The 60,948-nt window shown below is 37.4% G+C and overlaps 1 protein-coding gene across 1 annotated transcript; it reads left to right on the forward strand.

Moving 5' to 3' along the window:
- Positions 1–4,669: 4,669 nt before the first annotated feature.
- PALMD (palmdelphin) lies at positions 4,670–60,166 on the forward strand. The gene is made up of 8 exons (XM_027114444.1): positions 4,670–5,147; positions 29,662–29,742; positions 34,876–35,000; positions 52,289–52,403; positions 52,541–52,574; positions 52,695–52,808; positions 54,480–55,574; positions 59,806–60,166. Exons 1-8 carry the CDS (start codon positions 5,103–5,105, stop codon positions 59,847–59,849), a joined length of 1,653 nt encoding a protein of 550 aa, XP_026970245.1. The 5' UTR covers positions 4,670–5,102; the 3' UTR covers positions 59,850–60,166.
- The last annotated feature ends 782 nt before the right edge of the window (positions 60,167–60,948 follow it).

Genomic DNA, 60,948 nt, shown 5'->3' on the forward strand with positions numbered 1-60,948 from the left:
CATTTGTTCATTCATCTACCCATACTTCACACATTGTTTAAACATCTACTGACTATGAGAAGGAAACTCTCTCTTTAGGCAGACACCATTTCTGGCCTCCAGAAGTCTGAGAAGTCATAAAGAAAGAAGGGAAGAAAGAGAGAACAAGAGAGAGAAGGGTCAGAGAGTGAGCACCCACTTTTTTAATGGGATCTGGCTTCAGAAAGGCTCTAGAAAATCTTTTCACATTATTTACTTCCTACCCTTGGTTTCCTTCAATGTTCTTCGTGCCATTATTTTATTTGGATTTTATTTCTCTGTGGTTTGCAATCCAAAATCTCTAATCTAAGGCTCTATTTTGTCCATAATTTGGAACCTATCAAATTCTCATGCTTCAAATTTAACCCTCTTACTGAAATTTCTTTTGGATTTCTCCCTTATAAATCATTCCCATCACCATCATCCTTGGGTTTTTAAATATTTGTATTAGCACCTTAAGTACTACTCCACTTACTTTGTCCTACTTATTCATTTACTCCTTGGCCTCCGGAGCTTAGAAAAAAGCCTGGGCACCCTTCCTTTTACAGAACATTGGCAATTTTTTAGGCTCTATCCACAAGCACTCATATTTCATACTTCCTACCTTCCTAAAAGACCTTCCTACCTAATCTTTCCCTCTTCCTATATGTTCTGAAAAGAGTTGACAGTTTTATTCTTCTGAAATATGAATTTGATCTTTCTTCTCCCACTCCCCTAATTCACTTTCCCTGAACATCAAATTCTATGTATGGATATATATTTCTATCAGTGTTTCTATCTAATTCTCCTCTCTGCCCCAGGTAAGGACAATTTCCTTTCTGGTCTTTGAATACATTGTATTTCCCTCCCTCTGACACTTAGAAATGACTTCTCTACTTTTAAGTTCTGCTTTCTCCCTGTAGTAGCTTTCCTGCAACTCACATTAATTTCTATCTTCTTCAACTTATTTTGCACTTACTTTTTGTGCCATACACCACTATTACTAACCATGCTATACTATCCTGGTCTCAATTAGTGCAATAGTTAGCACTACGTTTTGTCAGAATACAGTGACAGTTTGTTTACTATTCTTTTGTCCTCTAATTGTTTCAAGCCTATGTCTTACTTCTCCAACCAGAAAGCAAATTCATTTTAAGAAAACGCACTGTCTCAGAAGCTCTTATGTCTCTTAACTCCTAATATAAGGTAAGGTAATGGACTGTAACTTTTAACTCTTGCCATCCTCATTTACATTGGTTGGCAAACAGCAAAATATTTAGTAAAATTACTTTAATAAGATAATTGAGAGCAGATAGACCTCTACTGTGTATTTACAATGACTGAATTTGGTCATAAATATATATTTAACATTGAATAAATACTAGTTCACTAGATTATGCTGCCTTGTGGACCATAATTCTAGATATTTTGTGATCCTACTTACTACCAGAGATAAAATAAATTTTATAAATCCAGATGAGCCATCTTTCCTGAACTCCAAACTCATATATCCAATTGTCTATTCAACATTTCCACATGATAACTAATCCACTTGTCCAAAACTGAACACTTGGTATCCACCCTCTTCCTCAAAAAAAATTATTTCACAACTTCTGCATCTCAATTGATGGCAACTTCCATTTGCTCAGTCCAAGGGTCTTAGAGTTATCATGAATCCTCTCTTTCTCTCAAACCCTGTATCCAATCTCAGGAAATACTGTGGGTTCTACTTTAAAATATATCCACAGTTTAACCAGTTCCCACTACCCTCATTGTACCACTTTGGCTCAAGCTACCATCATTTCTCAGCTGAATTACTGCTGTAGCATCCTGCCTAGTCTCCCTACTTCCATCCTTGCAAAACATGCTAGGTCATGTTACTTCTCTGCTCAGAACACCTCATTGGCTTCTTACCGCACACAGAGCAAAAGCCAAAGTCCTTACAATGGCCTAACAAGACCCATTCATGGACCGAGACTAGTTACAATTCCAATCACATCTCCTGTTATGCTTCCCTTCAGTCCCAGCTGTCTAACCATACTGGCCTTGCTCCTAAAACATGCTCCATAAAAGTCCACCCAAGGCCCTTTGCACAGGCTTTTCCTGATCGGCTCTTCCCACTGATATCCTCATGGCTAAGTCCCACCCCTCCTTCAAGGCCTTGTTCAAATGCTCCTCTCTCATGGAGGCTACCTTAAGAGCCCAATTCTAAACTGCAACTTGCCACCCATTAGAGATCTTTATTCTCCTCCCTTGCTCTATTTTCTTTCCACAGCATTTATCACTGTGGCTGTCATGAGAATGTGCCCCTCAGACATCCAACTATGAGAATAAAATCGACCAGGGGTCCCAGCTGTTGTATTCTGAAATCCATCCCTGTATTTGCATCAAGACCGTGCCACTCAGGGGTTACTCCCAGCCATTGATTGAGTCTGGCAGGAATGCTAAAATAGGCTCATTCCTCGGAGACACAGGACCTCTCTGGTAGCTGACTTTGGCTCCAGCACTCTCTGATGGCCTTGCCCATCCTCCTTACACTGCCCTGCAGGTTGGACTGTTTTCACCCAACTTTCCCTCCCTCTTGCCTTCAGTCTGGTCAAATATGCACCATGGTCTGACCACTCTCCCAGACCTTCCCAGCTCCAGCCTTTGCTGCCTACCTCCCCATTTTTTCTCATACTGTCATTCTCCTAATAAAATCAAACACATTTAATCCATCTTGGCATTTGTTTTTCAAAAGGACTCAGACCAACATAGTCATCTTCTCACCTCCTATATTTTGCTTGTTTATTATATTTATCTTTTACTGCCTTCTAGAATATAAGTTCCAGCAGAGCAGGAATTTTGTTTATCCATGTATCTCAAACATCTAGCACAGTACCTGACACATCATTGGGGCTCAACAAATATGTGCAGAATAAATGGATAACAAATGCTGAAAATTAGCAATTATTAGTATTATCAGCTAAATAAATGAATAAACACATGATGATCCCAATCAGTTATTACAGTTTTGCTCCCTCCTAAATCCCCTGATTCTCTTATTTAATCTAGTCCTCCCCTTACACTAGAAAACACTTGGGTTTTCCCATTACAGAAATGAGATTTAAGAGGTAAATTGGTTTTAGGAAAAGATCCAGACTAATAATTGGATGGCTGCCATCTGTTCTGAGCAGCAAATATGCAATTCTGACTGAGATATTTATCACTACCGCTCTCTTGTCTTTAATTTCAGCCAGGATCTGCAGATACACAAAATCAAAATTTTTAAAGGTTTGATCTTTTAAGCTTAAATATCCATCCAATAGCATTCAAGCTTGGCCCACACCTGGTCAATTCTCCCATTCTCTAGTCTCCCTAAATGTCCCTTGAGGATGTATGAGTAAAGACAAACTACACTCATGTATGACTTCAGACTGTGGAAACTGGTGAGTTTCACCTTAGGGTTCTATGGTAGGGTGACTTTAAATGACAATATGGGGAAATCTTTTCTCACTAGGGCCACAAAGGTCACCCAGAGGAGATCCCCACAGAGTTCTAACTAAGGGGTTTATAACCAGCTCTAAGTGTTCTGGGAGCGAGATGGGGGAGGAGGCTGGGGGCCCAACTCTTTCTCATAACGACTGATGTAAACTTCAGCCTGTGTTTCACATTGCCCTGTTTCTTGGGCAGAACTGATGAATGGCTATTAGAAAGTCCAGGTTCCAATCCTGGCATTGCTACTTATTGCCTGTGTGACAAATGACCTCTCTGAGCCTCAGTTCCCTCATTTTTAAAATAGGGCTAATATTGCCAGCACCTTGTAAGAAATATCCAACATAAAACATTTGCCTATAGAGAGTACTGAACAAATGTTAGCCATTATTATTACTGATATCAATAATGCAAAGGAAATAAGAACATCTGTTCAATGTTTGGGGTGTCCTTTTAACCTCTTCAGCTGAATGTTGATATGAAGGTGCTTGATAGCATCTAAACATGTAACAATGAGATAGATGGTAATTAGGATTTATTACATCAAAATTTAACTAAAGAAATGGTAGGGGAAAGAACACAAAGTCAGTCATAAAGCTTCCCAGCCTCTGCTTTGACCTAAGAGTTTCGCTGGGCTTGACTTCCTCTTTCTAAAGGGCCAGGGAATACTCACATGGTGTCAGACTACATGAGTTACAGAATGTCTCATCACACTTTCAAAGTCTCATTCCTTTCTCTTGCATAACTGGTGAGGTCAAGATGGGCAACTTTCTGAGTGTCATTGCTGAATAGGATCCAAGAAAGAACTGCATTCCATAGAAATCCAAGACAAGAAATAAGGGAGGGTGGTACTTGACATTTAAACCACACTGAACACAGCCGGTGGACCAAGTTCTTAACAGAGTCACGTTAATGCCTTTAATTTCTCCATGACCTAAAGATTCCAAAACTTGAAACAAACTGCTGAAGTAGGAGGGGAAGGGAAAGGCAAGGGCAGCCTGACGTAAGTTTACCACTATATTAAATTCTAAAGTTACTCTAGAATTTTGTATTCTTATCTAAATGCAATTAAAGGAAGAAAGGCAAGCAAGTGACTTGATCCAGTCAAGGTAAGGCTTTGTCTTTGCAACTCTGGAGGACAGTACAGGTAAACAACTTTGTACAAATACACACAGACCCACACATGCAGAGATTTGCTTGTGTGTGGCTAGAGCAGAGGCTGATTAAGCACTCAGTGCATGGGCTTCTAGCGCTACTCCTAGGAAAGAATGAATTGGGTAAGGAACAGTTAATAAGAAAATGTGCCTTGCTAACTGTGCACATTACAACAAAGAGCTGGCAGCTCCTGAAGGAAAAGGGCTTGTACGGCTGCCGTTCAAACTTGTCAGTCAGCCCGTGCTAGCAGCCTCAGCGTCTGCTTCCCCAGCACACCCTCATTACATGTGTCTGGCCTGATCTGTACATCTGCTCAGAGACGCTCCTGCCGAGTCGGGGATTTCTGCTTTTCTCCACCGCTGCCAAAGCGGATTTCTCCCTGCTTCTCTGACACCTCCACTCCTCTCCCCAAGGAGGCTCCTGCTTTATGGTAGTTTTGGACTTCCCTCACTGGCTGCCTGTCCTTGACTTCTAGAATGGAAGAAGCTGAGCTGGTGAAGGAGAGACTCCAGGCCATCACAGTAAGTCTTGCATACAGTTATAACTCATGGAGAAGGTTGCTCATACAAACAACAGAAGCGTTGCTAGCTGCCCCGGCCGCTGAGCCCCGTAAGTGGAAAAACAGAACTGTCACCTTTCATGGACGACGGGTCTCTGCCACTCTCTTAACCCTGGTGACCCTCTGTAACTCTTGGTTTTCCGAACCTGAGTACAGGGCAAATGTTCTTGATTTCCACAAAAACTGTGCCTATGTTTTAAATAGCAGTCAGAAGTTTTTAAGGCAGTTTGGTTAACCTCCTATGTACCTTAAAAAAAATGCAGATTTTCCTTAAATTTATATTCGACAAACAGTAGATCAAAAAACAGATCCCTAACTTGGAAACTTTTTTAAACAATTAATTCACCAAAAAGTTAAAATCTTTTAAAAGGAGGAGAGAAAAAGAAATAAAACAAATGACTTGAAACTTTTTATTTGTAGTTGTGGAAGTGTGTCCAGAAAGCCTAACAAAATTAAAATGAATGTCGTTGTACTTAAGCTAAGCATTAAACAAGAGAAAAGTAGGTAAAAGCATGTATCAGATTAATTCTAAGATATCAGTTTCCAGCAGAGTCACAAACTGAATAAGATCCTGATAAAGGAATGCAATGCATGCAATGCAATGGATTTGGAAAATATTTCGTTAATACCGGGAAGGAGAATAGTGCATTTTTTATGTTTGTTCTGGGAAAGAGTCAAAGTGTGAAATGAATTACTTTCCTTAAATGATCCAGCTTTTTTTTTTTTTTTTAATTTTCCAAAATCCTCTATTTGGCAGTAACCTGGAAATCTCTGGCACAATCACTTATCATTAGCTACAACTTATAATTTTTTTAAAGAAAAACCACTTTGGAAATCAACATCCCAATTTTTTCAGCATTTTCTGCCACTGAAATTAACCGTCAGGAGTACTTTTTAAAAACTGATGCATAATATCACAGATGCGGATTTATTAATTTCAATGTATATTGGACATTACTATCTATAAAAATAACTCTTCATTGCCTTGTGGAAAGAAAACTGATGCAAAATCAGGGTGGGTAGAAAGATATTACTCTTTGCTCTTCAAAGTCCCACAGCATAAATTATTACTATGCTAAGCCCAATTTAGAATTTTTATTAGAAGGATACAATGTTTCAGTTCCACCCAGAAAGATGCAATAACTTGAAATATTTTCTCAGCCAATGGTTAGGAACCAAAAATCCACAGATAAAATTGGCACTTTTCCATAAGACAGTGTTCTCGAAATGTCCAACTTCTAATTAGTACATTTTCCTTTCAGAAAACCTTGGTTTGGATTATTGTTGGTTTTGCTTTGTTCTTTTCTGTTGTTAAACTCAGCCACCATTTCAGCTGTCCCGCTTTAAGGGACAGGAACTGGGCTCTGCTCTGTTGTTTTTGGCGTGGGCCTTTTAGGTTACAGCTGTTGTCTAAAGGTTACTGTATTAGACTGTGTGACTTGTGTGGGCACAAGCTCCGCTTTTCCTGATGCTTCTATCTCCTAATTAACTAAATTAAATCATGTATCCAATGAAATCCACAAGTAGCCCCTTGTTCCACATTTTCCTTTTTGAATCACAGCCCACCCTTGCTTCCACCTTTTTTACACCCAGTGCACCTTACAACTCGTACTAAAGCGCATGTGTTCTAAAGGTATGACTGCATACAGTTATTCAGGAAAACTAGGAATTTTCACAGAGGGTTCCAAATGCAAATAGAACTAGAACAAAAGTCATAATGCCTTAAATGCCTTACAAGCAGACAAGACAATAAATAGGTTTTTGAATATACTGGTGTGTGTTTTTATGATCATTTAAAAAATAAAATAAAATAACAACTACTTTTCGGAATATTTCATTAGCTTAACCATATCCCATTAGAAAGAATTAAGCAAATCTCCAAAGTAAAATCACAAAGTAATTCTATTTTGGAAGTAAGATACTTGTATAAAGATTGTAGAGAAAAAATTGAGAAGAGTTTGTGGGAGCAAATCTCCAATAGTGTACACCTCACCAGACTAAGTCCAGTCACAATGGTCACCACCTAAAAGGAAAAAATGGAGCAGTGGTGTGTCCATGGAAACAACACATCCACTCATCTCCCCTGGACACCCTGGGAAATGCCAGCTTTCTCCACCCTTGCCTTACGCAGGAAGCCACCTCAGCTATTGCCCTTCCCCCTGGGGAAATGAAAACACACAGTGTCCAGAGAGTTTGCAGGGATTGTTTCACTTTTGGAAGTACTTAAAATCTTCAAAATCTCTGACCTAGACTAAAACTCAGAGACAATATCCTAATTTTAACTGTTTTCCTCTTATTTCCCTACACTGAAATAATTTTTATATACTTTATAAAATCATAAGACAAAATCAAAATCATAAGACAATTGCCCAATGTAACCCAACACAGCAACTCATAGGCTCTTTGTTAGAAAAAATAAAAAACTTTTGACAGTCTAAGAAAGATCTATTTGATTATTATACTAAAAGTTATCCCTCCAATTCCTGGCTGTGTAATGAAATAATCTTCACTGTTATATTTATTCCACATGATTTTGAGCGTCCAAAAAGTCATTATTTCCACTGCAAGGAATTTAAAAAACAAATGTATATGCCTATAACTTGACAGACTCAAGTGCCAGTCTTATTGTTCCTCTTTTTAAAAAATCAGATTAAGCGTAGTAAGTAGATGGAATGTGACACCAGGCTCTCAAACTGAAAACAAAATTACTGTGATGGTGACATTCATTTCTCATATCAGTAAGTTGAATTTTAGATTAGTCAGAAGTCCTTCTCAAAGACTTTAAGAGGGGGAATTCCCTGGCGGTCCAGGGGTGAGGACTCTGTGTTTTCACTGCCGAGGGGGTGGATTGGGTTGGGCAACTAAGATCCCGTAAGCCACAGGGCGAGGCCAAAAAAAAAAAAAAACAAACTTAAAGAGAATAAAGGCAAAATTATGAAAGTACACAGAAATGATTGTTTAAAAGAAGGCACCTCATTTGGGTATACCAAATATGGGTTATATTTTGTACACTTACTCTCATGTTTCTCCTTCATTACTTTATCCATGTACAGGCATACCTTGGAGATACTGCAGGTTTGGTTCTAGACCACTGCAATAAAGCAAATATCATAAAAAAGCGAGTCACACAAATTTTTTAGTTTCCCAGTAGAGATAAAACTTATGTTTGGACTGCATAATACTATTGCATAACATAATACAGTAGTATTATGTCTAAAAAATAACGTATACACCTTAATTAAAAAAGACTTTATTGCTAAAAAATGCTAACCATCATGTCTTCAGCGAGTTGTAATCTTTTTGCCATAGTAACATCAAAGATCACTGATCACAGACAAAGAAATACTGTATGTTTTCACTTATATGTGAAATCTAAAAAATAAAACAAACAAACAATTATCACAAAACAGAAGCAGACACAGAGGAAAAACTAGTGGTTACGAGAGTAGGGGGAGAGGTGAGGGGCAAAATAGGCAAAGGAGATTAAAGGTACAAACTATTAGGTATAAAATAAATAAGTTACAAGGAGGTAATGTACAGCATGGGGAATACAGTCAGTATTTTATAATAAATTTGTATGGAGTGCAATCTATAAAAATATTGAATTGCTAGGTTGTACACCTGAAACTAATATAATATTGTAAGTCAACTATACTTCAATTTAAAAAAAAGACTGCTCACAATGAAAAAAGCCAAACAAAAAGATCCCTGATCACAGACCACCATAACAAATATAATAATAATGAAAAAGTTTGAAGTATTGCAACAATCAGCAAAATGTAAAAGTGATCAAATGCTGTTGAAAAAACGGCGCCAATAGACTTGCTCCGCGCCCGTTGTCACAAACCTTCAAACTGTAAAAAAAGAGAAAAAAGCAGTATCTATGGAGCGAAATAAAAGTGAAGCACAATAAAATGAGGTACACCTGTACCAACTCTTCACTTACTAAATTAATGGTCAAAGTATATCTTAGCCAAAGAGTTTAGTTTTCAACTCTAAGTGGAAAACAGGGTACTTCAAACTAATTAAATATTACATTGATTAAAAGGTCTCTTGAGGCTTAAGTTAGTACATAGTGTTTTAACAAATAGCGGATTTTGATACAAAAGGAGAGCTACTGAAGTAGGTGATTGGAAATGTGCTTTGAATATCACTGGAACTGATAATACCAATGTCTCCAGCGTTCTCAGGAAGAGTGAGATGAAGGACTGAAAGAGTTACCCCTACAGGGTTCCTCTCTGGAAGTAAACATGGTCCACACCAAAGAATGATGAAAAGGTGCAGGTAAATTTCCCTCAGAAAGAGCAAGATCCCCTTATGACCACTAATATCCTATACTACTCACATCCTCCTCCAACAAGGAACACGTTTTCTTGTCTCCACTCCGATGGTGACATTAGAAAATACTGTTACTAAATACCATGGGGAGACTCAGACTGGAAAACTCCTAGATCTTAAACTGGCTAGAGATCATAGATTCACAAAAATAGGACTGTTTGGGGTGAGGGGGTTGAGCTCAGAAGAATTCTGAGAACTAGAAGCAATGTACAGAGAACAAACCAGCTGAGGAGAAAGGGGGTAAGAATAAAGCTGATATTTTTACTCTTTTCAAAGCTTAACCTTTAATGTTAGAAATGCATGTTATCCACTCATTCTCTCATTCCCTTTATTCAATTTATGGTTATTGAGCACTTACTCTGTGCCAAACCTCACGCATTCACATTAAAATAAGTGAAGAAAAGGGAATCAGGAGTGTCAGGAGTGGTATGGGATGGGTTGCAATTTGCAGTAGCATGGTCAGGATGGGCCTCATGGAGAGGGTGACATTTGATCATAGATGAAGGAGGTGAGCTTGGTCAAAAGTTAGACAACAGCAATAATCACAAGGACAAGCACCTGCCTAGGACTGACTCCTTTTGGTAATGAACCACTTAAAGGCCTGATGCTGGAATCTGAGCAACAGATTTGCAGGCCAAATCTGCTCATGACGCAGAATTATCAAGAGCTCTCACATTTCCCCGGATCCACTCCCTATTTTGTTCCACTCCCAAGGAATTTTTTCTCGACTTGTAAACATAGGAATGTAGGAGGTAGAAAGCTCTTTACATAAAACAGAAATCTACCCAATACAAAAGACCACTATTAAAACAATAACATAAATACACACAGGTTCTATTAATAGTTACTTCCTCAGCACGTTTCCTCTCACTAGACACCCCACCTCATCTCGTTCTCTTTTTTTTCAATATCTGGAATCTTCTAACACTTAATAAAACAGTTAATGACCTCAAAGCAGGACCTGCTACATAATTTGTGAGGCCCCGTACAAGATGAACATGTGGGGATCCCTGCTCAAAAAGTGTTCAGAATTTCAAGGTGGTAACAGCAGAAGTTTAAAAGCATTCAGACTAAGCACTGGGCCCTTCTGAGCATGGTGCCCTCATGTATGACTTCACAGGTCACATGTCCAAGAAGCCTAGGCTGCTGGCCAGGTACATTTTTTTTCCCTGTTCATTCTTCCTGTACAAATGAGAGCATGAAAACAAGTGCAAGCCAGCCTGGATCTTGACAGAAGTTAGACCTTAACATGTGTTTGGATCGCTGTGTTATTTAGAGCTCTAAGGACTCCTTAAAGTAATAATGACTAAAAGGAAGCATAATGAACCATTGTTCCACTGTACCTCGCGGTTAAGACAAAGTTACAGGAAGAGTTCCCAATTTGTCATGAGCATCCCAAGACATTCACATAAAGATGGTATGTGGAGATACAGGAATCTCCTAAGTAAAGATGTCCTGTGCCACTATATTCAAACAATAAAGCCTCCGCACAATTTTCCACAGTGCTATACTGAGATTACATGTTTCTTCCAGAGAGGGAAAGGTTTCTTCAAACAAAAGTACTATACCACATTTCTTTGCCAAACATAATAGCCCACCCACAAAGGAGACCATGTGATGAGGTATAATAATTTTGATAGCTTATTAAGGAAACTGCCTTTTGATAACCAGGGGTGGTTTTTCCAGTGTGCTACAGAGCGATAATGCTACTTTGCAAAGCCCTCTACTGACAAGGATCCCCATGAACTTTCTCAACATTACTAGATGGTGAAAAGGAAAAGCTTCTTTTATAGAAAACTGTGATTAAAACAAACCAGAGAGTAAGTCTAACAAGAGTCTAAACAAGTACAGCATAGTTCAGGCTAAAACCAAAACAGAGCTTCCACTTCCTAATCTAAAGTCTCAAACTACCTAGCTTCTCTTGAAATAAAATAAGAATATTTTAATTTTTAATTTATTTAAATGGCAGTGGTGTCATTCTGGGGAGCTCAAGAAGTTTCCTCACCAGGAACCCTGTGACATGTCTATTTTTCTAAAACACCATAGGAGCAGTTTGAGTGAGATCTGAACTTACGGTTTTTATGTAAAACCCCAGTGACTGGATTCACTCTAACCATTTCAGACATAGAGCCAGGTTATTTTCTGAACCTCTGGCTTCTGTCTTAAGCATAAAGTTTTCAATGTGTAACTGCATCAATGATTGATATGGGGTGATACAACATGTTAAAAGGAGCTACAAGAGCTACTCAAAATCAATCTATGCTAACAAATATAGATATAAAGATATATCCTAAGCACAAGAATTCTGCGATTAAAAATAATAATAACACTAAACTCCCAGTCCATCCCTCCCCCATCCCCCTCTCCCTTGGTAACCATAAGTCTGTTCTCTATGTCCATGAGTCTGTTTCTGTTTTGTAAATAAGTTCATTTGTGTCACATTTTAGATTCCACAAATAAGTGATATCCTATGGTATTTGTCTTTCTTTGTCTGACTTACTTCACTTAGTATGATAATATCTAGGTCCATCCATGCTGCTGCAAATGGCATTATTTCATTCCTTTTTATGGCTGAGTAATACTCCGAGGTATATATGTACCACATCTTCTTTATCCTTTCATCTAATGATGGACATTTAGGCTGTTTCCATGTCTTGGCTATTGTGAATAGTGCTGCTATGAACACAGGGGTGCATGTATCTCTTTGAATTATAGTTTTAGGAGTTTGGAGTTAGTAGATGCAAACTATTACATATAGAATGGATAAACAACAAGGTCCTACTGTATAGCACAGGGAACTATATTCAACATCCTGAGATAAACCATAATGGAAAAGAATATTAAAAAGAATATATATATATATAAGCTGAATCACTTTGCTGTACAGCAGAAATTAACACAACATTATAAATCAACTGTACTTCAATTTTTTTAAAAATGATGGAAAAAATAGGGCTTCCCTGGTGACGCAGTGGTTGAGAGTCCTCCTGCCGATGCAGGGGACACGGGTTCGTGCCCCGGTCCGGGAGGATCCCATATGCCGCGGAGCAGCTGGGCCCGTGAGCCATGGCCGCTGAGCCTGCGCGTCCAGAGCCTGTGCTCCGCAACGGGAGAGGCCACAACAGTGAGAGGCCCGAGTACCGCCAAAAAAAAAAAAAAAGATGGAAAAAATAATAACAGTTTGGGGTTAACATATACACATTACTATATATAAAATAGATAACCAACAAGGACCTACTGTGTAATACAGGGAACTATCCTCAGTATCTTGTAATAACCTATAATGGAAAAGAATCTGAAAAAGAATATATATATATATATATAAATATATATATATATAAAACTGAATCACTTTGCTGTACACTTGAAACGAACACATTGTAAATTATACTTCAATTTAAAAAATAATAATAACCTATTCTTGCATAGCATTTAGACTTTAAAAATAAAAACAAAGACTTTCACATTCATTATCTCATTTGTCCAAACCGTCGTATGAGTATTTTCAAAAGCAGATGTTGCCATCCCCATTTTATAGGTGAAAAACCTAAGACCAAGGAAAGCTAAGGGATTAGATAAATAGTAGAAAATGGCAGAGTCTCTGCTCATAACATCACAATAAATTCTAGTAAACTTCAAAACCATAAACCTCACCCTTGTTCAGAACTTCCTCTGTTGTTCACTCTTAATAAAGTTTGAAGTGGAGCAAAGAGAAGAATCTATGGAGGTTCTGCTTCACGTAATCCCCTTTTTTAACCCGAACCAGTCCTTCACACCCTGAAGTCTCCTCTCCTCTTCCCCAGGCTGATAGGAGTAGAAGTGGGAAAGGAAAGAATGTGATGCCATTGCAGAAGCATTTGTTATTGCTTCAACAGGATTGGGACAGAATCATTTTTCGGAGCATCCCATATTCTAAGCCTCGGTTACCTTCTCCCCATCCCACTTCCACTACATAGTCTCTTCCCTTCCAGCCAGGATTTCTTAAGGCAAAGACATTGTTGCATCTCTCACAGCTCCCCTCAACACTGAGCTCCACACTAGCTGGAGCCCAAAAAACCCATTATGAATAAGTGAATGAGTGAATACCATCAAGCAGAAAGGAGGGAGACAGCTAATGATTGTCCACCCAGCTAACAGATTTTTTTTTTTTTACTGAAGACATGGCCAAGTTTACCATCACCCTTTGATTATTCAGGAGTTTGTTTTGTGTTTATCCTTGTTTTGTTTTGTTGTTTTGTTCTGTCACAATTCATTAGAACAAACAGGAAAGGGTAGACAAAGGAATAAAAGAGTAGAACATAAACCACATTCTATTTAGAGATCTGTCAGAATTTGTTGTAAAGCTGGGAAAGAAGACTAAATTTACTAAATAAAATGAGGTTTAGAAAATTTGTGCTTTTTAATTCACCCCATAAATAGCAGTGATAACTACATCCAATTCCCATGGCTAACATATGAATTAGGGTTTTTCAAAGCTAAATTCAGAAATAATCATAGGACCAGGAGAAAACTTAGAGATTTCATCCACATTCCCATCTGGATTGTACCATGCTCAAGAGATGCTCATCCAGTTTCTCCTTGAGCACTTCCAATATCAGGTGGATTAATACCTCCCAAAATACCCTATTCCATTTGAGAACAACTCTCTGTGTTAAGAGTTCTGACATAATGTGGCAGAATCTAGTTTCCTTTAACTGCTTCCCAATCATGACTCTAGCCATTGAAGCTGTACAGCTTTATTTTCTTGATTTCAATCATTCCTCAGATCACAGGCTCATTCTAGACACTCTTTTAAATGTCAGTGTCACTCTTAAAATTTGGTGCTGAGAGTTAAACAGAACACTCTGACCAGTACAGAGACCTTACTGCTATAATTTCCCTTGTTTGGCTAATCGTATTTCTACAGATATATTTGGGAAGTGATAAGGAGTAGTATAAGGAGCATTATATTTGGAATTATAGAAAATTAGGATCAATAGCAATTCCAACACTAGACCAACTTTATGACTTGGGGAAGCTGATAAACTCTCTGGTCCTCACTTCAGTGTCTCTAAAATTAATAATGAATTAACCTGAAAGCTCAGTATTCAGATACACAATGAATATACAAAAATCAATAGCTTTCTGAAAAACAATAATTAGTCAGAAATTGTAATGTGAAAACATCCCATTCCTGATAGCTACATTTTTTTTAAAACTGTTGAAACCTAAAAATAATCCTATTTAGAAAATGTGCAGAATTTATATGAAGAAACCTTTATGTTTTTATACCTACTAAGGAACTGTGCAGGATATATATAGTGAAACTTTACTAAGTGATATAATATATATGTCTAGAGAAGCACACCATTCCTTGAGGTAAAGTTTGAATACAAAAAAGCTGTCATATATTTTCAAATTTATTTTAAGCTTAATGCAATTCCGATCAAAATCTCTAACGAGGCATTCTTGTTCACTTCTGATGGCACCATGAAATTGCTAAAACAGGATGATTTGGCAATTGGTAAAAGAAAACTCAAAAACTGTTTTACCCTTTGACCAAGAATTTCATTAACAAGGAAATTTATATAAAGAAAAATAAGAGATGCATACAAGATGGATTCCTAAGATGTTCATAGCATAATAAAATCATTTCTTATAGTATATAGTACAAAAGTGGAAGCAAATTCAACGTCCAAAAATAGGCACTAGTTGAATAAACACAGTGCAAATATACATGTGTGTATATATATGCATGTATGTGAAATAGAATAATGTGCATCCATTAAAAATAATTTAGAGGGCTTCCCTGGTGGCGCAGTGGTTGAGAGTCTGCCTGCCGATGCAGGGGACACGGGTTCGTGCCCCGGTCCGGGAAGATCCCACATGCCGCGGAGCGGCTGGGCCCGTGAGCCATGGCCGCTGAGCCTGTGCGTCCAGAGCCTGTGCTCCGCAACGGGAGAGGCCACAGCAGTGAGAGGCCCGTGTACCGCAAAAATAATAATAATAATAATAATTTAGAAAACTATTTAATGACATGGTATATCATTATGTTCATGATATATTAAAAAAATAAGATTACTAAGTGTGTAACATACAATTCAAATTTTATATGAGCTATAATATATCATGCAGATGTAAATCATATATAACAGTAACGATCTCTGATTATCTCTGGATAAAGATAATTACTATTAGAAGTAACTTTTAAAATTCCATCAGGGTGTGTGGTTTTTTTGTTTGTTTGGTTGATTGGTTGTTGATTTTTTTTTTTTTTTTTTTGGCTTGGTAGGGAGTGATGAAGCATAAGGAATTGGTTGAGTTTTCAATTTAGTTTCTATTGGAATGTAACAAAATGATTCCAAAGTCTAACTGGAAAAATAAACTACTGCTACTAATCAAGACATTTTAAAGAAAAGCAACAAAGGAAAACTTGCCCAATAAAATGTTAAATTATCTCATTGGTGCTACATAGTATCAAAATCTATAACTAAAGACACTATACAGATAACCTAGAGCCAGGCCCTAATGTACATTTTTTTGTGTGTAAATGATAAAAGTTAGTAAATGATAAAATTAGTAAACAAAAAAAGTAAACCAATAGGAAAGAATTCTTTGATAAAACTTCAGATTTAGTTTAAAATTTGGGAAAAAAATATTAGACCCTCAGCATTTACCATAAATCAAAATTAATTAGGCTGGATTTAAGAGGTTTTTTTTAAACTCTTTAGGAAACTGGAAGAAAATATGGGTGAATAATTACTGTATCTCAGATAGTAAAAGATATTAAAAGCATAAAAGCAATAGGAAAGGGCTTCCCTGGTGGCTCAGTGGTTGAGAGTCCTCCTGCCGATGCAGGGGACACGGGTTCGTGCCCCGGTCCGGGAAGATCCCACATGCCGCGGAGTGGCTGGGCCCATGAGCCATGGCTGCTGAGCCTGCGCATCCAGAGCCTGTGCTCCTGTGCAACGGGAGAGGCCACAACAGTGAGAGGCCCGCATACCGCAAAAACAAAAAACAAAACAAAACAAAAAAACGCAACAGGAATAATCTTTCAGTAATTCTAGGAACACCATAAATAAAATTTAAAGGCAAATAGGAAAAATTATTTACAACTAGTATGGCAAACAAAAGGTTACTATTCCTAATTCAAAGAGTTCTTACAAATTGTTGATTAATTAATAAGCTTTATCCAAAAATAGGTAGCCATCACAAACAGGAAATTTTAAAAAATAAATAATACAAATGGCCAAGAAAATTATGAAAAATATTTGACCACACTAATATCAGAAATCTGATTAAGACATCAAGATAAGACACTATTTTTGCTCTACTTATATTGCTAAAGGATCTTTTACTTATAATATTCCTAATTAGAGTGAGGTAATGGACACTGTTTTGCAGAAATATAAGTTAAAATAACTTTTCATTGAAGTCCTTTTACCAATCTACATCAAGAATTTTTAAAACATCCGTACCCCTTGACGAGCTAACTAAATTCTAGGGACCAATACTGAGGAAATAATCAGACAAAAGTGGTCAAAATTTTACAAATAAGGAACTTTATCATACAACTACTTATAACAGCAAAAGATTCAAAACAACCTAAAAGGCAGAAAAAGGGAGACTGATTAAGCAAATTACAATATTCTGAATAAAATTCAATATTTTTATTAATAAAATTCAATTAAATGAGAAATGCTCATGACACAATATTAAGTGCAAAAGGTGGAACGCAAAACTGTGTGTATGGGCGTCCTTGCATGGTTTTCACATGTATGTCTGTATACATTTTCATATCTGTGTTTTGGGTACACTGAAGAAACATTGGAATAAAATGCACCAAAATGTATATAGTAGTTACTTCTAAAGTAGTGGGAGTATAGGAGATTTTTATATTTTTCTTTAAAGTCGTCTAGATTTTTCAACTGTTCTGCAATTAACATATCCTATAAATTTCATAGGGTACATTTATTAATAATAAAATTAATCATTAATTTGGGTCCCTTTTTCCTACCAGACAAGATGTTTGAAATCTTGGCTTGGTCATCTTCTATTTCATTGGTTCCCAAACCGGGCTGTTCATTAAAGTTGCCTGGAGCAGCTTCTAGCAACAAGTCTTCCAGTGCACACCCACTTCACCCTTGAAATTCTGGTTCAGAAAATTAGCTAAATATGTTTATGTTTACTTTTTTATTGGGCTTAGTTTTTTTTTTTTTATATACAGCAGGTTCTTATTAGTCATCAATATTATACACATCAGTGTATACATGTCAATCCCAATCACCCAATTCAGCACACCACCATCCCCACGCCCCCACCGTTATCCCCCCTTGGTGACGATACGTTTGTTCTCTACATCTATGTCTCAACTTCTGCCCTGCAAACCGGTTCATCTGTACCCTTTCTCTAGGTTCCACATATATGCACTAATATACGATATTTGTTTTTCTCTTTCTGACGTACTTCACTCTGTATGAAAGTCTCTAGATCCATCCACATCTCAACAAATGACTCAATTTCGTTCCTTTTTATGGCTGAGTAATATTCCATTGTATATATGTACCACAACTTCTTTATCCATTTGTCTGTCGATGTGCATTTAGGTTGCTTCCATGACCTGCCTATTGTAAAAAGTGCTGCAATGAACATTGGGGTGCATGTGTCTTTTTGAATTATGGTTTTCTCTGGGTATATGCCCAGTAGTAGGATTACTGGATCATATGGTAATTCTATTTTTAGGTCTTTAAGGAACCTCCATACTGTTCTCCATAGTGGCTCTATCAATTTACATTCCCACCAACAGTACAAGAGGGTTCCCTTTTCTCCACACCCTCTACAGCATTTGTTGTTTGTAGATTTTCTGATGATGCCCATTCTAACTGGTGTCAGGTGACACCTCATTATACTTTTGATTTGCATTTCTCTAATAATTAGTGATGTTGAGCAGCTTTTAATGTGCTTCTTGGCCATCTGTATGTCTTCTTTGGAGAAATGTCTATTTAGGTCTTCTGCCCATTTTTGGATTGGGTTGTTTGTTTCTTTAATATTGAGCTGCATGAGCTCTATTTTTTTTTTTTTTTTTTTTTTTTTTGGGTATTCGGGGCTCTCACTTCTGTGGCCTCTCCCATTGTGGAGCACAGGCTCCAGACATGCAGGCTCAGCGGCCATGGCCCATGGGCCCAGCCGCTCCACAGCATGTGGGATCTTTCTGGACTGGGGCACGAACCCGTGTCCCCTGCATCAGCAGGCGTACATCAACCACTGTGCCACCAGGGAAGCCCCTGCATGAGCTCTTCATATATTTTGGAGATTAATCCTTTGTCTGTTGATTCGTTTGAAAATACTTTCTCCCATCCTGAGGGTTGTCTTTCCATCTTGTTTATGGTGTCCTTTGCTGTGCAAAAGCTTTTAAGTTTCATTAGGTCCCATTTGTTTTTTTTTTTGTTTTTATTTCCAATACTCTAGGAGGTGGATCAAAAAAGGTCTTGCTGTGACTTATGTTAAAGAGTGTTCTTCCTATGTTTTCCTCTAAGAGTTTTATATTGTCCTGTCTCATATTTAGGTCTTTAGTCCATTTTGATTTTATTTTTGTGTATGGTGTTAGAGAGTGTTCTAATTTCATTCTTTTACATGTAGCTGTCCAGTTTTCCCAGCACCACTTATTGAAGAGACTGTCTTTTCTCCATTGTATATCTCTGCCTCCTTTCTCATAGATTAGTTGACCATAGGTTCATGGGTTTATCTCTGGGCTTTCTATCTTGTTCCATTGATCTGTATTTCTGTTTTTGTGCCAGTACCATATTGTCTTGATTATTGTAGCTTTGTAGTATAGTCTGAAGTCAGGGAGTCTGATTCCTCCAGCTCCATTTTTTTCCCTCAAGACTGCTTTGGCTATTCAGGGTCTTTTGTGTCTCCATACAAATTTTAAGATTACTTGTTCTAGTTCCGTAAAACATGCCATTGGTAATTTGATAGGGATTGCATTGAATCTGTAGATTGCTTTGGGTAGCATAGTCATTTTCACAATATTGATTCTTCCAACACAAGAAAATGGTATATCTCTCCATCTATTTGTATCATCTTTAATTTCTTTCATCACTGTCTTGTAGTTTTCTGCATACAGGTCTTTTGTCTCCCTAGGTAGGTTTATTCCTAGGTATTTTATTCTTTTTGTTGCAATGGTAAGTGGGAGTGTTTCCTTAATTTCTCTTTCAGATTTTTCATCATTAGTGTATAGGAATGCAAGAGATTTCTGTGCATTAATGTTGTATCCTGCAACTGTACCAAATTCATTGATTAGCTCTAGTAGTTTTCTGGTGGCATTTTTAGGATTCTCTATGTATACTATCATGTCATCTGCAAAGAGTGACAGTTTTACTTCTTCTTTTCCAATTTGTATTCCTTTTATTTCTTTTTCTTCTCTGATTGCCGTGGATAGAAGTTCCAAGACTATGTTGAATAATAATGGTGAGAGTGGACATCCTTGTCTTGTTCCTGATCTTAGAGGAAATGCTTTCACTTTTTCACCATTGAGAATGAAGTTTGCTATGGGTTTGTCATATATGGCCTTTATTATGTTAGAGGTAGGTTCCCTCTATGTCCCTTTCTGTAGAGTTTTTATCATAAATGGGTGCTGAATTTTGTCAAAAGCTTTTTCTGCATCTATTGAGATGATCATATGGTTTTTATCCTTCAATTTGTTAATATGGTGTATCACATTGATTGTTTTGCATATATTGAAGAATCCTTGCATTCCTAGAATAAACCCCACTTGATCATGGTGTATGATCCTTTTAATGTGCTGTTGGATTCTGTTTGCTAGTATTTTGTTGAGGATTTTTGCATCTATGTTCATCAGTGATATAGGCCTGTAGTTTTCTTTCTTTGTGACATCCTTGTCTGGTTTTGGTATCAAGGTGATGATGGCCTCATAGAATGAGTTTGGGAGTGTTCCTTCCTCTGCAATTTTTTGGAAGAGTTTGAGAAGGATGGGTGTTAGCTCTTCTCTAAATATTTGATAGAATTCACCTGTGAAGCCATCTGGTCCTGGACTTTTGTTTGTTGGAAGATTTTTAATCGCAGTTTCAATTTCATTACTAGTGATTGGTCTGTTCATATTTTCTGTTTCTTCTTGGTTCAGTATTGGAAGGTTATACCTTTCTAAGAATTTGTCCATTTCTTCCAGGTTGTCTATTTTATTGGCATAGAGTTGCTTGTAGTAGTCTCTTAGGATTCTTTGTATTTCTGCGGTGTCTGTTGTAACTTCTCCTTTTTCATTCCTAATTTTATTGATTTGAGTCCTCTCCCTCTTTTTCTTGATGAGTCTGGCTAATGGTTTATCAATTTTGTTTATCTTCTCAAAGAAACAGCTTTTAGTTTTATTAATCTCTGCTATTGTTTCTTTGTTTCTATTTCATTTTTTTCTGCTCTGATCTTTATGATTTCTTTCCTTCTGCTAACTTTGGGTTTTGTTTGTTCTTCTTTCTCTAGTTTCTTTAGGTGTAAGGTTAGATTTTTTATTTGAGATAGTTCTTGTTTCTTGAGGTAGGCTTGTGTAGCTATAAACTTCCCTCTTAAAACTGCTTTTGCTGCATCCCACATGTTTTGGATCATCGTGTTTTCATTGTCATTTGTCTCTAGGTAGTTTTTGATTTCCTCTTTGATTTCTTCGGTGATCTCTTGGTTATTTAGTAACATATTGTTTAGCCTCCATGTATTTGTGGGGTTTTTTTTTTTTTTTTTTTTTTTTGTGGTACTCGGGGCTCTTACTGTTGTGGCCTCTCTCATTTGGGAGCACAGGCTCTCTGGATGCACAGGCTCAGCGGCCATGGCTCACGGGCCCAGCTGCTCCACAGCATGTGGGATCTTCCCAGACCAGGGCACAAACCCACGTACCCCGCATCGGCAGGCAGGCGGACTCTCAACCACTGCGCCACCAGGGAAGCCCTGTGTTTGTACTTTTTACGTTTTTTTCCCTGTAATTCATTCTTAATCTCATAGCATTGTATTCAGAAAAGATGCTTGATATGATTTCAATTTTCTTAAATTTACTGAGGCTTGATTTGTGACCCATGATGTGATCTATCCTAGAGAATATTCCATGCGCACTTGAGAAGAAAGTGTAATCTGCTGTTTTTGGATGGAATGTCCTATAAATATCAATTGAATCTATCTGGTCTATTGTGCCATTTAAAGCTTCTCTTTCCTTATTTATTTTCATTTTGGATGATCTGTCCATTGGTGTAAGTGAGGTGTTAAAGTTCCCCACTATTATTGTGTTACTGTCGATTTCCTCTTTTATAGCTGTTAGCAGTTTCCTTATGTATTGAGGTGCTCCTTTGTTGGGTGCATATATATTTATAATTATTATATCTTCTTCTTGGATTGATCCCTTTATCGTTATGTAGTGTCCTTCCTTGTCTCTTGTAACATTCTTTATTTTAAAGTCTATTTTTTCTTATATGAGTATAGCTACCCCAGCTTTCTTTTGATTTACATTTGCATGGAATATCTTTTTCCATCCCCTCACTTTCAGTCTGTATGTGTCCCTAGGTCTGAAGTGGGTCTCTTGTAGACAGCATATATATGGGTCCTGTTTTTGTATCCATTCAGCAAGCGTGTGTCTTTTGGTTGGAGCATTTAATCCATTCATGTTTAAGGTAATTATCAATATGCATGTTCCTATTACCATTTTCTTAATTTTTCTGGGTTTGGTTTTGTAGGTCCTTTTGTTCTCTTGTGTTTCCCACTTAGGGAAGTTCCTTTAGCATTTGTTGTAGAGCTGGTTTGGTGGTGCTGAATTCTCCTAGCTTTTGCTTGTTTGTAAAGCTTTTGATTTCTCCATCAAATCTGAATGAGATCCTTGCTGGGTAGAGTAATCTTGGTTGTAGGTTCTTCCCTTTCATCACTTTAAGTATATCATGCCACTCCCTTCTGGCTTGTAGAGTTTCTGCTGAGAAATCAGCTGTTAACCTTATGGGAGTTCCCTTGTATGTTATTTGTCGTTTTTCCCTTGGTACTTTCAATAATTTTTCTTTGTCTTTAGTTTTTGCCAGTTTGATTACTATGTGTCTTGGTGTGTTTCTCCTTGGGTCTATCCAGTATGGGACTCGCTGCGCTTCCTGGACTTGGGTGGCTATTTCCTTTCCCATGTTAGGGAAGTTTTCTACTATAATCTCTTCAAATATTTTCTCTGGTCCTTTCTCTCTCTCTTCTCCTTCTGGGACTCCTATAATGTGAATGTTGTTGCATTTAATGTTGTCCCAGAGGTCTCTTAGGCTGCCTTCATTTCTTTTCATTCTTTTTTCTTTATTCTGTTCCGCAGCAGTGAATTCCACCATTATGTCTTCCAGGTCACTTATCTGTTCTTCTGTCTCAGTTATTCTGCTATTGATTCCTTCTAGTGTAGTTTTCATTTCAGTTAATTGTATTGTTCATCTCTGTTTGTGTTTTCTTTAATTCTTCTAGGTCTTTGTTAAACATTTCTTGCATCTTCTCGATCTTTGCCTCCATTCTTTTTCTGAGGTCCTGGATCATCTTCACTATCATTATTCTGAATTCTTTTTCTGGAAGGTTGCCTATCTCCACTTCATTTAGTTGTTTTTCTGGGGTTTTTGTCTTGTTCCTTCATCTGGTACATAGCCCTCTGCCCTTTAATTTTGTCTATCTTTCTGTGAATGTGGTTTTTGTTCCACAGGCTGCAGGATTGTAGTTCTTGCTTCTGTTGTCTGCCCTCTGGTAGGGGCTTAGTTTTATTTTTCTGTCCCTTATAGGGCATTGGTTTTTTAAAAAAACACATTAAGACAATCACTTTCAAATAAATATTCCTCTCTCTTCACATTTACACAAATTTCCAAAAGAAAAATAATAAGAAATTTTGTCAAAAGTCATACTAAAACCAAGATATACTGAATTCCCATGATCTAGGTTCCTGTGCTCCTCAGTTTCTTTACCTGCATATGGGGGATAAACATGGTCTATACTTCCTAGAGACTTGGGGGAAATTAAATTGATACGTCTAAGTGCTCTAAATAGTTTCTGACACATAAAAATCTCTCAATAAATGTTAGCTATTGTTACAACCATCATAGTCATCATCAGCAGCAGTTCTTAAAAAATTAAGCAAAAGAAATAGTCTTAAATGCTTTGTTTTTAATAACTGAATGCTATCTCTTAGACATTCCTTGTCTAAATACAAGACTGTTTAACAATTCATTCTACAACTTTGCCAGGTATTAACCAATACATTCACCAGTCATTAAATATTCATAATTGACCTTTTTCTCTCTTCAAAAAACTGGGTCATTTGCCACTTTCAGCCTTCTGGTGCCTCTTCACTTCACCCAAGATTCCAAGACTACTTGATAATATTTTCCTGTCGTGTCTATAAATTTTTCTGCTCCCTGAAATGAAACCCATTGGAGTCTGAGCAGTTCTGTCTTTAGTGCTTTATATCCTCTTGGGCTTTGATTTCCCTTTAAGCATATTTGTTCTACCCTTTCCAGGATCAAGATTATTCTCCTCAATCAAAAAGAATGGAAGTAAAATAGGAGTGAAGTAGTTCTAGTTTATCTCTGACATGTTGATATTACACTCTGTATCTCAGCAGTAGTCCTTTTGCTCTCAACATAACTTAAATATTGAATATATATATATATATTTACTTGTACACACATGCTTTTTGTGTCCTCAGTGTTTTTCACATGCTTCACATCTTGTCAGCCTGAATTTGTACCTTATTTACATATTTGTACATATTTGTACCTATTACAAATGGGTACCACCTGTTTATCTGTATTCTTGGTTTCACGAGCTTTGGGGAAGCTCCCAGTGATATTAAGCTATTTAGTTTGGTTTTGTTTAGTTCTCTTTTCTTTTTACTTGAGATCATTTTTTAATTGGGTATCAATATTTCCATTGGTAAATTGCCCATACTTCATGATCTATCTTCCTTCTTAAAATGCTTGCCTCTTTTTCAAGAAATTTTTAAAATAATTTTTCAAGAATTTTTTTCAAGAATTTAAAAAATCTACTTTCATTGAAATGTAGTAAACCTCTAACTATGCTCAGGATTCAATTCTAGGAGCATTGTGTTAGCACATCCCTTTCCTTCAAGGTTATCATTATATACATTTCACCAGGAAGTTTTGCATTGTTGGTAGTATTTAAATCCAAATAGTAGCTTCTATTATTGTTCTTTTGAGACCTTAAACAGTGAAAATATCAGCAAAGGTAGTCAAGAAGTTACAAGATACTTCTATCAGAATGAATCTGAAACCATTTGCCTAATTGAATTCACAAAGTTCTATTATCAAATGTCTAATTAATCCCAAAATAAATTTCCATATGTGTTCCCTTCCTCCAATACCTCTTAAATGTAGGTGTTTCACGAAGGCTCTGTCTTTAGCTCTCCTTTACATAAATATGTCTCTTGTCATGCTCTGATGTAGTCTCCTGGCCTCAGCTACCCCTTCCAAAACTCTGGCATCTTTATCTCTAGCTCTGACTTCCCTTCTGATCTAGCTCCATCCAACATTTCAACTACCTGCCAGATTACTCCACCAGGTTGTTCCAAAGACACCTCAACCTTGGTGTGAATCACCATCTTCCCTCCCAAACTCTCTTTCTTCTCCTGAATTTCCTATTTCTATTAGTGATTCTGTTCTCCTCTCAGTTTACCTGGATATAAAAGCCTTATACCCCATTTGACCTCTTCCTCTCCTGCATCCATACGTCATCAGTTGCCAAGTCCTGCTAATTTTAACTCCTTGGTATCTCTGACATCTACACCCTCTGTTACCTCTTGTTCAAGCTCTCTTGATCTTATGTATGAGTTGTAGCCTAACTGATTATCCCTTTCAAGTTGTCCTCCTTCAGTATCTATAAATCAGGCTATTTTAAACTTCTTAAAACATGGCTTTAATTCTATTATTCCTCTCCCTCTGAAAACCTTCCATTGCTCCCTATCTCAATATGTAAATAAATTCTAAACTCCTTTCCCTGCTTTTTAGTATTCTCTATTAAGGATTTATCCTCATCTCATTTTCTTATTTCATTTCCCTCTACTCTCTGTATGACAACTTGGATTCCAGACTTGCTATTCCAAATAATGTCCCAATTTTCTACAACAGACCTTTGCTCACAATGAGCTCTAGAGGTGAATGCCCTTCCTCCCCACCCCCAGCCCTCCAGCAACTACCCAACATACTCTATTTGGATGCTACTTGAAAGCCTCTCCTAACCAGATCATTTAGAAACAACCACTCCCTTTTGCCCCTCAACTCTCACAAGACATCACTTGTGCCTTAGTAATGACATTTATCACTTATTTCTTAGACTATAGTTCCTTGCACAAATGATTTTCCTTCTTAAAGACAATGTAACCTCCCTGGTGAAAGTATCTACTTCTGAATAATTTTCAAACATAGCACAACTCTTAACATCACCTTAGCATAGCATTTATAGAGAAGTTCCTAAGTGCTGAATAAATTAAAAATTATATAACTCAGGATCAATCCTGCCTTCTTGATAGATTCAAGCATTTTAGAATATTAGCTAATCATTAATCAATAATATCTCTAAAATACACTCCTAAGTATTGTGCTTACTTTTATCAAGTATGTGATTGTAGTAATATCAATGAATCATAGATGGTCACAATAGCTTTATAGTTGTACAATTTTACTAAATTAATTTTCAAAACAATTAAGAGCTAGGCTTTTACAGAACTGGAATCTGTGGGTGTCAGCTGCTAAAATATTCCAAGTCAGACAGCTGAAAATCTAGGCAATTGTTCATTGAACAAAACGTCTTTACTAGTTGAACACTGAAGAAGTAAACAGGACTTCTCTGGTGGTGCAGTGGTTAAGAATCCGCCTGCTAATGCAGGGGACACGGGCTCGAGCCCCGGTCGGGGAAGATCCCACATGCCGTGGAGCAACTAAGCCCGTGTGCCACAAGCACTGAGCCTGCGCTCTGGAGCCCGTGAGCCACAACTACTGAAGCCTGCGCGCCTAGAGCCTGTGCTTGGCAACAAGAGTAGCCACTACAATGAGAAGCCTGCGCACCGCAACGAAGAGTAGCTCCCGCTCGCTGCAATTAGAGAAAGCCTGCGCATAGCGACGAAGACCCAATGCAGTAAAAAATAAATAAATTTATTTTTAAAAAAAGAAGTAAACAGAAATATATGTTATTACGAAGTGAGAGAGTGGCATGGACATATATACACTACCAAATGTAAAATCAATAGCTAGTGGGAAGCAGCCACTTAGCACAGGGAGATCAGCTCGGTGCTTTGTGACCACCTAGAGGGGTGGGATAGGGAGGGTGCGAGGGAGACGCAAGAGGGAGGAGATATGGGGATATACGTATATGTATAACTGATTCACTTTGTTATAAAGCAGAAACTAACACACCACTATAGAGCAATTATACTCCAATAAAGATGTTGAAAAAAAAGAAATATATGTTATTCATAATGGTTAACGGTAATAAATATCTGACGTGCTGGATTATGACAAGTGTATATAGAGATGCTCAGGCTTCTGGGGAAATTCTGGGAAGCAGATGGCATTTCAATAAAATCCATTTATTCCATGATAATTGGGAAGGAAGTAGCTGGCTATGATAACTTTTGGTATACTAGCAATAGAACTACATGTAAAACTTATAATTTATTCTGCCATAATGAAACTAAATTGTTGCCATATATTTTTCAGTAATGCTTATAGATCTTTATGAAATTTGGCAAAAGGATAATAACTTGCTGCTGATGAATATCTTATGAGGAAAAGTACTCCTATGTTAAAATAGAGTCATGCCCATAACATTATAAAATTACCTTCTTAACTTCCTAGACTGATATGAGACAGGCATCACATTACCTCTGAGTGACAAAACATTGGTATTCCTTAGCAACCCTTCGATAAGCATCGTGTTGCCAAAACACTTAGACGCCCTGCCTCTACCCACAGCTTTCATTACCTTATCACTAACCTCAGGACGAAACAAACAACCCAAACTGGTTACCGGCAGTGGTGGGGAAGCGTTGCTGGGTTCAGCAGTCACAGTCACACATACATAACGTGATCTTTTCTATGGGCTGTCCACACAGAGATGGGCGGTTGCATACCAGCATGCAGGGAACTAAAAATGTGCTCCTTTCTAATGAGGGGTCCTCCTCCGGTGCTGGTTGTGCTGGCCTCCAGACCTCAGTACTTCCCGATAGACAGGGCAATGGGGAAGGTGTGAGAAGCTGGACTAATTTCCCACTCAGGGAAATGGTATAGTGAATTGGCTAAGAGGCTGAACTCAGATTGCCTGACTTCAAATCCTGGCTCTGCCACTTACTAGTTGTGAGAACCTGGACTGGTTAGTTAATCGTCAGAAACTTCCATTTCCTCTTCTATAAAATGAAAATACTACAATATCTCTTTGTTATCATGACTATTAAGTGTAATATTATTATATCGCTGTTATTATGACTATTAAGTTAAATAGTGCCTGAAAAATACTTACCAAAATGTTTGGCACAATAAGTTTAAAATATTACCAACATTTGCTCGGTAACAGTTTTGAGATATAATGGAGAACTGACTCACAGAGGTCTTCATAGTTTTTATTCCTAATGACCACATTTCATCCAAACAAACAAGTGAATCTGAATATCGATGCATGTTGCCTAGCTCTTTTTTTTTCCAAAAGAGCTGTTTATGAAAGTTAAAAAACAATACAGGCAAGGTCATATACACTTCTTACACACAAAGAGAAACATGACATAAATTTGGACAGCAATGTATTTTCAAATGAATGCTGTTACATTCAACAAATATACCTGAACTTATGCATCAAAAAGGAGATTTACCTTCAAAAGAGTCACATCAGGAAGCCATGCACTTGTTTCAATAACGCTGCCAAGTATTTTTGGAACTCTTCCTTCTAAATTACCTCCTGAGCCTGCTTCAAATTCTTTTAGATGTCTTCATTGGAAACAAATGTTTACCTTTGGGAGTTTTCAATTTTGAAAGCAGATTTAAAAACAACTCATAAATAAGATGGAGGATAATGTCACCTCTGGTCAAAAAATAAGGAAATAAGGGCCTTTTTGCATGGCTTGTAAAACATCTCAAACAACTCCAGACAGGGAATCTCTAAAACATTTCAGACCAATGGAACCATTATCAGAATTAGTGCGTTGCTTTTTGTGTGATTAACAGATTACATGTTTATTTACTTAATTGTATTAAACAAATACTTGTAGAGCACTATGTGTCAAGCCCTGTTCTAGGAGCCTTTGCATATATTAGCTAATTTAATGCTCATCTTATGAGGTAGATGCCCTTATTACTTCCATTTTACAGATGAGGTAATGAGGCACAAAGTTTAGGGTTTTGTTCCAGGACACACAGCTAGTTAATGGCAGAGCCAGAAATTGAAACCAGGCTTTCTATATAGTATAGAGGCTATATTTTCTAAAAAGTACAACTTCTGTGTATAGATAGTTATTCTATCTGGGATTTTAAGGTATTGCAATTTAAACTTGGTGAAAGATACTATACCTCTCCATGAATTTTTTTAACCTCTGCTAGAAGCCCTCTTAATGTTAACATGCATTATCTGATCCTTCTTTTTTCTCTCTCTCTCTGCCCATAGCAAGGTTTACAGGAGGAAACAGTCTCACTTTCTAGTTTCCTCGTGTTCTATCACTCTGTAGGCTATCCTGTTTTCCCACATAAGCAGATCTTTTACACAGCAGTTTCTTCAGGCTTATGCCAGGAACAGTCTCTCTCCTCACAACGTTTCCTCATGCCTATTTCAAAACTCCCTCCTTAAAATTCACATTTTCCATTGCATCTCTAAGGAGCTCAATCTTGTTAGACTTAATGGGGAAGATAGAAAAGATGAGGGAGGAAGGAAAGACATTAAAATATTTTTAAATTCTCTTTGAAAAAGCACCTTATATCATTTTCCATCAGTAAAATGCTTTGAATGTCTCACTTTGCTCTCCTTTGCCTTGAAATAGGAGTTTCCAAAGCAGCTTCATACCAATGCCAAGAGCATACCACTGGCCAGCCATTCGATAATGACAACATCCCCAAGGAAACATACTTAAGCAAATTGAAAAAAAATAGATTATGCTGGAACACTTTTTATTTCAGGATAAAAGAAAAATACAGGAAGAAATCTCACAGAAGCGTTTGAAAATAGAGGAAGAAAAACTAAAGCACCAGCATTTGAAGGTAACTTATGACTTTAATTTCATTTCAATGATTTTGCATTCAAATATTCTAATTGCACTCAAATTTCAGTAGTAAAGATGCTTTAGGAAGGAAAAAAATTCCAACAGTTATACTAACACCCTAATAACCATAAGGGAAGCCAATAAGCTAGTAATATTTGCATATGAGACTAATACCTCCTGGCAAACATGTGGAAAATTGAAAACATGGTTTTATTACTTTTACCCTTTATTACTGAATTTCCTCACTTTCTTGGGTAACCTTGAGAATTCAGTCTTGATAGTTTGGCCCTGAATACAGTCTTGCTTAACATCCCTTGGGAGTGGATCCAGCTGGGAAGTCCGTTTTGAAGTCAATGAAAAGCCAGCCCTTACCCAGGGCATGCAAAGCAGACAGTGTCTGGCCTGCTCAAGGATGCTCGTATTCAAAAGCTCAGTGCGATGAATTCAATGTTGTTTGAGTGTGGTTCAAGGTTCTGTTTTATTTTGTTTTGACAGAACATGAGATCATAACCAAAAATAAACCTCCATTTTTAAAATCAGACTTTACATCTTTCATGGGTGTGGTCATTTTGTAATTTAAGCACACTGAGTCTCACATTTTATTATGTAGTTTAGTCATAGGGTGCAACCAAATGACAAACAGGAGCTCCTTGTGAACAGGCCCAAGCAGGAAACTACTTACCTGGCAGGGCTTCTATCGATAGATGTAATAAATCCCTCGGTGAAACAATGCCGCACACTCATGGGGTCTACAATCTTTTGGTAAACTTGCCGGATTCAGCTAAGTCCATCTTTCTGATGGATCAAGTAACCACCTCTTGAGAGAAAAAAGACACAGGTTAGGATTCCAATTAGCCTCAGTGCTCTGGATTCTGTTTGCTTCTTTGCTCCTATACAAATTGACATTTCCAATGTTTGATGAATAATTTCAATATGTAGTCAGCCTGCTATCCTTACAGTTTGTCACATTGAATTTACATGAGTAGGAGACATAGTCAAGACATGCCGTGTGTACTCCCAGAAAAATCAATGAAATAACAAATTTTACCAAGTCATTGTGATACAAGTCAAATGAAGTCAAAAGCAAGTCTACAACAATTTTTGAGATAGGCAATTTCTAACTCCAAAATCTCCCTCTCTCTCTCTCTCTCTCTCTCTCTCTCTTTCACACACAAACATACACACACACACACACACACACACACACAATTTGGATCTCACAGTGAACTAATTACTGCTTCTGAGTAATTGCTATCCTTGCAGAATGAGTAGCCAAACAACATTAGAGTTCACAGTAGAAAAAAAGTTTTATGTATCCTCTCTGTTCATTCTAGGAAGTAAGTTTCACACAGGAAAATTCTAACACACTGAGAGGTCCATTTCTGAAGTGACACCTCATTTCAATACTTAACAAAAACAGTCCGAAAAGTAATATATACTGTTCCCTATAGGTTTGCTTTCTGGATCCCAGAAGACCTCTTCTAATCCAATCCAGTCAAAGCATGTATCATGCTTTGGACTGCAGTACACAGTTGTGCAGATGGTATACTGCGTAAAGTTACCTGAGACAGGGGGGTGCTGAAATCCTGCCCATACTCCCTTGGAACAGTGCACTCTGGCACAGGGCTGCTTCTGTCTGGAGGACAAAGTTTCTTTCTCTCTGCACAAAAGTGCTGTCCACCTTCCCAAGCTGTGCACTGACCTGAAGGAGTAGGAGTGGGGAACTGTACCTTTTCCTAATTTGCATATTAATGCCTTAGAGACTAGCGGTGGACTTGAGAGTTGTAGCCCTTCTGCTTGCAACTTACTGGGAAATTCAAGGTTAAGTAAATAATTAGTACAAGTTAAAGGATGATTTTTTTTAATTTAAGCATAAGTGTAAGCATTAGTAATTCTTTAATCTGGGGTGGCCAAAAAAAGTTCTGTTAAAGGTGTGGGATTTAACCTGAGTCTTAACTGATAAGTAGAAAACCTTCAGTCAATAAACATTTATTAAGTACCTATTATGTGCAAGGTACTAAGCTGGACATGAAGAATATAAAATAAGTTTGATCTGTGCCCTTAAATGGTAACTGACACATAAACTTATAATGACATTTATACTGTGATGAACACTATATTCAAGGCATCAACTGCAAAGGGAACATAGAGGAGAGAATGGCTGTTTCAGTAAGCACATTCTTCCAAGTTCTGCAGAAAATGGTTGGCTATTCCAACAGCAACTAGGCACAATTCCAAAATAGGGTTCAAAAATGTGCAGAAGTGTTCTAAAAATTGATTCCAAAATATCTTCACCAAGTCAAAAAAGCTCTGTTGGCTTCTGCAATTACCAGCCTTTCTTTTTATTTTCTTCTTCATCCATTTGTCTCCATTCCAGTGACTATCCTCACCACTTTCCCGATTGCAAATTATTTCATTACATGTCAATGACTCACTTTGAACAACACAAATGTAAATATTTACAAAGTGCTCCTTCTGTGTGAGCAGTACACACACTTCAAAATAGTTGTGGTAACTCACTCTAATATCCTTTAGCTCTGGAACCTGACATTCATACCAATGACATCCTGGAAAGGGAGTTTCCACGGCCATTAACAGCATTCTCACATTCAAACATTCTGAGACTTGTCCACTCTTGATCTTTTTGCCTAGTACTCAACCTAGAAAACTTTTCTGGAAGTCCATTTAAATCATGGTATGAAAAACTAATTTATTCTTAACGTCTCCTGTAACTGCTGTGCAGAATATAGAAGTGTTTCAAGAAAACCTTTCCCTAAAAGACTGCCAAAAGATCTACTACCTGCGTATCACTTATATTTTTATTTAGTTACTATGGCTTTTGATTCTGAATGTCATTGTTGTGAAATAGATTTTATTCTATTCCTCAATCTCATAGACTAAAGCATAAGTCTAAACTGTGACATAAAAGCAAAATAACTGTCTTGTGGTTACCACAATACGTGATTATACCATATCATTCTGATTGTACATCTAAATTATATATTTTATATTTAGAGGCAAAAAGTTCTCTGCCAGAGTTAAATGACAATTCCTGAACTATGAACAAAGCTTATAAGGCTAAAATTAAAATTATTCTTAGTCCTAACCAGACTAAGAACCAAGAATGAAGCCCCAAGATAACATAATTATGTCACAGAAGCCATTCTCCACCCTCTACAACTCAGCATCATAAGACCATCCCATCTGAGTGTTTCTTACAGTGATATGGATGTAATTGACTGAAACTATCCTTGCAGGTGGTTTGTAACAACTGTAATGTACTTTGATGGATGTCATCTATATTCTTTACTGTGCATTAGCTATCATCATATTCCATCAAATAAAAATAAACTAAAATCAAGGTAAATTCTTAAATGCTGATATATTGAGAATTTCTTGGCATATTTTCAGGAAATAAATCTTGACCTTTATTAATAATATTTACTGTGTCTGTGGGAACACATTTTTACAAACAACTGAACAGCTATAATTAAGGGAAAAGATAACATTATGGGAAGGAATCTGGCTACAAACTGGAATAATACAAACTGCTTTTATGGGGTGTGTTGTCCACATGAAATTTCTTGAAACTCTGAAAAAAACCAACACAAATATGATGATCTGGGTTGAGATAATTACTGACTTAATCTAGTGGTTTTCAAACTGTGTCCTGTGCATCTGTAGGCTTCCAGGCCCCCTCATTGCTTCAACTAGAGCAGGCCACATTTCATCTATTCTACAAGTTATAATTCCAAATAACATTTATTTGTAATCAGTGTAATATTTTTAATGATTTGAAAAAAAATTGCCTTAGTTAAAATAAACTTCCTTTGGTAATTATCTAGCCCAATCAACCTTATTTAAATTTATTTTAAATTCAGAGGTATTTACATTCCAGTTGTATTAATTCTGTTTTAAAAAACAAGCATGTTTTTTAAAAAAGACAAATATTCCTCTTACTTGCTTTCATTCTAATTCATTCTAATCATGGTGTTAGAGAGAGAAGTGTCAAAAAAATAAGGAAAATTCCCATTCTTCTCTTCTCACCATTTTAGAAACAGTAAATTCCCAGGGAATAGTTATTGAACAAATAATTTACAAAGGTAGATAGATATATAGTGACAGTACTTTTCTTCAGGAAGAAAAGAAGAAACTCAAACACTTTGAAAATAATATCTAACAGTTTTCCCTTGAGACACAGACAGGATGCTAGCTAAAGCCCCCTGAAGTTTACAGGTCTTCTTCATTTGCTTTGTCTTCTTAGGCTCAAGTCCAGGAATGTAATTATTTCATGCAAATTCGAGGGCATTTTTTTTCCACCTGATGAAACATAAATCTTTTTTGTTTTATTAAAGTTGACAAAAATTCAACTCACAAATATTTAGACAGATCGGTGAATTTTATGTATCATATGATTGGAACGAGTAGGGAGCTGAACGTAAAGGATATCTAGAACCAAGGAGGCTCTCAGAAGAAAGAAGGGGTACTGGGTAGGCAAAACAATAAATGTCAACCACAGAGCCTAAGACTGTCATTGAATTAGTTTAAGATACAATAGCAATCTCTTGTTTTGCCCACCATTCCAATTAATCCCACAAAAGATTTTACTTTTTTTTGGAGGGGTCACTATGTACTGTCACTGGGATGAATAGCAAATGGCTTCAAGGAGCTTGTTACTTTGATACAGATATACACCCATCAACCCAACAAATCATAGTAAGGCATCATCATGATGAGGTCCCTACATGACTGTTAAAAATACAGTAAATATACAGTATAGGTAAACATACACTGCTGTGTGATTCTGAAGAAGGAGAGTTCCCTGGGGGTGAAGTGAGGCTGGGGGTGGGGTGGGGGAAGATGCAGAGGTAGGACAGAGATCTTCATAGAGAAGGAGGACCTGAACTAGACCTTAGGATATACATAGGATTCAGATACATAAACCCTGGCTTTAGAAGGGGGTCAAGAAGGGTGCAAAGTAGGAAACTATCAGATTTATTCAGGCAAGACAGTGAGAGAAAACAATTTCTCTTTAATATTTCCACCATTGAAATTAATAAGATTTGAAAGCATTCAGATTTTGGAATTTTCGATTGATATAAGAACATATATTTATGTTTCCTGATATCAGAAAAAGGCCTTGAGGGAGAAATGGCTTCTAGATGGAATCAGCAGTGGAAAAGAACAGGAAGAGATGAAGAAACAAAATCAACAAGACCAGCACCAGATCCAGGTTCTAGAACAAAGTATCCTCAGGTATGGCCCTCTCTGAGATACTCCACAACTACCTTTATTTTGACTTTGTCCTATGTTGAATGTATAAAGGCCATTCTCCTTTTTAGGGGCACAATCAGATCTTCCATTTGGATTTCTAAGACTAAGAAAACACACCAGAAAGCAACAACAGAAATTTTGCTGTAAAGGTCCCCAAAACATAGCAACACGAGACTCATTTTTAAAATACATATGGGTGGGGCTTCCCTGGTGGCGCAGTGGTTGAGAGTCCGCCTGCCAATGCAGGGGACACGGGTTCGTGCCCTGGTCCAGGAAGATCCGACATGCCGCGGAGCGGCTGGGCCCATGGGCCATGGCCGCTGAGCCTGTGCGTCCGGAGCCTGTGCTCCGCAACGGGAGAGGCCACAACAGTGAGAGGCCCGCGTATCGCAAAAAAAATAAAATAAAAAAATAAAATAAAATACGTATGGGTGACTTACCCATAGCCCTCTGAGCCCATTTCCTCATCTACAAAATGGTAGTAACAATATCTATCTTTCAGAGTTGTTGAACAGATTAATAAATGCATGTACTAAACTACTAGCACCTACCTGGCATTTGGCAAGAGAGCAAAAGCAGTTCTTCACTGCCTCATCCCCCTCTCTCATCTTAGGACAGGTGACAGTTATAAGAGTGTGTGCATACTCTCCCCCCATCACGCCTCTTCCCAGGCTCTCCTTTGCCTCAGCCATGACATTTTGGAAGAGAAGACACTGTAGGACTACTTCACTAACATTTTCTCTCTTCTACTTCTCTGATTGGTCACAGGGGTTGACTTCACTTCTCAGTGTCCTTTCCTGACCATCAAACACAATTAGTACAGACTCAGCAACTTCGGATATAGCAAGTAAAGTTTTTTAATTGCCTTGGCTTAAAATGAGGTGCTGGACCTGAAAAAAATTGGAAAGCTCAAATATAAGATAGGATTATTAATATTATCACAAAGTATAGATAGCACAGAAGAAAAAGGTGTGAGAAATGTCAGAATCATTTTCTAGCCCACACATGGAAAAAAGATGGAATTTTTTGTGGTATGATAATGACAATAATTTAAAGCCTACACATCTTTGAAACATAGGTAACTTTCAAAGCCTCACTCACTGCAAATTTGTTATCTTTTGTGAGGACCATAGGAAAGACCGGGAAGATAAAAATGTCCAATAGCTGTGCTATGACCACATTTTGTTCATACTCACGACACTATGTAAACAGATTGCATTAGGCCTTAAATTGACAACATGGAAAAAAAAAACAACTTTCTTTTTGCAACTGATTTTTATTTTACTAGCTTAATTTCATACACTTGTATATTTAATAGCTAAAATCATTGACTGCTCATTCTTATTTAGATGTTTTTAAATTAACCATTCTTTTAAAGTTATATTTTATAACTGAAATGTTTATATTTATAAACTCCTCAGTTGTTTGTTCAAAGATATGTACTGCTGCTGAATGGAAGATAGTAAATACTTTTAAAATAACTCAATAAATCAACTCTACAGTTTGGAAAACTTGATTATTCGTAAGGCATCCCTTAGCAAAAGCTTCCTAACAAAGTCTGGTTTAGCTGAAGATTGCTTTCCTCACCCTTCCACACACAATCCTTATCTCTCAAGGAGCTCTGAATTTAATCCCTGTAAACCCTTGCCCTGCACAGACACCTCCTTTCTTCCCCCTCAGAGCCCCTTCTTTGGAGTCTTTCCACATACTGAACACCTACAACTTTCTCTGCATCTGATGATAAATGAAGTAGTTACATATACTCAAAGTCCATTAACGAGTTTGGGCTGCTTTCTGAGTAATCCAAGAGCATTTACTAGGACTATACTGATTGCTTTCAGGCCTTGCCTGAATGCTCTGAGAATCACATAAGCTTCTAGGAGTTTTGGTAGTGGCTTGCCTAGTTAGGGCTCCTATGTGACGAAAGAGAGAGAAAAAGAGGGAGGGAGGGAGGGAGGAAGGAAGGGACAAAGGGAGGAAGAAAGAAGAACAAAAACAAGGAAAAGGAGAAAACCTATTTGCTGAGCCATATTATGCACCAGGCGCTTTGCATGTATCATCCCATTGAATCTCCATAACCCTATGAGGCAGGTGTTATGATCTTCACTTTTTGCAGAGAGATTAAAGAATTCACACGGTTAGGAAGTGGCAGATCAGAGACTACTTAATCTGACTATCCAATGCTGCCTATAAAATAATGGCACACAGCAACCTCTGTGGACTGAAAATTCATTATCTTGTAAGAAGTCTTTGAAGCATGTTCTGTCCCTTGGTTCTGCTTTCTCCAAACAGCCTTTACCACAATCAGGATCTTCTTCCACGTCCAATTAATGTCTTTGTTAAACTATCAATTAAATGTCTATTCATTACCCAATTTCTGGCATCTCACTGCGACTTTATTTTAGACCTTTAGGATGTCATTAACCCATCAGTGCTCCTTTATTAACACCAAACGATTTTAATCCCCAAATATAAATAATAATAACAGTAATGGTTCATTTTTAAATGGCCTTGTGCAATTTACAAAGCAGTTGCACTTCCATTAAGTCATTGATTACTCACAGCAACCCTAGAAAGAAAGCATCAACACCTCCATTTCATAGATGAAGAAATATGCTCAAAGAGGATAAGGGACTTCACTAAGATCACAGAGCCAGTAAAGGATAGATTTGGGTCTCAAAGTGAGTCAAATTCAGTGCTCTCCAGCTGTAAATAGAGAGCTATAGGTGTCAATGCTCTGGAAGTAGTAAAATACCTGACACCTAAGAGCAAACTGCATGGTTTAAGGAGTAGTCCTAAAAAGATGTATTTGCAAAGAGCTAGTAAAGAATTTGCACCATCATAACCCATAAAGGCATATTTATCTCATTAAAAATGTGCAGGGAACAGAACATTCTAAAGCAACATACGGAGACAAAAAAATAACAGTGCATTGTCAGTATTAAGCAGCCTCCACTACTGCCTAGCATTATAGAAATCACGTTGCCAAAGCAGCTTTACCTGATAACTGAACATGTTTTCCTCAGATATTTCTAAAGCTGCTAAATAATCAGGTACATGTTTTTAAATTCATTCTTTTTCAGAAACAACTACCCACAGTGCTTAAGAAGCTTTTATTACCAGCTAAATACAGTGCATTTTCCTGTAAGCTCTGAATGGCAACCAAGCCAACGGATGAGGTTGAAGTAGGCAGAGCCATCCTCCTTCCCTAAGCAGAGAAAGTATCCCAATCCCTGAATGTGATTTATCACCCTACTTAGGTGCCTGCTCAAGGGTAACGTTTGCCATCTGCCAGGCCTCTCAGCTACAGGATAAGATTTTAATAGGCACATCAGAATAGAAATGTTGCTATTACCTCAGAGTCTGTAGCAAGGCCAGACTGCCCATGAAGTTTGCATTCCTTTTACTTCCACGGTTTCATGAGATGAACTGAAAGAGCATGGTCTTTGTCATTCAAATCTCTGTTCTGCCGACCGTAGTTCATAAGCCTAGCCATGTTCTTTCATCTCTTTGGGCCTCAATTTCCTTGTCTGTAATAGTGGACCATCATAAGTCACTTCACGGGACTGGGATGAGTGAAACAACTTCATGAGTGCCTGACACATGGTAGGTGTTCAGAAAACATTAGATACTATTTCTTATAAGGAATCAAAAATAATTAAAAGAAGGACACTGCCTAGAGCTTTATCTGGAGATTTTCATCTTTTGGCTAAGAACTCTCATTTCTTTATGCTAGTACAAAGAATCTTTTTCTTTGAGTAATCTTAGGTTATCCCCCAACTAAGATTCTTTCCATATGGAAAATAATTGATGGATTTTCTTTATGGTTTGAAGACTAAAATGTTAATAATATCAGTTAATTTTTACAGAGCATTTGTTGTAGACCAGGCAGTGTACTAAGCACTTCATATATATTATTTCGTGAATTCTCACAACCATCTTATGAGGGAGATAACATTTAACAGGTGAGAAAACTGACATTTATAGAGGCTAATTTGCCCCATGTCATACAGCTAAAAAATTAAGAGCCAGAATTTAAAATAGAATTAAAAGTCCTAATCATAAAAATAAATTGTCTTGGATCCATAGCAAAATTTTACAAAAGTTAAATCCTACAAAAGCTATCCTCTACAGCGTTTTTAATTTCCAATCCATGCTATCATTTCACTTTTATATGCATCATTTTATAGAGACATTCATGTGACTCTTTATCATGTTGAAAACACTCAGAGTTTCCCTGACTCACACATAACCTTTAAGTAAAGTATGTCTTCATACTTATCCTCTCATTTTTCCTTTCAAAGAGAGGCAACATTTCAGAAACTAAGTGGGTTTCCATAGTTCTTGTTTCTGAGTCACACGTTAGCTCTGGAACAATATTAGTGAGCACTTTGACTTGTGCCCTGATTAATACCTTAGGAGAAAACATTTCCAGGGGGAAAACTCTATTGAACATCTTCTGAATCACTTTGCTCAAATTAGAGTTTCAATTTGCCTCCCAAATGAGCCCTGCTCTTAGTGTGACCACTGAACCCTTTACTGCCTGATTGTAGGCACAGGTGCAAATCCAACACTGACTTCTCAATCCAAATATCCATGCGCACAGATTTATAGGCTGAATTAGAAATCCTGTTCTATCACTTCTGCTGCTTTCCTCCATCCAATACCTACCCTCAAAAGACACCCCAAGCACCCTAAGAGGTGTCCAAGGGAGCTATGTCATTCACTTGCTAGGTTCCTCTTTGCTATCTAGCTACCCTGCAGTTCTCCATGACTCCCTCTGCCAAACTGCCTTGCATCAAGCTCCCTTCCACATACTTGCTACTTTTTGTACTGTGTCCAAAGACCTCTGACTTCAATTGGAGTACACAGAGTGCCTGAAAGAAATGTCATAAGCTTAAAATGCAAAAGGTTAACTGCCAAGGAGAATGATGCAAATATACTGCATTCCCTTTGAGAAGGATTATCTACTTCTGATTAAATGTTCCCTAGTAATATTTAATACTCCAAAGTACCCTTCTGACCATCTGCCTTTCTTTAATGCACTTTCATCCGTCTCCAAATAGGCAGAAACTGCCTTCCACGTATCGTACTCAGGGGAAGGTGCATGTGAAGCTTGGATTTCTATGTGATTGAATGTCATGAGAAAAGCTGGATAGTGGGCTGTTATAGCAGCTATAGCTGACTCACATCACTTAAGGGAAATCCCTCCACAAGTGGAGATGGACAACTAGAAAATGCACTCTGCTCAACAGCACGTAGAGCAATAAACTACTCAGTTAACTCAAAAGATAGCAGGCAAGATTCAATTTCAAAAAGGAACCCAAAGTACTGCTATGGAAATATAAAGGTTAAATGACTTTGTCGCTGGTTATGGCTTATCAAAGTTTAGCTCATTATTATTTCTATCCAAGTTTAACCACTACCTAATGTTCTTATCTACCCGTACAAACCAATTGTACCTTAGTGAAAATAATGTCTCATCAAACACAGTGGCACATGCTGCATGGAAAATATCACAGGCTAAATATTTCTGTCTTCCTGCTCTGACCCAACCAGCCACATCTAACATCACATTGCACGGAGATAGACAAGCTGCTCTTCTGTGACAACATAAGAGAAGATAAAGGGGGAAAAGGCAAAAAGGGAGAAAAAAACCCCACCATTTGTTTCTTCTTAAATTTGCTGTTGCCTAGAAACACACAAGAAATTATTCTGAGGCAATTATCTGAGTCAAAATCATTCCAAGCATGTTTTTCACTGCCAGTATTTGACTAACTGGTTTACCAGATTTGTAAGAGTTCATCTGTGGTTATTTTTAATTTCCCAGATATTCTGATTATTTTTAATTCAGGAGCTTTTTAAATTTAACAAAAAGAGCTAAGTTAACCAAATTTCCAGCATAAGGAAAGGGGGGAAATTTATCTCCCCCCACAAAAAAATACAATTCCTAGCACATAGTAGGAATATCTATGACTACATAGCTTAATAAATGAATGAATGATGGATGGATGAATGGACTTGAAAATACCACATATTTAAGGAGACCAGATGAAGATCAGACAGTGATTTGAATGTTAGTAAACTACAAAGGAATATCTTGAAATTTTTTTAAAAATAAAAAATAAACACCCAACTATCTTGAGTCAAGGGCAAAGTTATGTGGCTATAGTGCCCCTGGTTTTTGAGGCAATTGTTGATAGCATGTTTCACCACCTCATCATTTTACTTTCTCACTTTCCCCCTTCTTCATATGCTCTTTTATTTCCTTATCCCTGCCTTCCAGCATTCTCTCTTGCTCATACCTGCCAATCTCGTTTATATGTTAGTAGAAATAAGGATTAAATGGTTACCTAGAATAAACACTCCCCACCACAATGGTAAGCTGAAAGGTAGATTAGAATAACCTCTGAGAGTCCTCTCCTCACCCGACTGTAATTCAGTAACAACAGCTATCCTTTACAGAGTACATATTATGTACTAAGCATTATTTTGAGAATGACAGTTCTCTGAAGGAAGTCTAATTAGCCTTGTTTTACACATACAGACACTAAAGCACAGAAAACTATGAACCTTTTAACAACTGACCTGTAAGTCACACACAGATCTTTCTGATTCCAGACCCTTTCCATCATGCTTCACCCTGCTTATTCTTGATTCATTTCAATGAACATTTATTAAGAACCTGCCACATATAAGTTTTGTTCTTCTAGAGGAGATTTAAGAATCATAAACTCCTCAAAGCAAATTTTTGTTTACCTCTCTTTACATCCTTTAACTTTTCAATGTACTTTTACATTAAATATCTCATTCAATACAATATTTGGTAACTTGAAACACAAGTTTAAGGCAGTTAACAGGGATGTCATAGATCTTTGGCTGTATTGGCATGAGTAGAGAAGGAAAAAAGGAACAATTGAACAATCCAGAAAGTGGGAGGAGAGTTCGTTTCAGTGATCCATCTTCCAGGTGGCGGTCATGTTCAAAAGCAGAGACTCATTGTGTTAGAGAAAGGGTCTGTGCTGCCATAGGGCCTAGGCTTCCCCATTCCCCAGAAGAGTCCCCAGACACTAAATTTATAGCTCAGAAAACTTCCACACCACCCCCTTGCAATGCAACTTTTGTCTGACATAAAACAAATGTCACTTAGTTCATTTAGACCACCCCAGGCTAACTGGTCTTTGTTGGTTATTCTGTGTTATACTGAGGTTGGAATTTACATTTTTGGTGTTCAAATAATAAGAGTCCTGTTCTTGGCATCAAATATGAACAATTAACACTAGGCACAAAGTCATAATGAAGCGGATAGAAAGTAGAAAATATAGTGGCTGCTCTATAATAGTGTCAGAGATAAATGTTAAGGGTTACAAGACACTAAGCCAGTAATTATTTCTGAATGGAGAGAGTCACTGGCTGTATACATCACTGAACATGTTTTGTCATTTCATAATATGGTTACAAGTAGTATATTCACTAAAATTAGTTTTCCCCTACAGCTTATTTTTTTTTTAAGAAAAAAAAGCTTTCCAAAATCATGGATAAGCATATCTGCAGTTAACTTGCCATGACCTGGCTACGACAGTATTTGAAGGTCACTGGCAGAACATCTGAGAAGCCCATAACTAACCAATTTGCCATATCACACCAACCTCCCGGGTGTACTTCTATTTGTGTTCATTTGAAAATCACATTTGTAACTCGCACATAAAAATAGCTTATTCTCTGAAAACCGGTTTGGATTCTTGTTTTTCATGGCAAATGCATACCTTAATTTACAAAATATTATTCTGAATGAGAGGGTTTGGTTTTCTACTAAATCACTCTCTTGAATGTCTACCAGGCAGTTTCAAATCGTGATAGTATTGTCTGCCCAAAAGATAATTGTTAATATTTACAGTTATATTAGGAGATGAGATTCACCCCTGTAAAATCTGCTCACATGTAACTATAAATTATTCAGCTTTTCTAAACATCTGCTCTGTTCCCAATTATCAGAGCAAACTGACACCTGTTTCAATGTCACTGTTGGACCAGCTCTCTGCTTCTAGTTATCTTGAAGCTACTGTGCTGTATTGCTTGTCCTGTTCTTCAGTGCTCAGGGTTAGAGGCAGTAGATCTGACTCGGGGCAAACAGTGTTTGCTGTATGCCAAATGCCCTTTAATTCTCTGGCAGGCTTACCCGTGGCATGTGATTGTTTGCACTTGTGGGTTAGAGCTTTCTTATTATACATGCTCTTCAGCAAGGGCCGATTGAAAGGCAATTCTTGTCCTATGTCCACGCATAGGAGCATTCTTCATCTTTTTTGATATACTTTTATTTCAGTTTGGTGAAAAAATGTGCCTGACATGTAGTAGGTGCTTAATAAAAGTTTGTTAAATGTTTGATGAAAGTTATTGGACCCCAACTTTAAAAATAAAACAAAACAGCCTACTTTCTACCTGATTACATACTCCCAATTTTATTTGGAAAATATAGTTTGACATTCCCATTGGCCACATTATCTGTAAAGATAAAATATCTATAACCTCTGACCCATTAGTAATAATGTATCTGCCCATTACATGTGATCAACACACAACAGTCAAGAATACCTGATTAAAGTCACCAACTATGTGTATTCAATAGTATCCATTGCAATTTCAGAGCAAATTTTTTAGATGAGTTATGATTAAAAAATAAAATGACTCCCTTTTTTCATTGCAAACTTTAGCCATTCAATATTAACTAGCTTATGTCAACACAAACCATGTCAGATTTGATATATCATTTAGAAACATGTAAATTCTTTAACCACTTGGAGCAAAGACTGATTTATTATTCTATTGCTACTGGTGAACTGCCTGAAATGGAAGATACTAATGATTAATTCTGCAAATCAACAAAAAAATTATGAAAAAATTTCATAAAATTTGTCACACCAAGACTCATCCTCCAGAAGGTTATACAATAATTAACATACTGGTTTTTTTGCTTTAAAAGCCTCCAGAAGAACAGTGGCTTAAACAGGATTAGAAAGGTTCATTTTCCTCCTACACAGAACAATCCTAGCTGGGAGAAATTCAAGGGAGGGGAGCGGCAACATTACATGAGATGATCAAGAGACCCTGTTTCTTTCTGTGTTATTGCTTTGCTACCCCCTAAGGGATGCCCTTGGTTGTAAGGTTAAAGGCAGCTGACCATCACCACATCTGCATTTCAGCTTAGGAAGGGGAAGATAAATGGAGGGCAAACAGCTCTAGCTTAAGGATATGACCTGAAAATTGCAGAGGTCACGCTTGCTAATACGCTATTGGCCAGAATTTAGTCACATGACATCATTTCAATGCAAATAAGACTGGGAAACGTAGTCTGTAGGAGGGCAGCAGGGAGACACATAAAACTCAGGGAGTTCTATTACTAAAAAGAACAGGAGAAATGGATTTGGGGAGAAATCAGTGGGTTGTCAAAGCAAGTAGCATATTCTTTCTTTAATTAAATAGACATTGTTTATTAAATTGCATTTATTAAATAGACACTATCCCCATAAATGTTATGAAAATTCTAATAATGCTGGAGCACTTCTTTTTCTGTTCTGTCTAGAACAGTATTTTCAAGGACAGGTGTGTTTCTTTTTTTTTTTTTTGGAGTGGAGCACATTTTATTTTATTTTATTTTTGGGGGGATGTTGTACATGTTTATTATCTTTTTTTTTTAACCTCTTTATTGGAGTATAATTGCTCCACAATGGTGTGCCAGTTTCTGCTTTATAACAAAGTGAATCAGTGATGCATACACATATATCCCCACATCTCCTCCCTCCTGAGTCTCGCTCCCATCCTCCCCATCCCACCCCTCTAGGTGACAGGTGTGTTTCTGACGCTATATTAGCACCATGCTTGCTCTAAAATCATTGCTTTCAAGGTTGAAGATCAAATCCAAAAATGGACCTGGTAGGTTTTCTCTTTCACTGGAGTTGTCAGAGAGGGCCCTCCTCTCCCTAGAAAACTGAGGAAGAGAAAGGAGTAACTAATCATTATTTAGGAATTCCTCTATGTCAAGCCCTGTGCTAGAGACTTACAAACATTCTCTCATTTACCTCCTTAAAACAACCCTTTGTGACTATTATTCCTTAAATGAGAAAACTGAAGCTTGGAGGGGGTCAATAATTATGCCAAGTGAGTTAGCTTTGATATGAGCTTACTTTCTCTTTCCATGGGTAGAGCTGGGGAAAAAAAGTGGACCTCCTCCCACCAAAAAAAAACCCTCACGAAACATAGGTAAACCACCAGCCACCTCCTGTTCTCCCAAGATTCAGTGGGGAAGAAAAGAAAGAATCTCTGGCCCAAGGGAAGAGTCAGGGATTACAACTGTTTACAACTCCATGTTGAATTCAACACCCTGTTGGAGGCAAACATATCTGAGAGCCTGTAAGTCCCAAAAAAGAAACTGGGTCCTTTGTCTAGCCTGAGGTGGGCTTGGAGAGGTGGTCCTAGCACGTCCATCAACTGGTCTCAGAGGTACATCAATAGTGGCACAGCCTGGGTCTAAGAACTGCTGACTCAGGCCATCCCAGAGAAGTAGCCATTTGGCGCCCTCTCTATGTAGTCCTGGCTTTTAATAAGAGAGCTTGAGTTACCAAGACATAAGTATTAATTCATCAGTCCTTTCAAAGTATATAGCTAAAGCCAGTCATAAATTTAATTTCAAACATAGCATTGGTGGTTACATTCAAATTGTGGAGTTGTAATCAAATTGTATAACCAGCTTTATATTTAAGACCTACAGCTTCCATTATTTTGAACAATAATCTTGTGTCCAAGCAAAGAAAATCTCTCTATAAAGTAGCACTAGGTTGGAAAACCTCAGACTCTTTGAAAAAGACTATTCTAAGAACTCCTACCAAAAACCAGACTCAAGCAGCCAAAGAGAAAAATGACAAAGCCTGGACTTTAATCCTGGTCGTACTGACTAGACCACTAAGCAGAGAAGTTCTCTGCACAACAAAATAACTCCAATGAAGACCAGGAGAGAAATATTAGCTTTACAGGTAATGAGTCAGCACTGTTACATTGTGGTAGACCCCAGCTAGCATTTCAATCTTCACTTTATTATCACAGAAAATAAAAAAAAAATCCTTTTGTACTGTTGAGCAAATGAATGTTGTTTGTAAGTTCATAAGAATCCATTTTTTAAAGTTTTGTTCCCATCGTGGCTAATCAGCAGGGAGTTCAGAGCTCAGGCTCTCTTGGCGGAGACTTGATTTCAAATTCCATCCTGTCACAGGCTACCTGTAAGCCTCTGGACCAGTTGTCTTTCTAGGTGCCCAGTTTGCTCACCTGTTGAAAGGAACTAATAACAGTACTCCTGGGGGGTGTTGTGAGGACTAATTAGGCCAGTGCCTGGTACGGTGTAAATACGCAGTACATATTAAATGTTGTTATAATCACTAACAAGTGAAGTACTGTAAGGTAGGGCATAAACTTTTGAATTTTTTTCTCCTGATTTCTCGTTTGTTTGGCATCTAATAGCAAACCCCGTCAGGTTGTTAATCCTTGTTAACACCACCAAAAACTGAAAGAGATAAATGGACCCTTAGCAGCAGAAAAATTGCCTTCTGAAATAACCCTTTCTTGGCGCATGCAGCGTTAATGTGCTGTCCTTTTTCTAAGACAATAACTTGCATGTTGGAATTGGATTGGGGATATTATCTCATGATGATTAAGGAAAATTATTGCTAGAACAGTGCATGAAATGAAAGCTACCTGCTTTCACCTAGGGAGCTCTTGAAAATAACCCTCTTTTTCTCCAGCAAATAAGCAAGGAGAAGAAAGATTCCAATAATGGATAGCATTACAAATCCTTTTTCATGTACTTTGCTTATCTAAATTGGCACATGATGCCTGCTCACCATCTCTCAGAAACTGAGAGAGGTACTAACTCATCCATCAGACCCCGCCTAAGAGCCCAGGAGGCACCAGGAAGGATATTTCTCTTTCTCTCCTGCCTGTTTCTCACCAAACTGAATCAGCATTTCTAGGAGCTTAATTCCCATTCGGGAAGGTAATACCTTCTAGAGATGGGGGTGGTAGCACTTATGGAAATTCTAACCCATCAGCTGAGAGATAAGTAGATGAAAGTTAGAGAGTTATCCCCCAGCGACCTACCCGAAGCTTTCCAAGTAAAAAAAAATTAGTTTTACATATGCATATATATACACATAAATTTATATTTTTATATATAAAACTAAAATTTTATATATGCACACACAAAAATACAGACATACATATATACATATATGTGTATACACGAATGTACCTATACACACATACAGATATATAGATATATATTTCCCCAATTTTTCACTTATACTTGTTAAATTTTCTCTCCACCCGAAACCTTTAGAAAAGGATTGGATATGAGGCCCTAATTTAAGCCCTGCATTTTGTTTGGTTTTGTTTTCTTTTGGGCTGCACCACACGGCTTGTGGGATCTTAGTTCCCCAATCAGGTATTGAACCTGGGCCCTCAGCAGTGAGAGCACAGAGTCTTAACCACTGGACTGTCAGGGAATTCCCTGCATTTTTGGAGCTTCAAATCAGGGTTAAGTATACTCTCAATTATGAATGGTCACTGAGCCAGGAAATAAATATATATTTATATAGAGAGAGAGAGCAATTTGAAAATCAAGTGAACCCAAATGATAATTTTAAATAAAAATAGGATGATCAAATTCTATTCAAAAAATAATAAGTTTGGATTCTATATTACAGCTAAATGGAAGAGAGAAATAATGAGGAAAAAGTAAAAATATACCAGCGGTAGATATTTCAAAATCTCTTGTAAAGCATGTATCAAGCACCTATACTACACCAGGCACTGTATTAGGTGCCCAGCGTTTCTCCACTTCAGCACTATTGACAGTTTGAACCAGATAAGTGTTTGTTGTGGGGGACTGTGCTGTGCATTTAGAATGTTTAGCAGCATCCCCAGCCTCTACCCACTAGATGCCAGTATCACTTCTCAAGCTTTGACAACCAAAAATGTGTCCAGACATTGCCAAATGACCTCAGAGAGGAGACTGCCATCAGTTGAGACCCACTGTACTAACGATACAAAGATAGCACCTGCCTACCAGTTGTAATTTTTGTTTTATGTTCCTTAAGAATCCTCATTCCTCAAAAACTTGTTACATCATCTGGTGTAGAGGTTGTGAGGACTCTTCTTCTACAGCTGGGCTACCACAGTGCCTGCCCCTCTGAGTTCTGGTCTTTTGAGAGGGTAGGCTAGAGAGAAGCTGGTTCCTTATCTTCAATTACTATTTCCTAGGTCTCCCATTACTTCCACTGACATTCTAATCTTTTAGAAAGCTTTGTCAGAACAAAAAACATCTAAAGTTTTTCTCTTAATAATATTTATGTTATCCACAAATAATATACAGAAGTATCAAATCAACATATAAAAATAGCATATTGAAGTGAGAATTTTAAGAAATGCTCTATGCCAGTAAGCATCTCCTGGCAGAATTTTGCAATTCTAAGTAATTAGCACCAAGATACTTCCTTATTAACCTATTTAATGGAGAGTTGGTTGTAATTGTTATAAAGAAGAGAAAGGGGTGCGTGTTTGTTTCTATTTTGTTTTCACAAACATATCATGATGTGTCATTTGACGACAACCTCATATTAATTCAGCTTTCACTGAGGACTTGAAAACCTTCAAAAACATTCATTAGCAGATACTCTGACGAGGTTAGCAGGCTTTCAACCTCATATTCTTACAATATTAGTCTGAAGATATTCATGAGAACTACATGACATTTCGTTATGCATGGGCCTCTCTACAGAGGAAAACAACTACCAATACCAGCGCATTTCATACTTCCCTGAGATGTAATTGCCCAGGCAGATCAAGAGCTCTATCTCTGTGCCCCAGGAATAGAAAAGGGCAGAGACAGGAGGAAACTAGCATTTGCCAAGTGCTCGCTATTTCTTTTATTTTATTCCTTATTAAACCCTACGAAGTAGATAACATTGCCCAGACCTCTAAATGCTTAATTGCCCCAGGAGTCAGTCCTTGGAATCCCTAACTTTCTAGGAAATCTTATCCACTCCTATGGCTATAAATACCAACTCCCAACTTTATATCTTCAAACCCAGACTTCACTGAGCTCCCAACTTTTATATCTGTCCTCTCCGTATCACCATTTGACTGTCTCACATTTAACACTTCCCCACCAAGCTCCTTCCTTCTCCTTTGCAGGTTAGTTTGGTCAATTGCATTCACAGTTTTTCAATTATTCAGATTACAAACATTGGAATCACCTTTGACATCTCTCTTTCTCTCACTTCTCATATGTAATCTATCGACATAGCCCGGCAGCTCTTTCTTTGAAATATTTCCAGCATCCAATCACTTACTCTTCTACCAGCAAGGACCCTGGACTAAGCCATCTTCGTCTGAATTATTTCAACAACTGAGACCTCCATGTTTGCCCCCCTCCAGTCTATTTTCAACACCGCAGCCAATGTAATTGTTTAAATTTCATGTCTTTGCATGTTTCTCATCTGCTCAGAGTTCCCAAAGGCTCCCCAAAGGCCTTACCATGCCGAAGGCCCCCTATGATCTGGCAGTTACCCCCTCTCTGACTTTCTCACCACTCAGCTCCTTATTCCCTTGCCTCTCATTTCAAGTTTTCAAATTACTCTTCCCTCTCTATGAAGTATACTCCCACAACACCCTTGTGTGTCCCTCCTTCACTTCCTTCAATCTCTACTCAAATGACACTTTGTCAGAAAACTCCCCATCACCACACTCTGTAAAATAGAGCCCCCTCCCCAGGCACTCTCTGTCTCCCTTATTCTTCTGTTTATAGTCCTTATGCTACTTTTTTCATGGAAACATTTTTCTTCATAAATAAATGTATATATGTGTGCATATACGCATATTTGTTTATTATGTATATATATTTGCATATATGTGTGTTTATAAGTATATATATGAGGTGTGTATATGTATATATACGTATATGTATATACATATATATATGTATATATACGTATATGTATATATATATAAAGTCCAGGGCTAGATTTGATCCTGGGTCATACACACACAACATTTACAGGAGTTGGCAAATCTAGCCCTGGCCTACTTTTTATATAGCCATGAGCTAGAAATTGTTTTTATATTATTAAAAGTTTATAAAATGGAAAATACGAAAGATGAATATGCAACAGAAACCAAACGTGGCCTGCAAAGCCTGAAGTATTTACTATTTGCCGGCCCCTGTGTTAGTGTGTTGTCCACTAGAATGTAAACTCCTTGAGAACAGGAACTCTGTTTTGTTCACTGTTATAACCCAGCAAATAGGATAGTGCCTGGTATAAAGTAGATGCTAAACAAACATATTGAATGAATGAATGAAGACAATGACACTTAGCAAGGTCTGGTGACTTGTCTAGGGTCACCCAGGAACTTGACAGATGAACCAGAATTCAAACCCAGGTCCGCCTGGTTCCACAGCTGGATCCTGAGGTCCCAGAACTTTATACAGCAATGACTTGAAACTTCTTGTTTTCTACCCAAAAGCCCCTCATTAGACTGTCTCTAACATGCTGTCAGGTAAAGGACCCTGCAGAACAGGACATGGAATAGACATGGTGTATTGCAGAAAACCTTTGATAATTATACCATAATAACATTTACATCTGATATCAATTATATGTAATGTGCTTTCAAATACATCACTGCTTCTTAGCTTCACCATGTTTCTGTATAAAGTAAGGCAGGTGCTATATTCTCATTGTACATGTTACAAAACTGAGTTCCAGGCCAGTTAAAAGAATTGGCTCTCACAAGTAGTGAGTAGCAGAAACAGAATAATCCAGATACATCACTTTCAGTATAGAACTTTCTACTGTACCAACCAACATATATCCCCACAACTCTACTGATGGGCAAATGTGCTCCATGGATGTGGAGGGAATTTAATAGAATGACATCACATCTCAGTAACTTCTAAGAAACCAGAGGTACTGCATTTTACTTGGAGTTCTATGATATGCAAGAAAACCTCCTCAGCTATAAACAGCCAACTACCAACAGCTAGGGGCAGGAGGAAAGTCAGAATTTTGAAACGAAAGCAATAAGTAGGAGAATGATCTGCTTAGACTTTTATTGGTGTGACAGTGGCACAGGAATTTTGAGCTGCCAGATGCATGACCATCTTAAAGAAGGAAGTCAAAATAACTGACAATTATCTTAGCTGACAGTAATACCCACAGCTGACATCTCCTGAACTAGCGCGCTATATCGAAGCAGCCATCTTTTGAGGCAGCTTATTTGAGAGCTAGGAGTATTTGGCTGAGAAACTACATGCGTTTCACGGCTGCCCAGGGCCCGCTTTATTAACTTTGTGAATGTTAGTTGTTGTGTGTTTTTATCCAGGATAGAGGTCACGATGCCACACCCTGGAATTAACTTGAATCAGACATGTAGCTCTAAACTAGTCTAGATACCAGCTCAGAAAGCAACAATCTAATTTCAAATGTCTGTTTCTGTCCCTACGAGTTCCCTTATACTTTGTCAGGCCATGTGATAACATTTTTTTTTCTAGGAAACGTAGTCTCCATAAACAGCAGCAGCTGAGGCCACTGTACTAGATTTTGTCCATTTCTCACCTCTTCACTCTACTCTCTATAATATGGTACAACTTTTAGAGAACTGTGAAATTAAAATGAAGTGTCATTCTCAATGTTAGGTTATGCAGGGTTTTTAAGTGTTAAATATCTATGATTTTAAATCAAATTTAATAATTATAATGTTACAATGCTTGGCTAGAAAATAAAATTATAATGTTTTCTCCAAACAATTTATATGAAAACTTGTGTAAGAAAAATTAACAATCTGAAGGATAATGACAGATGGACCATTCCTTTTGGTCCAACTTTAAACTTAAGTCTCTTTGTAAAACAAATCTCTGTTTCATGTGGAAGTAACATTAGTAGTCGCAATGAAGAAAATGGGACCAAGGGTCAAATATTTTACCTAAGAATCCCCTTTGTCAAAAATAAAAAATAAAAAAAACTTTCATTGAAAAATGTTGAGCCAAATTCAGGTATTGGGTATCTTCTATGTACTTAATGTGATGTTTGGTGTGATGCTAAGTTCTTAGAAGGTATCTGGATACTTACATTTAATATTCCAAGTAAAGTTTGTGTATGGGGAATATATATTTGAGAGCTCTGTATTTGTACTGTCTTAAGTAATATAAAGTATATCTTTTTGTTCAGACTTGATAAAGAGATCCAAGATCTTGAAAAAGCTGAACTGCAAATCTCAACCAATGAAGTGGCAATTTTAAAGAAACTAAAATCAGTTGAGAGGACAACAGAAGACATAATACGGGTAGGCATTAGCTAATTTAAAAACTGAATCCCTCCCAAAGTGATTCCACAAATAGTATATAATTCTTCAAAGTATATCCATATTTAGAATTTATTTTTTAAACTGTATTAATCATGGAGAATTCTTTTTTCTTATAGTCTGTGAAGGTGGAAAAGGAAGAAACATCAGGAGGTATGTTTTTGAGCAGCCTATGCTATGTCTAACTGAGATATTTTTTGACAAGTCCACTGAATTTTTCCCTTTATTGTAAATATATTCTAAATATATTTTAAATTAATATTGATTTTACAGAGTCAATTGAAGACATCTATGCTAATATCCCTGACCTTCCAAAATCCTACATACCTTCCAGATTAAGGAAGGAAAGAAATGAAGGAATAGAAGATGATGAACAAAATAGAAAAGGTATACGAAAAATCTGTCTTCAATGGTAGGTTCTCAAATTCAGATTTTACAACATCAAATATTAGCAACTTGCTGTGACATTCTATCCTTCCAGGTTAAGCAATGGTCCATTTTACAAAGTTGCATGAGGTACGTGAGTCACTTACAAAAGTAGGGATAATGGGGTTACAATATGTATTCCACGCATTTCATTCCCCTGCAAACTAGGTAAGAACAGGGAAGATAAAGGCCTGAAGGAAACAAGAAGCTCTTAAAGCAAAGCTCCCCTGCTCAAAAATATCTCTCCCAACATATTCCATGTAGTAGACACTAGAATAAAATGAAATGAAATGAATGAAGTGAAAATATTCCCCTTGAGAAGGCTCGGCATTACTTACCCCCATGTGGGAATGATTTGCATGATACTAATACTTCAAAGCCCCAGTGAAAATGAAGGCTTGTACTGGAGCAGAGAGGGAACCTTTGAATTTTAGAGTGAAAAGAGAAGCTACACTCTATCTGCAGGAAGTAGTCATTCATTCATTCATTCATTCATTCAACAAATATTCAGTGAACCCCCTACTCTATGCCAAGCTCAGTTCTCACACTAAGAATACAGTAATGAATAAAACAAAAAATCTCTGCCCTCATAGAGTTGACATTCTAAGGGAGAAAATAGATTAAAAATTAGATAAACAAATAAAATATATCATATTAGGAAGTGAAAATACTAAAGAGAAGAAGAAAACAGAGAAGGGGGATAGGGCAAGTGTGGGTGAAGGTGTTGCAGTTTTACTTGGGTAGCCAGGGAAGGCCAAGAACCACTGGGCTACGGAGGAGAGATGACATGCAAGATGCATTCACAGAGGAAGGCAGGAGCACACAGTAAAGCAGGCAGTACAATGTTGTAATTTTGCCCAGGATCCCATTAGCTTTACTCTGCCAGTTAAGATCACAGCCCTCAGGATCTTGCCAGGGACCTGAAGCAGATTTCAACTTCCCCAAAATCAACCAGTTCTCCCCAGTTCAGTTGTTTTAGTATAGCTGATAGTGCTCTATTTTTAGCCCTTCTTAAAAATGGGAGTGAAAATGAAAAGAAACATAAGGCAAAATGAGAAGCATGTGATTCTAGCCTACTCCCTCCCTCTTCTATACCAGTTCTACATTTAACAACCTCCCAGTTGGGAAAATTTTAGAACACTCCTCTCTAATTTCAACAGGCTGCTGGCCTGTGCAGCAAGGCTGTAACAATAAAATATACAGTGCTTGGCCTTTTATCTACAGTAATGCACAGAGCGATATATTCTTCCTCACTAAAAAAAAGATCTGATCCCTGAGCAATGTAAAGAATGTAAATCTGTTGTGTTGGATTCATTCATTAGAAAGGGGATATCTTTTGGTTCCCCAATGAAAATCCTTACCATTAGGAACCATCAGTTTCTTTTCTCCAATCAGCTTCTCTTCTTCAATCCTTTCCATTTTTTCAGTAATTTCATACATCCTTACATAAAAACCCATGTCATTAAACTATTAGTCATTATATAATTAATGAATAAAATCAGAAATTTTAAAAAGACATCTCATAAAAGAACACAAAGGGGATACTTAATATAAAAATAAACACTGTGAAGGCTAGCTAGTTAACAAGAGAAAAAGTTAACTAAATCAGGGATCAAATTTGTCTCTCGACAGCTTTGTATGCCATGGAAATCAAAGTTGAAAAAGACTTGAAGACCGGAGAAAGTACAGTCCTGTCTTCAATACCTCTCCCATCAGATGACTTTAAAGGTACAGGGATAAAAGTTTATGACGATGGGCAAAAGTCAGTATATGCAGTAAGCTCTAATCACAGTGCAGCATACAACGGCACCGACGGCCTGGCACCAGTTGAAGTAGAGGAACTTTTAAGACAAGCTTCAGAGAGAAATTCTAAATCCCCAACAGAGTATCATGAGCCTGTATATGCCAATCCATTTTGCAGACCTACAACGCCACAGAGAGAGAAGGTAACTCCTGGACCAAACTTTCAAGAAAGGATAAAGATTAAAGCTAACGGACTGGGTAATGATGTGAATAGATCCACACACAACATGGACAATGGACTTTCAGAGGAGAGCGGCAACAGCTTCAATCACATCAGTCCCGTTCGGCCAATACCTCAACCCCGATCGATGCTTCAACAAGCAGAGGAGACACCCCACACCCAGCAAAAGAGGCTGATGACTCCTTGGGAAGAATCCAATGTAATGCAGGACAGGTATGCTCCCTCTCCAAAGGCGGGACTGAGTCCCAGCGAAGCACTAGTTGGGAAGTCAGAACGCCAGGGTTCTTCACCTACTTGCCAGGAGGATGAGGAAGACATTAGATATAATATTGTTCATTCCCTGCCTTCTGACATGGATGAGAAAGAACCCGTGACAATGATTTTCATGGGTTATCAGCAGGCAGAAGACAATGAGGAAGAAAAGAAGCTTCTGACGGGATATGACGGGGTCATCCATGCTGAGCTGGTTGTGATTGATGAGGAGGAGGCGGGTGAAGGAGAAGCTGAGAAACTATCCTACCATCCCATAGCCCCCTACAGTCAGGTTTTCCAGCCTGCCAAACCAACACCACTTCCAAGAAAGAGATCAGAAGTTAATCCCCATGAAAACAGAAACCATAAATCTCCCCACAAAAATTCCATATCCCTGAAAGAGCAAGAAGAAAGCTTAGGCAGCCCTGTCCACCATCCTCCACTCGACGTTCAGATAGCAGGAGATGGGACTGAGGATCCCTCCCTAACAGGTAACAAAAACGACAAGGTTTGTCACTGCTGTCTAGTCCTGTGATAATCTTCTCTTTGTGTTGTTACCAAACCCTCGTGCTTTCAGCTTTTTTTTGACCACTTCATAAGCTAATACATGCTAAGATTTTTTTATTAATGCTGATATGAACTGTTATCATCATAAGCAAAGTGACTAAGTCACTTCAAAAGATAAAGAAAGTGAAACAAAAATTTGTTGCCTTATTTGGGTACTGCATTGATTGACCCTAGTAACTTGAAATTCATCTTCTGGCATGGTATGGGTGTAAATGTATTTGAATTACTATCATGTTGGATCAATATTAGATCGTTTCCCATGAGAATCGAAGCCAGCTCTTTTTTTGTGTCTCTCTGTGATTTAAACTTCCTGCATAAGTTAACAAATTGCCTTAATTTTGCACGAAAAAACAAGAAACAAATTTTACTTTCAATGTGATATTTTATTACTTTGTTATATCTTGTTTCTCTATACTTTTATAATTTTATTAACTTTATTTCCTTAATTTTTCTATATTTTAAAAAAGAATATCATTTTATTCTACATTATCTATAACATTTAATGTCACATAATCTTCCCTAACTTAGAAATTTCATTCTTTTATTTTCTAAACATTTGCATTCCACATATTCTCATTCTCTGTAAAGTTTTAGAGCTATCTAGCTTTTCTAGCATTGAATAGAAAATAACACTTTTTCTACAAAACTAATAGCTCATCAATTTTAGATTCTTTATTATCACTTGAATATTGTTTTCTACTTATTTGTAAACAATAAATAAGAATATGATAAAATTAATTATAATAGCTGATAAAATGAATTATAATAGCTAAAGACATAAATCAAATTACCCAGACATACGTACTAGATCTGTGAAAGGAACAGTAATTTTAAATGTTCTAATAGAAGAATTTTCATTAAAAAGCAATAACTATTGAGTCCCAGCTAATCCAGCAATCAAAAAACCTGATAATTCTACAGAACTGTTGGTAGTACCTGCACCGTTCAGGAAGGATTCTTCCTCTGCAACCAAGAAACCCAGTCTTAGGTTGCCAATAATACGATAAAATGGACCTCTTCCATTTTTTAAGTAGTTAAATTAAACATACCTATTGTAAATTTAATTATCTGAAGAATTTCTAAGCTCTTCGTAAGTGCGCACTTATATTATCTTCCTAAATCAGAGTTGAATGGTGTGTCCGCACAACGGAAACCTGATAAAACTAAAATCTCCCTTCTGTTACGAGAATGATCAAACTTTGCAGCTTAAATTCATTTTTTAAACAACACCACCAAAGACTTAGAAAAGAGGAGCATGCTGTTTATGGTCAAGAGCAGTGACATTACACACTATAAAACCTCCCATTTTTTAACTTGGATGTTAGCCAGCTCCTCCCGAACACCCTTATTCCTTCTCCCCTACCCATGTCAACACATATATCCCAGAGAAAAAGACAGGAAGTGACTAATGTTTCCAGACAACACTAATCATGCCACTGAACTAAAATAATGAAAACAGGAAGACCTTTTGCAGACAAAGTAACAATACAAATGTTGTACTATCAATCAAATCATCTTATAAACAGAATGCTCCAAATTCTTTGCCTTCTGTTATGACATCATTTTACATTCCCATTTTCCAATTCACCATGTGGATTACAGAACTGATATTTTTAATGGGTTTTTTAAAATAAGTATATCATATTGACATATGCCTTCAGGGTACGTCCATATTCATAGAATATATAGCCACCTATGCATTTCAATTTCACAAGCACCAACTAAGTTGAGCTTCTCCCTCTAAACGCCTCCCCCCAAAAAAAATACATATTGATACTTGAAAATCCACCATTTCAGTCCATTCCTTTATTTATGGTATAGGTGCCCTACTATATATAAATATTCCTAGTAGGCACAATAGTTAATAAGTGTAAGTCTCTTTTCTCTTAGTGTAAATGCTGTTATCAAAGCCTGACCTAAGAGCAATTTTTAACTTGAAAAAGAACATGAAGGAGGAAGAAAGATGGAAAAAGGTGGAGCCTGGAGACCCTAAAGATCAGATTTTTTAGCCAAAACTTTGAAAAGGATAAGACACAACAAGAAAATTTAGGCAAATTTATGTCCATTTATTTATGTATCAATAAATATAACAGGATCATGTTCAAAATATCTGGCTCAGTGCCGAATGCATCTAACGAGTGGCCCCTGTAAGCTTTTACTGGGACTCCCCTACTATCCCCACCAGCCAGACAGTTGACTCCCTTTGGTAATCCTCACCAACCTACTTTTGTACTCCTTTTAGCTCTGTTCTCCCTTCTTACAGATGTCAGTGGCATTTCAGGATGAAGAGGTAGGGAAACTCAGCTCCGGGGGATTCAAAAGCTAGTGGTGGCAAAATTGCCAACCTGTGGCAACCATTAGAAGCCAAGGAACACGGAGAGTAAGGAGGCAAGCTCTCTTCCCTCAAGTTAATACCAGCCAAAACTGTGCATCTGAATTGCTATGAGGAGAGGAGATATAGAACTGAGAAGAACAGAAAGGAGAAGTAAAAAGGAGAGCTGATGACTCAGATCTTTTAGCTGCTACACCAAGGGGCCTTCCCATTGCCAGAAGCTGTGTCCCCACACATCTACTTGGAACTCACACCATCTACTCACCATAGGCCTAAAGAAAGGAAGAGCAGATTCTAACAATCTAGAATTCTTTTTTCCCCCTTAAGAAACGGGACAGTGAGTTACTGGATTACCCCACTCCTGAGGATGCAAACATCCAGGATGTCCTTTAAGAACTTCACTGAAAATCCACAGCACACTGGCTATGCCTGATTTACTGAATCTAAGTTGAGGAGTAGCTGTAGGGAGGAGGATTTTGCCCCAGCCTTAAAAGAGACCTTCAAAAGTCCCTTAAGATGAACGTTTCCTCTGTTTTCATTTTTGGTATGGGCAACATAGAGGTCCAAAAATCCCAAAGTAAAACCTATAAAGACTTGCCTTCTGCCTTCTGCCTTCTTGCTGTGGAAGCACAGTCCTGTCCTTCAGTTTCACCGTCTGACATCTCCCAGCAATCGACACCATCCTCCTGGCTACAGAGCAAAGGAAATTCTCTCAGCTGGTCCTGAATTCAAGGGAATATTCTTGATCCTGCCACTGGAAATAATCATTTCCCTTAAAATTCCAAGGGAAATAAAGCTCTTTGACTTCATTTAAATGAAAACATTTCATATAAGTAGAGTGAAAATAAAAATGACCGTGGCCTTCTTACAATATTAGATCCCCAACCTTCTCGTATTTGTGAAAAAGAGCTTCTTAGAAATAGGGTCATTTCATTTGTTGATGGACAACTAATATATGGCTGTGAAATAAGAAAACATGATTTCCCTTTTTGATTTTTTTTAATTAAACAAAATTTTGCAAACAGTTAAATAGCTGGTTCTTGGGCCATATTACACATGATTGTAATGATCAGTGCCTTGAAAGCATCTCTCAACTTTTGGAACGTGACTGAGACAGCTATACTCTGTTCTTAAATATTAATGGCATGATACCAGAACATCAGAGAAATGTTATGAATTTTAAATCTACATTTTTAAAATGGTTTCTACATCCAATATACCATTAGCAGTGAAATATTCTCAAAAAGATAAATTTGCCCTTTGAAAGCACATATAACATATCTTGACAAAGACATTTTATCATGACTTCAACTCCTAAATATTGGTTCGTATCGTTTCATTATTAAAAATTTTGTTCTTGCTATTCTATATCCAAGGATGAAGCCCTTTGGGATAACCAAGTTTGATGAGTTAAAAGATAACCCAACCATCATGAATTAGGGTTTATGTCAATGCCTTTTTTCTCTTTAGTAGTACATAGCTCAGAAATATGCACAAAACAGTCATTGACCCATAGCTGTTTATCTATGGCTAATAGTGATACTGTGCACTAATCCTGTATTTACTCAATTTATGCTGTGTTTGCTCTTTTAATTTTTATAGAAATAGGTTCCTTCTAGTTCCGAACCTGCTTCTTCCCTAAGTTAACCATAGCTTATTATTTCTACTATCTTTTTATGCTACTAAAACAATGCTCACATTGTTGGATAAAATCATCTGAGGTATGTTTCAAACTTTCCTGCAATCTATGTAATGGTCATTTAGAGTGAAAAGTAAAGCTTTTTTTCCCATAACTCTCTCTCTATTTTTTCTTTATTTTGCAGCCTTAAGGATGAGAATGGCAAAGCTGGGGAAAAAAGTTATCTAAGAGGTGTACCATCTACGTAAACACCCTTTGAAGAAGAAACTAAGAAACATTTGCAAATTTCTCTTCCAGATATTTTGTTTCTTTTTCCTGAGATACAAAAAATTATAATTATACCCATATTAAGCCATGTGAATAAGCAGTAGTCATTATTTGAAACAAATACCAAAAAAGCTGGGGAGAACAAACTCTTAACTTTTCCAGTTACTTGACATGATTCAGTGGGGGGAAACCAACATATTTTTATTGTATTGATACCAAAGCATTTCTAATAAGAGCTTGTTAAATTTAAGAATAAAGTTATTTAAAATAGCCCGACTGTATTTTATTAACTGACCTTGTAATTTTGCTGACACAAAGATTGAAAGATCATAGGAAGCCACTGCACCTCATCACAGAAATATTCATCTTCAACTCTGACAAGTAAACATGCCATCCCAAGTCAACAAGGCTCTAAGACAACTACATCCTCTTGCTAAGGACCAATTCAATTGAGACTTAAAACTCTTTGCATACATTTTAAAGGTGCATGCAATAATTATCCTCATATTTGGGGACTGGATTTGGATTATCTTGATAGCGTACATGACTTTACAGTTGATAACCAATATGTTCAGTTTTCTTGAAATATCATCTTTTCTTTCATTCAGTTCAATGTGAATTCCAGGGTACAATGACTGATTATGACCCAAGACTGTTGGATGGAGGACTTCCCAAATTCTCAACACAAATCTGATCTAATGTTTGACCAATTCTTGTAAACAAGTTAGAATCCTAATATTAAAACATTATAAGAAAGTGTACAACATTTCATTCCTAAGTATTCTTGCCAGGATATTAAATCATGATTTGAAGGAGAATACTCCCATACCAATTATTTCCTGCCTTACCTTGTTATACTGCCCTCCATCCAACACCCTCAAAATCCACTCAAATACATCTTCCCCTGGATCGTGCCAGTGCTAATTATCCAGGTCCTGACAAGTCTTTCAGTGAATGGTCTGTTTTCTCTTGGGAAAACACTGAATTGCCCTGGTGAGACCATGATGAAATTATCTTAGCTACTAGTGTGGAGGCAATGAGAAGTAAAACAAGCAGATCC

Source organism: Aethalodelphis obliquidens, unplaced genomic scaffold (genome assembly GCF_003676395.1).
Source record: "Aethalodelphis obliquidens isolate GAN/ISIS:26980383/991018 unplaced genomic scaffold, ASM367639v1 scaffold13, whole genome shotgun sequence".
NCBI classification, from domain to species: domain Eukaryota; kingdom Metazoa; phylum Chordata; class Mammalia; order Artiodactyla; family Delphinidae; genus Aethalodelphis; species Aethalodelphis obliquidens.

Bases quoted from the DNA above. Each gene is read 5' to 3' on its own strand.
- PALMD (XM_027114444.1), top strand. From the start codon at position 5,103: ATGGAAGAAGCTGAGCTGGTGAAGGAGAGACTCCAGGCCATCACA. The intron at 5,148-29,661 runs GTAAGTCTTGCA...TTTTTATTTCAG, and splicing joins AGAGACTCCAGGCCATCACA to GATAAAAGAAAAATACAGGA. The intron at 35,001-52,288 runs GTATGGCCCTCT...CTTTTTGTTCAG, and splicing joins CTAGAACAAAGTATCCTCAG to ACTTGATAAAGAGATCCAAG.